We start from the raw sequence: 72,089 nt of genomic DNA on the forward strand, positions 1-72,089 counted from the left end.
TCTGTCCCTCACCACCCCTTGTTGTAAATATTTTTGTCCACCCTAAGCGTGGAAGGGTATTCTCAGATGTGAGACCCTTGCTCATTGCACCATCAGGATTCAAGCAAACCGGGCCGAAGACGGCTGTAATGCCAGAAACCGGTCCCCGGGAGCTTGTTTCCTTCCCAGTGTAAGAATTGGCTTTTGTAGTTTGGTTTGCCCTGTTCCCATCATGCACTGGGACAGGAACAGACTAATTTGCATACAGCCAGGTTCTGAAACTGGGATGGTGCAGTGAGCTAAAAAACGGTGTTGGATCTAGCCCTGATCTCTTGGCTGGGTGAGAGCTTTCTGCTTAATTCAGAGACTCTGTCCCTCACCACCCCTTGTTGTAAATATTTTTGTCCACCCTAAGCGTGGAAGGGTATTCTCAGATGTGAGACCCTTGCTCATTGCACCATCAGGATTCAAGCAAACCGGGCCGAAGACGGCTGTAATGCCAGAAACCGGTCCCCGGGAGCTTGTTTCCTTCCCAGTGTAAGAATTGGCTTTTGTAGTTTGGTTTGCCCTGTTTCCATCATGCACTGGGACAGGAACAGACTAATTTGCATACAGCCAGGTTCTGAAACTGGGATGGTGCAGTGAGCTAAAAAACGGTGTTGGATCTAGCCCTGATCTCTTGGCTGGGTGAGAGCTTTCTGCTTAATTCAGAGACTCTGTCCCTCACCACCCCTTGTTGTAAATATATGAAATGGGCTGGGGCTGCCAGTCATTAATCTTGTCCGATTTAGGGAAGTGCACGAGCAGCAGTGCCACACAATCTTCTACCTTACCAAATATGTTTTTTTCACCTTTTAGTTCAGCACAAAGGCTGCTTTCCTTTGTGTGCCCCTCTGTTGAAGCAGGAAACGAAGATGTAAAGTTGATCAATTATGTTTATTCGAGTAGTAATATCATAAGGGCCCAAACGCAGGTGGAAATAGTAACGTGGGAAGAACAGCTCTCAAACGATCAAATCCGCAGAACATTCTATAACGTTATTTATATAAGATAAATGAACTTCCCAACAGATGCCATAATCAACACTAGTCTACCAATGAAATAAAGATGTGTTTTTTTCAACATAAACGCATTCCTTATGCGTTTTGATATGTGCTGTAACTGGTATAGAGATCATTATGTATCATCATATCTTGCCCTTAGCCCCGCCCCTAGCCTTGCCCCTTTTCCATAACCTCTATCTAATTTTAATGAGTACCTGCACTTATTTTTTCCCATTTAAAGCACTGGGTGGGTGATGCAGTCTGGGAGCTACTACAGCACTTCTTTGCCCATAAAGTACTTGAGAGGGCTGGGCACGGCTCGAGTGGACGGCGGGTAGCAGTATGGAGCTCAGCCGGGGAAAGAGAGACAACACACACCACACTCTGCTGCCTCTAAGCACTGAACGACCCCCCCCCCCGATTCCTCCTAGCAGCTGTACTCCGGCCCAAGCCATCTCAACGGTTTGCCTGCACCCAGATGGGGCCAAAGCTCTAGCAACTCCATGCACATGCAGACACTGAGAGGGCTGGGTGCGGTCCGAGGCCCCCCTGGAACCCACAAAGCCCTCAGGCCTACCTGATGGCCTGGAGTGAGAACAGGCCTCCTCTACAGCAGGCCTGGTGGGCCCATCTGAGAGGCTTGGGGACCAACCCAGTTGAAGGCTACCATGCGCGTAGCGAGGGACACAGCAGATTGGTGCGGCTGGAGAAGCCAGGGCTGTGGAAGGTGGCTTAAAAGATCCAGGAGCTTAGAGTTTTGCCACCGGTCTCCCCCAGCCCCCGCACCAGAGAGCTGAGCAGCGGCTGGAGATGAGAACAGCAGAGCAGGGTGACAAGAAAGCGTGAGCTATAGACCCTACAAGCAGGAGAGGTATGGTGACGGGTAGTGATTGCTTTGGCCCTTGCATGAACCCCCTTGCTCTCATTCCAGAGAACCCCCGGTCCTAACAGCCACATGCAGAGGACACAGAGGGACATCCCCCAAGACCACAGGCGGATGGAGAGCCACCGGGCTTGCCACGGCTGGTGAACAGGTCCTGCGGGCCCTCTGCTCCACAGCTTCTGCGAAGGGCGGGTCTGTCCTAGAGGATGAGATCTGACAGACCTGACCCCAACGCCTGCCTAGCTCACCTGGCCCACGTCTCAGCCTCTGCTCTTTTTGCCCATCGGAGGCACTGAATCCCTACACCCTGTGTCTCTGCTGCTCTATGGGGATGAGGACTGATGGTGGAAGGTGCCTCCCCAATGCGGGATTGCCTCACTGATCATACACATGATGGGTCTGCTGAGCCTGGCCATGCTCCTGGTCTTTCTGGAGATTGCAGTCCACCTCCCCAAGTCTATGGCTGCCCACCTGGGCTCCTGAGCCCATCCAGGTTTTGAGCTCTGCCGGGGGAGGAAAGGCACTTCCCGTTCCCCATCATGGCCTCAGGAAAGAGCAAGAAGGACAGGACATTTAAATAAATGCTCCTCAAACAATCAAAGGCCCAGACTGGAGATCTAACCTCAACTAATATCATGGAGGAGCCATCAGATGACACGCAGACTAAGGCGCCAGTCACCTGCCCCTACTTAGAAGCACTGTGTTCCTCGCTGTGAGAGGACCCCCAGTCGTTCAGAAAAGAACTGACTGGGGAGCTGAAGGTTCCTAGGGACGTAGAGGACTTGGGAGACAAAGTCTCTACTTTGGAGGATCATGAACAAGGGCGCAAATAAGAAATAGAACAACTCCAGCAAGAGATCCTGCACCTCAGAGATCAACATCTGACCTGCAGGCACACGCCAAGGACCTAGAGAACAGCTCCCAGTGTAATAACATTCACGTTCAAGGCATTGCATCTGGGGCAGAGGGATGGGACATTTTTACCTTCATGACAGAGCTGTTTAAATCTATCCTTGAGGCTACTCTTGAGGTAGAGATCAAGCTCAACCACACACGCAGAGTTGGACCCAGGAAATCCCCAACTGGACCCCTAGATATACTAATCTGTGTTCATGATTTCACCCTGAAGGACTGAAGGAGAAAATCCTACAGAGTGCCAGAGATAAGTACCATATTAATTTTCAGGGTCACACTCCACTCCTAACTCAAGATCTAGCAGCGTCCACCATCCGGAAGCGCAAGGCCTTTTGATCAATTACCTCGCACCTGTTCCTGGGACCATCCCTTTTGCATAATTTTCTGCCTGGAAGAGAAGCTGCATCAGCTCCGCCCACTGGGCGAGACGTGTGACCTACACAACTTTAAAGTACCTTCCACTGCGTGCCCCCGAGTGATAGGGGAATCCTGTGACTGGAAGAGTTTGAGATCCTCCCCAGCTGAGGTGCACCCATACCCTGATACCATTGCCAGAGCAGAGAGAGACAGGTGGTCTTAGTAACACTGGCCGGGGATTCAGCTGGACCGTCGACTGCTTAAGAGACAATGCACACCCATCTCATCTATGTTCACTTTCTCTTCTCTCTGGGGACTTCGGGGAGGGGGGCCATGGAGATTCCTCTTTCCGAGTGGAACTCCATGGACAATGATTCTTTTTTTGGAGAATTTATGAATATTGTTTCTTTGGCTTTGGGCCAGTTGGGCCTCTCGTTATGGGGTTTCATTGGACCTGGTGACAAAACACATACTCATCCATCACTTCCGCACTCAAGCAAAAGGCCCCATTGCCTCCTTTCTTGGGCAGGTCAGTAGTAAGATAGGGCAACATGGGGCTACATCGAACGCCTATTCCCCCTGGAAATCCATATGACAACCAATTAGTGGTTCTCACCCTCAATGTCAAAGGCATTAATCACTCGCAAAAATGCAGCTCTATTCTTTCCTACCTGGAAATCTCTGGGGCACACATATGCCTACTACAGGAGACGCATCTCCTTCCCAAAGTCCAACATAGACTTCGCTCAAAAGGCATTCCCTCATCAATTATTCTCGTCCCTACCATCCAAGTCAGCTGGGGCGGCTAGTCTGATCTCCCAGACTTTCAATAGAAAGGTGGGGTCCAAACAGGCCGAAATGAAGGGTCAGTTCCTAGCATACTCATTGACCGCTGTGTCCAGTAGCATTACCGCAGGTTCAATATACTCCCCCAAAGAGTGGCAGGAACCTTTCCTCCGCAAAGCGGTGTCTGAGATCATGGGCTCACAGGACAGTTTGGTGCTGATGGGGGAGACCTAAATCTAGTACTTAATACCAAACTAGACAGATCAGCACAGGCAGACCGGGGCTCTTTGCTTAGCGGGACTAACCTGGTTGAGGGATACGGGCCTGGTAGACATATGGAGAGCATCACACCCACACTCCTGAGTGTTCATTTTCTATTCTCACGCCCTCAAAACCTATGCCAGACTTGACTATTTACTGGGCAATTCAGGGGTCGCTTCTGAGGTCCAGTCAACGAAGATTGAACCACGCTCTTTTTCAGACAACACCGTAGTGACTGTGGCTCTCCCAATTCCATCACCTCGTCCATCTCCCAGGTCCTGACGACTTAGGCACACACTACTCCAGTGCCCAGAAGTTATTGCCCAGATTACCAAGACAATCTTGGATTACTTGTCGACTAGCAATACCCCAGAGGTCTTGATCTCCAGACTGTGGGAAGCCTTGAAAGCAATATTCAAGAGGTGATTCATTGCCATAGCAGCTGCAGATATCAGATTTTGCCGGGATAAACGAGAAAACCTATCCCACCATGTCATAGAATTTGAGCGAATACACAAGAAGACCGGGGCTCCCAAGGGTCTGGAGACAGTAGAGGCAGCCCAAGCTAGTAGGCATAGACACTGATAGAGACGAATATGCAGCACTCCAGCTCCGCCACAGGTTTTACGTACTGGGCAATCACTCTGGCCGCCTTTTAGTGAACTGGCTGCAGGCCCAATGCCAGGAGACAGGAGTTCGGAAGGTCGTGGACACGGAGGGTCAAGATTGGTCAGATGACACTCACATAGTCTAGGCCTTCCATGACTATCACCAGATCCTCTATGCGGCACAGGACCTTCACTCAGGTGCGATCCAGGCATACCTCAGAGAAGTTGCTACTATATCTCGGACAGCCGCACAGGCATCTGATCTAGACCGATCTATCCAAATCGAGGAGGTTATCTCTCGCATCTCCCACCAAAACTATCTAAGTCTTCCTTCCAGGTCGTCTTCTATAAAGTATTTTGCCAGAGCCTAGCCCCTCTCCTTACTAGGCCCTTCAATGCAATTGGTGATTCAGTCCAGCTTCCCCTTCTATGTTCCGGGAAGCCATAGTGGTAATCCCCAAGACAGGGAAGGACAAAATTCAGTGTCAAAAGTGGATCATTAGTAGCTACACTCAACCGACAGCAGTGGTCCTCATCAATGGCTGCTCCTCCTCCCCATTCTGCATTAACAGGGGGAACAGACAGGGGTGCCCGCTGTCGCACCCCTGTTGTTTATCCTCTATGTGGAACCCATGGCTCATAAAATCCGCACCAACCCACTGATAAAAGAAATCCAATTCAGAGGGTCACAACACCATAAGGTTATATGCTGATGATGTCACAGTATCTTTGGAGGAGTCTTCCATCTCCCTACCTGCCCATGTGGCCAAGCTTGAGGTATTCGGCCTAGCATCGAGCTTCAAGATAAACTTTCAAAAATATCAGGCCCTCAATCTCACCCATTTGCCACAGACCTTAGATGGCCTACAACAAGCCTTGCCCATCCAGTGGACCTCGACATCCATCCCGTACCTCGGTCTCCAAATCACTTCCACTATCACTGACACTGTTGCCCTCAATTATCAGATGCTGACATACCAGATTAAATCTGATCTACACCGATGATGTTCCTACTCCCTATCTTGGGTAGGACAAATCTCGGCAATCTAAATTACGATCTTTCCCAGGATCCTATTCCTCTTCCAGGTACTACCGGGTACACCTCCCCTCAGACACTGAGCTCCCCCCAACAGGAGATTAGCAAATTTGTGCGGGCGGGCAATTGACCGCACCTACGTAGCGACCATAGCTACTGACCTCAATGGCAGGTGGCCTATGACTCCCTGACCTCCTCTGCTACTACCAGGCCACGCAACTTAGGGTCTTTGTAGAATGCTCATGTGCAGTATCGGAAAAGCGCTGGCATTGAGAAAGCCAGAAAAATCACCGCCTATTCGTAATATACACCCAACCGACGGTATAAACATTACCTGTACAAATCCACAGACTGCTGGCGTCATTGCGGATCCCCAGGCACGCTCCTACTCATCCTATGGGACTTCCCGAATCTCAAGGCCCACTGGTGACAGGTACTTACAGACATTAACACCTACTTCGACAAGGAGCTTTCTAGATTACTAGCTTACATAGTTTGGGTTTCCCAAACACCCATACCTCCCCTCTTAGGTTCCGGCAGGGCAAACAGATCAGTCTAGCCCTGGAAGCGGTCTTACAAATATCCTATCCCACTGGGGTACAGGACAGATTCCCACGCAGGCTAGCTACACCACCTGTGGCACTTACTAGGGATGGAACACATTACCTTCTCCATGTCTAATCAAGGTGCAACATTTCCCAAATTGTGGGAGCCCTTCTTGTACCTACTAACATCAGAATTTCTGGAACTCATCTGCCCCCAATATCTGCAGCTACTGCAACTAACTGAGGCCCACTCCGCTCTCACTTAAGCGTCCTAAAGTAGGACAGCCCCCTTATGAGGCAGCATGGAAACTGCTTTCTGATCACCAGGTCCTGGGATGGGAAGGGGGAGTTGGGGGTTGTTACATTATACTGCATAGAGCCCTGGAGACAACGGGCCCTGTAAGGCAGATGTAATACTACTTTCTTTGTGTGTTTGTTGATAAAGCCAGTAAAGAAACTTAAAGCTAAACATTCCAGAAGAGTGCACGTGTTTTCCAGCTGTCTCCTGGGTGTGCTTTTATGCCTCCCTCCGTGCTCTGTATTGCTCTTGCACTCTCACTCTCATTTGCATATGTGCTTCTTTGTCACCCACTCTTGTTGCTCTCTTGCCTTGCTACTTTTCCTTCTTCCTTCATGTTGGTCTGTCTCCCTGTTAGTTTGCTGCTCTGCCCAGCCCCCAACTGTGTTGCTTCCCCTGCCCACAATGCTTTGACTCACCCCTTTTGTAGCCAGAGCTGGTTTTAGCGCTGGTGGCGCCTAGTGCGACAATCATTTTTGGCGTTCCCGCATACCATGAACGATTTCTCGGATTCTCTCACTACCACCGGGCAAAAGTGCCCCTCATCTCCCCAATCATAAATTATTAGTAAATATAGCACCCCCACCCCTTGAGGTCAGCACCACCTTCCACAGGTCAGTTCCCAGTGTGGCCACACTGCCCTAAAGCCGGCCCTGTGTGTAGATACCTCGTCCCACCTGTTGCTCCCTCTGAACATCCTCTGTGATTTCACCCCACCTTGCTTATTGCTTCTGTCCCCCTATGTCCCAGGGAGAAGCAGGTCCAAATATCTTCAGCTTCTCTGGAAGTCAAAGGGAGAAATATAGGTGTGATACCCTCATTCAAATGATTTTACATTGCAATGTCCACCCCAACTCTGACCCTGAGCTGTTCCTAACAATGTTCTTGAAGTTGAACACAGTTTGACTCATTCCGGATTCGGTTACTGCATATAGAGTTATAGCTTGCTGACTACACTCCATTATTGACCTCAATCACATACCACCTGAAATATCCGTCAAGTGTTTGGCCTCACCTATGGTCATTGAATAACTTTATCCACACTGTTGAACCTCCTGAATCAATACTACCTGACAAATATTGTTGCATCCCACTGACTTACCACCAAACTTTCCTTTTTCTTTTTCTTCTCTCCCTTGCCCCCCTGCTGGGTATAGATTACCCCCAGTGGCATGAATTTTCAATAAGAGACTCACCCCCTCAAAAACCTTAACACTTACACAGACTCTGTCTATCACCTGAGTGAACCCACCACCTAACTATAAATCACATTCCTCCCAACCCATCCCCACCCATAGGAACAATGCCAACTACCAAAAGGCCTTCTAAACCACTTGTGGTGACTTCTCTTAAAGTCAATGCTATTACCCACTTTCCCAAGCATAAAATGACACGTCCTCCACACAAAGGGTTCTGACATTGCCTTTATTCAGTTGACGCATTTATCAATAACTAAAATTAAAATGGTTGGAAACTGTGATTAGTAGTAGTCAGTCATGAAATGTCTGGCCGGATACTGCCACCCTAATCACTGACACTAGAAAATGTGGTGTGGTGATCCTAATCAAGAAGTGTAGTTTTTATATAGTAGTCTGCCAATGACCAGATGGTGACAGTATCTCTGTCTTTGTTAAACTGAAGACTGTTAACATGACCATGATTATAAGCTTGATCTATGTACCAAACGACTCCAGGAATAGATTTTTTTCACTGAGTATGGTAGTACAATAGGTAGCTCTAGGAATGTCTGACAAAATATAGACAGACAGAAAATCGACCTACAAAAATATCGACACAGAAATATCGAAGTCAAAAATATCGAAGTCCAATCTACATAAAGGTATGTATAAATATATCAACAAAAAATATATATAGTTGTCAAAAATATCTATGTTAAAAATATTGTTTTCTTAAATGTATTAATAATAATGTAAAATTAGGTAAATAATACATATAATTAAAAGAAATATTAATACATATTTAAAAATAATAACAAATACATATAATGGTGAAATTAATTAAACACATACATGTAAATACATATATATATATATATATATACTTACTCCACATATTGCAACGTTATGGAAAGCGTTAGATAGCGTCAGGTTAAAAATTACCATTCCCACTCCAGAGAGTGCAACAGTAGGGAAAGCGCAGGATAGCGTAGGGGTAAAAATTACTATTCCCACTCCAGTGAGTGCAACAGTAGGGAAAGCATTGGATAGTGTAGGGGTAAAAATTACTATCCCAACTCCAGTGAGTGCACCAGTAGGGAAAGCGTTAGATAGCGTAGGGGTAAAAATTACTATTCCAACTCCAGTGAGTGCAACAGTAGAGAAAGTATTGGATAGTGGAGGGGTTAAATTAACATACTTATAGATTGAATATTTTTTAAAAAATAGATCACATATTAATAATTACTTAACAAAAAAATGATTAATGAATACCTATTAAATTAAATTAATATTTACTTCAATAACATTACAATAATACCCGCCCTATTCCCCTATCAACACACAACACGCTACACATAAAAAACAACACAATTAATTTAATTATTATTATTTTTTATTATTAATCAATTAATACAAATTAATTACCAATTAATAATTAATTAACAATTGAATAATTAACAGTAACAATAAATAAACATTTATAATAAATTAATTATAACTAATAGAATTGTAAATTAACCAATAAATACAAATTAATTTCCAATAAATTAATTAACAATAACAATTAGTAAAAATTAATAATAAAGGAATTATAATTAATATAGTTTTGAATTAACCATTTTATACAAAATAATTACCAATTAATAATGAATTAACAAGAAGTTGATAATCACTAACAATAAATAAGAATATATTAACTAATTAATTTTATTTAAATTACTTCCCACCCTATTCCCGTATAAACCCACAACTCGCTACACATTAAAAATAACATAATTAATTTAATTATCAATGAATCAATTAATACAAATTAATTACCAATAATAATTAATTTACAATAAAATAATTAACAATAACAATAAATAAAAATTAACTATAATTATAAATTGACCAATTAATATAAATTAATTTCCAGTGAAAGATTCATTAACAATAAATTAACAATAAATAAAAACATATTGATTAAATAATTATAATTAAATTACTTCCTACCCTATTCCTCTATAAACCCACAACCTGCTCTGATACTAAAACACAATATTTACTTAAAAAAATAAAAACTTTAAAAACATTTAGGGGTCGATTCCGACTCCGTTTGGAAATCGGCCCGACCGACTCGAACAAGGAATGGAGTCCGACCAACACTTACAGGCACCGTCCGACCTGTGCAGTACGATGTAAAGCCCGTGACCCACAACCGAGCCGTACGGAAAACAAGCCGTACGACCGAGCCGTTCAAAAATCAGCTATCTGGCCGGAAAATGGACACTAGCCGCACTGACCAACACAAACCCGTAATGAACCCGACCGAAACGTACCCGCGACGTCCAACACGCACAGTACGATGCAAAATGCATGAAACGCGACCGATTCGCACGGTGCCCAAGCCGCACGACAGACACACCCCAAAAACGTACCTAAAGCGAGAGAGCCCACCGCGGTCGACTCGCATGCAACACAGAACACAATCAGCATGAAAGGCACGGAGCTGCCCACTCAAGTCAACATGAGCGTCCGACTTGGTCAGAAGAACGTCTCCTACATGCCCACAAAAAACAATGGCAAAAACACAAAAAAAGGACCAGTCAAGCAATGACAAAGTCAATAAATAAAAAATACATAGAAAAAAAACAAAGACACACCCACAACTCCACCTATAAAAAGGCAAAAAAAACATTACCATGACCCTGTGCAAATACAACCGAGCAGTGAGCACAGAATAACTTAAGCCACCAACCACAGACACACACACAACTCACCCATCACACAACCCATACACCATCAGCAACCCCTCCAAAAGCTCTTACACATACACCTACCAAAACAGACATCCACCGACCCACCCTCACTTTCACCCACACACCCACCCACCCACATCACTCCTCACCACCACCCATCACCATGCCCCCTAAGAAAAATCCACAGTTCTCAGACACTGAGTTAGACATATTGGTCGATGAGATCATCAGAGTGGAGCCACATTTATTTGGCACATTGGTACAAAGGACCTCCATGTAACAGAAAACTAAGATATGGGAGAGGATTGTGGACAAGGTGAATGCACAAGCACCAATGTATCGCACAAAGACCGACATCCAGAACAGGTGGTATGTTGTGCGCAGGGGGGTCAAGAAGCTCTTCCAGAAAGAACACGCCTTGGTCAGTGCACTGGCGGTGGCCCTCCTGCCAAACCAGTCTACTTCAGGTCCTGGGAGGAGAAGGTGCAGGACATCCTACCACCAGAGAGCGTCCATGGCCTAGCAGACGTACCAGAGCCTGGTGAGTACACAACCATATACTCAATATTGTGTTGCAATACACACACATCACCGTTAAAGGGACAGTGAAACCATGCACTGATAGCAAAGGCATAGTAAACAAAAGTTAATCAGCGCATGAAGTGTATGCCAGTCAGACAAACACAATAATGGCCACATCATAGTGATTTGTAACTGCGTCATGACATGTACAAACCTACCAACAAATAGGGCAAGGCAGAGGCACTAACCTGAGTAAACACTGTCAGACATCACTGCCACCACAACCACTATCTCACAGTGAAACTGACTGACAGGAAGGAAATGTGGGTGTGCTGGTGAAGTGAGTGTATACAAAAGCATAATGGGGTTGTTGTCACAGATAATGCCCCCATCACAATTGCACCATCAACACCTCTCTGAAGAATGCTCACCTCAGAGGGGCCTGAAATAGGCTGGCAAGTACTCTGGGACTGTGCTCTGTTGTGGGGAGCACAAAGCCCTGCTGGGAATTCGCTATCACCAAACACCAGGACTCTACTGTCAGCCATCTTGTCAGCACAGGCACACACCCTCACAGGTAAGCAGAGTCAGAAGGAGGGAAGTGAGGGCAAGCTGGAAAGGGGGTGTAGCCCAGAGCATGCTGGGAGTTGCAGTCACTTACAATACCCCCCCGCCCACATGGCCCAGCAAGTTCACACTGAACCATGCTCACCTCACGGGGGGAGGACTGACAAGATCTCTGTGACTGGGCACTGTTGTGGGGAGCACAAGGCCCTGTTGGGAATTGGCCACCACCAAACACCAAGACTCCACTGTCAGCCATCTTGTCAGCACAGGCACATCCCCTCACAGGGAAGCAGAGTCAGAAGGAGGGAAGTGAGGGCATGCTGGGAAGGGGGGTGTAGCCCAGAGCATGCTGGGAGTTACAGTCACTCACAAACCTCAGCCACCTACATGGCCCAGCAAGTTCACACTGAGCCATGTTCACCTCACAGTGGAGGGGGCTGACAAGATCTCTGTGACTGGGCACTGTTGTGGGGAGCACAAAGCTCCACTGGGAATTGGCCACCACCAAACACCTGGACTCCACCATCAGCCATCTTGTCAGCACAGGCACACCCCTCGCAGGGAAGCAGAGTCAGAAGGGGGGACGTGAGGGCATGCTGGTAAGGAGGGTGTAGGCCAGAGCATGCTGGGACTTGTAGTCACTCATAAACCTCAGCCACCTACATGGCCCAGCAAGCCCACACTGAACCATGCTCACCTCACAGGGGGTGTGAATGGGCTGGCAGGTACCCTGGGACTGGGTTTTGTTGTGGGGAACACAAGGCCCTGCTGGGAATTGGCCACCACCAAATTCCAGAACTCCACTGTCTGCCATCTTGACAGCACAGGCACACGCCCTCACAGGGGAGCAGAGTCAGAAGGAGGGAAGTGAGGGCATGCTGGGAACGAAGGTGTAGCCCAGAGCATGGTGGGACTTGCAGTCACTCACAAACCTCAGCCACCCACATGGCCCAGCAAGTTTACACTGAACCATGGTCACCTCACAGGGGGGAAGGACTGACAAGATCTCTTTGACTGGGCACTGTTGTGGGGAGCACAAAACTCTAATGGGAATTGGCCACCACCAAACACCAGGACTCCACCGTCAGCCATCTTGTCAGCACAGGTACACCCCCTCCCAGGGAAGCAGAGTCAAAATCTCAACAGGGATCACACTCCTGGGTCAGCCACCTGATGGCCCTTGAGTACCAATGTCCATGTACATCGACATCCATACATGAGCTGGGTATGCACACATATCAACATGCACACTGAAAGGCCTCATATGTTGGCAGGACAATTTGCTATCACAAAATCATTCTCTGTCTGTGACGACTGAAGGCAATGCAGTGTTCAGGCATGCATCCTGAAGTCCCATTGCAAATGTCATGTATATCAAACAATGTTACTAAGATCAAGGAGGGGTGAATGGTCCACTCTTCCTGTGCATCCTGGTTCTCCACTTATTATGTTGCCCCATTGAAAACCTTACATATGTACACATGCGGAGTGCGTGATATCATGCTTTTCCGCATCAGTGTACTGTAGCAGCAGCATACTTGGCTCCCCATTGTTGCAAATATGCTGTGCCTCCCCCTGGAGGTAACCTGGCTGGTTACCCAGAAGTGCCCAGAGATGAAAACTGAGAGTGTGTGTCTGTGCTCAAGTGCTATGAGTCAAAATCACAAACAACACACAAAGGCAAAGGAAAAATGTTGAACATTGTGATGTATGAAGTTGCAAACAAAGGTGTTGCTTGTGTGGATCCAGCTACTCATCCACTGCACCAGGGTCGGTCACTGTTGGTGAACATGTTGCAGCCCCATGTGATCCTAGAGCTAATGTCTCCTCTGGACCCTACTGGGAAAGCAGGCAGTCTACCTCCAAGCGGAGGCACATAATATTTGCAGTAATGGTGATCCAAATGAAATGCTGCTACAGTGCACGAGGCGGCAATCCAAGAAGCACCGCCCCATTCCTGTATACGTAAAGGAGGGAATTTACTAAGGAATGAAATCATGTACATACCATGGCTGCACAGGATGACTGATACCTTGCCCCTTCATTGTTAGTACTACCCATTGCAAGATGAATGTATCAGTATCTCTCCCTCCCTCCCTGTTGTAATATACATAGGTTAACCATTGATGTCTGTAGTAACATAACTGACAATGTCTCGCTCATCCAAACACAGGGGCTACTGGGGAAACAGCATGAAGTGAAGAGGAGTCCCTGTCCCAGACTCTGTGGATCTGGCTCTGTCCTCTTCGGATGACGAAGATCAACCTGGCTCCTCCGGTGTGAGTCATCATGCAGCACCACAATCAGAAACACCTGCACCCCTTGCAGCCACGCTGACAACATCTGGCCATAGACCTAACGCCCCCGCCTACACCGACAGACCTAGGACACCAAGTTCTAACAGCACAGGGCTACCGGCCACCCAGGAAGCTACGAACAATGACACCAGTAGCAACACCCAAGGGGGCCCCAGGTCAACTGTGCCTACCACCACAGGTCCAGCCTGTGTGTCTAGGAGTGGTGGGAGTGGTGTTAGGCAGAGGTCACGGTCTGCAGAGGGGCCTGGACTGCCTGATGACCCACAGCTGGTACGCATCATAGATGGGTACCAGAATAACACCAGAGGATTCAGCCAGGTAGTGGGGGTCCTCAAGGACATGAAACATGAGCAGGCAGGCCATCATGCATGCATGGAGGCCAAGTGGGACAAAGTTACTAGTGTGCTAAGCAACATATTGACTTGTCTTTGCCAGAACAGCAGCAATATGTCCACACCTCCCTGTGTGCCGACAACATCTGCAAAGGCCACAGGGAGGGAGGATGAATCTGGTGGAGAGTCCGATGCAACGTTGACGCCTGCACCTGAGGATCCCCCAGAAGAAGATGAGGGGTCGTCCGAATAAGGACAAGTGAGCCACAGTTGTCGCAGCACATCCCCCTGGAACCCTGAACCTGTTTTGGATCTTGGTCTTTGTGTACTAGCGTTCACCTTGTTGCACATGACACAACTCCCCAACCTGACATGGAGGGTCCATGTTGTACTAATGTAGAAGATGAATGGGGATTTCACTCTGGACATTTCATCTACCAATACCTCAAACTCATCTGTGAACTTTGGATTCTAAACCTCATGTTCAGCACTATCTCCACACATGTATGTAAGTAAACTCACTATTACACTATACGTGCCTATGTTGTGATTAAAACTTGGTATGTGTCATGGAGATGATGAAATGCCAAAGTACACAGTGCATGCTGACTACTACAGCAATGTCATTACTGTAATGTGACTCATGTTGATGTGACACCTATGAGGGAGACACACCAATATGGCACCACAACACATACTCACCATGGGCATGCGACACATTGCCTACAAAGATGTTTGCAAGATATAAGGTTGAATGCGCATACACCACACCTTTCCACAGTCACTGCTAACAAGCCCACAGGTGAGGTAGCCAAATGTCAGTCAGATGTGTGGAGACAGACGACAGACATTACTAAGTGAAGCACAGGTTCATTACAAAGCAGAAAAACGTTTATTACACAACAGTATCAAGGTGAATCCACATGACAGTGGGCACGCGGTCTCCAAGAGTCGTCAAATGGCGCTTCAGGGGTGTCTGGCACATCACATGATGGCATACTAGAAGTCCCACCCTGGCATTGGAATCTGGTTGTCAGTGTCAGACTTGACCAAGTAACTGCCAAAGTACCTTGGAAGGGACAGAAATGAGACACAGTCAGGAGCACACCAGAACTGGATGGAAATGCAATAAGCATGTCACAAGAAACCTACACAGTAACAAATCAGCATGTCAACACCATTGTGGACTACAGATCATCTGACAGGACACATCACTGCACGCATCTAGTCAAGTACCATACAGACAAACTCAAACAGCAATTGAGCTGCACAAACACATCACAGGCTAATTCAGGACATTAACATGACAACCCTGTGAACTCACATTCAGCTGATGAAGTTGTTGATGAGCTGTGTGCGGACGTCACCCTCATCGTCATCATCACTGGCCTCGTGGCCCAGGCCAGAATCCTCCACAGTTGGTGGATGTTGGTCGTCATCGTCCAGGATGAGATGCATCTTCTTTCGTACAGCCTTGTTGTGGAGCATGCAGCAGACGATGATCTTGCACACCTTAGCAGGCTCATATGGGAGTGCACCTTCATTCTTCTCCAGGCAGCGGAAGCGGCTTTTCAGGAGACCAAAGGTACTCTCAATGACTCGCCTGGTTCTGCCATGTCACTCCTTGTAGCGCATCTCGGATGCTGTCACAAGGTTCCTCAGGGGTGTCAGCAACCACAACATGTTGGGGTATCCAGAGTCACCTACATACAAAGAACCACACATTAGTTGAGTATTGTAAGGGGGTGGAGACAAAATTGCAAAACACATACAATGGTGAAAAGTACACACCAACAAGCCAGGCACACTGGTTTGGCATCTGTGACATCATCAACGGTATGCGACTCCTCCTCAAGATGTACGCATTGTGTGTCTAACCAGGGAAATGCACACACACATGTGTAATCAACATGTTCGCCAGATATACCACCAGAGCATTGATAGAGTAGAAATGTTTCCGGTTGCGGTATGTCTGTTCCTGTGCCTGTTGTGGTATCAGGGCCACATGTGTGCCATCGATTGAGCCTATCACGTTTGGCATCCTCCCCAGTCCATAAAAGGCATCCTTAATCTCTCCGAGTTCACCCGGTCTAGGAAACTTGATGTAGGAGTCTAGGTGAATCAACATCCCCTCCAAGACATCTCAAAGCACATGGCTGAACATAGTTTGTGACATACCACCAACAATAGCCACAGTGTGTTGAAAGGCATCGGTGGCAAAGAAGTGCAGGGCTGGCATGACCTTCACTTTCACCTTTGGTGTCAGTGCTGTCGGGTATGTGCAGCCAAGTAGCAGATGTTGCGCCAACTGCTCCATTAACTCATCGATCAGATTCCTGGTGAAGCGGTAACGTCGGATGCTGTCACGTTCCAACATGGTCTCGAGGTCAGGAAACAGTCTATGGAATGCTGGATCCCTGCAGTACAGAGATGGGTTAAGTAACATTATAATTTCAGCTAACCATGTGGCACTCACCTAGCAAAACATCACATGATACATCATAGAAATACACAAGTAACTAAGGTGTGTGCTGTTGGTTATGGACACATATGTCACCTTCATGTCCACTATCTCACATATCAATGACACATGTGTACATGAGTTCCTTGGGGTGCAATGGCAAATCATTGGGCTGTGGCACAGTACATATGGACTGCTGTCACGTTCAAAACTCACAACACAGTGACAAGTGAGGACTGATGTTTCACAGGCATCACAACTCCATGTCAGGGAGATAGCCATGGTCCCTGTATTGCCACATGTGCGCTGGAATGACATGTTGTAGCATGGACATCCCACAACCAATCATGAGTCCCACAATTAATGGCCCTTGTGGTTCCTGCAGGCCATACATGGAGGTCCCTGAGACACACATACAGCTTAAATGTGGATGCACAAGGCACATGGTGGACCCTGTCTCACATTGGCACATGGAACCACAAATATCTGTGACACAACCTGCACACAGACTGTGTGGGTACATCATGATTGTGGCCATGGGTCTGGCTGTGACGTACATGACATGTAACCCTGTACCCAAGGTGTATGTGACAGGTCATACACATCTCCAAACTGGGACTGTGTCCATGACTCATGCTCATAAACCAACACATGGACATTATATTTATGAGGTGCACCACACCAAAATTAATCTGCCCCCATGAACCACTGTCCAGCCTGGGAGTGGCTTGACCTAAGTGCCACTCAAGAAGGTGTGGCCAAGGGAATGAAATCTGTGTGAAAACCGTCTGCAAATCACACCAATGTGATCCAACGCGGGTGACGTGTATGCAGACGCACTGTACATGCATGGACCGAGTAGTGCTCACACCTTGTCCATCGACTGCATGATGTGTATGCATTATAGTCACCCGCATCGGATCACATTGATGCCAATAGGCAATGCATGCACACGGTTCGGTCCATGCATGCTGGACGCGTATGCAATGTGACCCAACGCGGGTGCCTTCCACAGTGACGTGTCGTGCAGTACTGGACAGAGCCGTGCGCACGCATAGCCCATAGAATCGTATCCAGACGGATGCATTTGGTTTAAAAAATACGCATTGTATAGTCAGTTTACCGAGCCGTGCGCACTCATTGGCAATGGGCTGTCATGGAGACGGACGCAAAGTCAAAATTCTTTCGAGTGGTGCGCAGGAAATTTAGTTGGATGCCTACAACAATGTTGCATTCCTAGAGTGTCCTGAAGGTGAGCGTTGTGAACGATGCGGAAGACGTGTAGGAGTCTTACATTTCCAAGGATTGGACAGATTCATAGAATGCAACCGTGTCTGGCCTATCAGTAAGGGGCAATGTCACATAATCTGCCTCTACAGCACTGATTTAAGGCTGGCAGGCCCCCAGGGAGCTCACTTGCCTGCACTACATGCTAAGACCACATTTCAGACTCACCTGCTGCTGTCTCTGCTTCCTCCGGATCCTGTAATGGCACGTACTCTGGAGAGGGCCTCAGCATTCACAGAGAAGGAGAAGCAGGCCCTGTTGGATGGTGTCTTCCCACAGTACAGCAAGCTGTATGGAAAACCAGGGGAGCAGGTGAGTGTGCAGTCCACTGCCTATCATTTTCTGAAAATTGTCTGTGTAAAATTAATAGAAGTGTGCACAGAAGTATGAGGCATGTGCACTGAGTACTGTCAGCTACCTATTTATGTGGGTACATGTGATGAACAGGTGTCATAGTGCAGTAGTGCAGTAGTGCTAGCCTTAAATACCTAGCCAATGTTACCATGTCAGACCTGCAGCACAAATGCACATTTATGTGAGTGCACTACCTGTGTGCCTCTTTTAGCTTTGTGATGAGTACATGTATTTTCAACTGTATGCAGCACAATTATGTGGCATGTGTGGTAATGTCCTCTTTACTTTGTCATACTCACAGGTTGATGCCCACCAGAAGCAAGAAATCTGGCTGACCATCGCCCCGGCAGTGAGATCAGTGGGAGTCTACAAGTGTCGGATATGCAAATGCCAGAAGAGGTGGCAGGACGTACGTGCTGGACCCGGAGGATCGCCAGGGTCCAGCTGAAGCTGTCGCCTCCTAGGGGCGGACACCGGACCCAGACCCCCCACATGCTCAGGATTCTGGCGGTGGTCTTTCCGGACCTGGATGGGCAACTGAAGGCCAGACAGCAGCAAGGAGAGGGTAAGTCCATGCTGAATCTGTGAACTATGTCTGACATGCTATTAGCAGTCTTTTGGCCTGGTCATACTCCCACATTACGTTGGTCTTGGAGTCCAGAACTCATGTCCCTCAATTGTGTAGTTCACACTCCTCATCTGATCCACAGTAGTGGCCCCTACAGTCTGTGACTTTTTTCACTTGGGCACTGTGTCCCTTCAATCAGTGATGCTGAGGGTCATGCACAGCATATTTTACTGGGACTCTGATGTGTGCATCGTGGGTGGATCTGTTCTTTGCACAATGCCTGGTCTCTCACATGTGTTCTGTGTGTGCCTTTCATATGTGTTCTACTTGTTGGTTTGGGTCACAACATGTGTGTGGGTTTCTTAAAACATACCCATGCAGCAGGTGAGTCCATGTAGTGTCCTCAGGACTATGTATAGGAAGTATGTCACACTAGCCCAGATACCTGCCTACTGTCCAGGCCAATACACTGTTTTAGGTTTACCTGGTCAGTCATGCCCACTCAATGGCAACGGGAGACTCTGTACTCACACTCACATGTATGGACCTTCTGATTGTGCTTCCTGAAATGTGCCCTCAGGTGTCTGACACAATATCAATTGTAGTGTGTACTCCTGTTTTGTGACAACTGGTGTGTTGAGGATTTTAGTGTCAGCAGGACATCTGAGTTGTGACAATGGGGATGATACCTGTGCAACATATAGGGGTGTGGTCAGTTAAATGTGCACAATGGTGTATACAACAGTGACTTTCACGCAGCTGTGTGTCATTAGCAGCAGACCGTGAGGTGCTCATGTTCAGGTAGTTGTGTTTGCAGTCACTCATGTGTAACATTTGAATGTTGTAGGTTCAACATAGTCCAAGAACAGTGTATGGCAGGGGGCAGACTGGTGTACTTGTCAGCTGCAGAGTTTGGAATGGGCATGACCTGTGAATGTGACGCAGTGCAGACTGATGTCATCCGGATGCATTGCCCCATGACATGTGACAGTGAAGACTGACTTACCATGCATGTCTGTGCCAGGGCATTGACTTGAGAAGAGGGATCCTGCATTGGAGTCAGAAGTGCTACATGCACCCGATTGTGTCATTAACTCTCAGGACGTAAGGACATCATTGTGTGTTGTGCTGCTCGGCATCACAAGATTGTGAAATGTGAGTCTGGGCATACAATCATCCAGACACCTGTAATGAGTGATCGGCATGTTATGTGATGTATGTCAATAGTAATGTACTTCTACATGGTCATTTTCATGTACAACAAGTGTTGTCAAGTGTACATTTCGCGCCAGGATACTCTGGAGTAACAGAGCGCGTTATAAAACAGCTAAAATAAAAATAAAATAAAATAAAATATGTGGGGCATGTGTGCACTTTGGGATATTATCAGCCAGCATACAACAGACATATGGGTACAGGTCCAGGAGGGACATGGGTGCAATTGTTGATGTTAAGACTGGCTATTGCCCTATGTACACCTGTGTGTGCATTTAGAGCAAATATCAGCTAAGGATGCTAGTGCATGACCTGGAATGTGGTGTAATGACAGTGTTGTGTGCAGTCAGTGCAGGCAACTAATGTGGTCCTTCTTTTCATACTTATATGCAGATACATCCACGGGCACAGGAGACAGCGCCACGGAACAGGAGGAGACGCAGAGCCAGCCTGGGCCAGCAACTGAGGAATCGGAAGGACCTAGTGGCATGAAGGGTGAGGGGAACGACACCGAGGAGTCCTCAGCACCCTCCACCTCAGCTGAGGACCACAGCAGCTTGGAGGATGACTCCCTTGTGGGGGTGGGTGTCGGCAGCTAGCAAAGCATGGAAAGTGAGGCTGTTCCCACCACCACCACCACCCTCCTCTCTGCTCCCATTCCAGAGGTCCGTGGCAGCTCCTGTGTTCAGGAGCATGTCTCCTACCTGCCAGGCACCGCACCCCCTGCCCCTGTGTCCCCAGCTGCCCTGAGTGTGGAGTCTGTGGACCTGCTTAAACCGATCCATGTAGGGCAGACATCAATACTGAGTGTCCTCCATACACACACCAGTCTGTTGACACAACTGGTGCCATTCATGGAGGGCATCTCATCAGGCATGTCTGCCCTACCGAGGACCAATCAGTCTATAGCCTCCTTCCTGACAGCAGCAGTATCCCTGCTCCAGCAGTCCCTGACCCCTTCAGCCTTTGCCCAAACAACAACTCCTATCACCCTACCTGTCCCCAGCACACACATACCAGCATGGTCACCCAAACATACAGACACAGACAGCACAAAATCACCCAAACAAAAGTCAAAACGTGCACGCAAGCAAAGTCAGGGGACTGATACCACACACACGGGGGATGAGTCGCAAACACACACAAAGGCATCCACAAGCACTCCACAGTCCTCAGATCTCTCTCCCTCCAAGAGCCCTTCCCTTGCCTCACCTGCAACCCCCATCTCATAAGAAGCTCTTCATGTGTGAACTAGGCCTCTTCCACTCAGATCCAGCAGATCCAGACTACAGGGGGAAGAAGAAGTCCCCACACACAGAGAAGAGTGCCCCTCACACCCGGAAACCCTCCCCAGGCGCAGGCAGACTACGGCCCCCACCCGCAAGTCACCCCGTACCCGGAAGAGCAAGAGCCCACCCCCCAGCTCCACTGCACAGTCTCCTTCCTCCACCCCCCCAGGTTAGCACACCACAGGCTCCCCCACCACTCCCTGTCCCAGGTTCCCACACCCACAGATACATCATCCCCAAAATGCTCAGGGCCTCCCTAACTCCTACTTGCTCTTCCACTGACACCACCACCAGTCTGTCTGTAACTGTAACTACTGTGGGGACCGTGGGCCCCAGCTGTCCTACCAACCTCACCTGAACCCCTTTCCACTCCCATGAGGTTAGGCACTGCAGTGGAGTCCACGAACACCCAGTCTGACATGGGCACTGCAGTGGGGACCATGTCTACTACACCTGACCTGCCCACTGCAGTGGTTCCAGCACCCACCCATAAGTGTTGTGCCCCACAGTTGTGGCGGCAAAAACCATGCCAGACAACTCTACTGCAGTTGCCACTGACTCTCCTGCACCCACCACCCCTTCACAGCCTCCTTCTGATGAGCCCTGATCCTGTCCCTGTGGTGCCTGGCCTGCCCCATGTATACCCCTTAGAGTGAATTTCCGCAGTCCTTATCAGTGCAGGCAATCAACGGGTGACAGGTGTCACTCACACCTTTATTGGACTTTGTATTTTTGGAAGGACATTGGACTTAATTTCATTTTGGACTTTCCATTTCAGATGTGAAATTGCTGATTAAAGCATTTTTTGTTATCCATGTGCATTTGATTTAGCTGTACATATTGTTGATGCTGTTTACCCTGACCTTGCTGTGTTGATGCAGGATTTACAAATGTCTGTTACTGAGGTGTTGATGTGGTGTACTCCATGTGGACCATGAGAAATGTTTCCTGTTCAGGTTGGTATCCATGTCATCCTTTGCAGTTGACTAGGTGTGTCATGATTAACTAATTTAGCACAGGGATGGTAACATTTCATTGGCATGGCCACATCTGTGGCTTGCACCCATGCACATATGATGTGCTTCACAATGTACAATTTGACACTTTCCCTGACTGTTGTCCCATCTCCACTGTACATGCAGGTGTGGTCATCATTGTTGTAAAGTCAACTGTGTCCTCTGTGCAACTTGGTAGACATATGTATTGTCTATGTGCAGGTGACTTGAGGGGCAGTACCGTACGCAGGCGTATGTCACCAGTGCCTACATTGTGTGGTAAATGATGGTTGACTGAACAAGTGTTGTGCTGACATGTCCAGGAATCAGACATACTGTTTGGTATATGCTGCTAGTTCCATGATGACACTTACCTTGAGGTCACTGTGATGATGGGGTATTTTCACACATTGCCACAATGGTCAACTTTAGCTGCAGTTTGTGTCCACACATTTTACATTGGATGTACACACTGATGGGGGGTTTTAAATCATTGGCCCAGTGCTATTTCAAAGCTTGACTTGTGTAGCCCACACTCTGGTGTTGATCACACATGCGATGGTAGTTACATTGTGTGTCATAAATCAATTTCACTGTTGGGGCTATTTGTCAGGCACTACACTGTTGGCATGATGTTGTGGTGAAATGTATTTGGCAGACATACCTGTGGTTGATGTTTGATGGTTGTGTGGCACATCATCCTCCCAATGGGTGGAGGTGTTAATATTGCCTGCCACACTGACCCCTATGGGTGGGTGAGGCAGTATTGATGGGCAACAGGCCCCTATGGGTTGGGTGGTGTCAGTGATAGGGCACATGACACATTTGGGTGGGGTGGCATCAGTGATAGAGCACATGACACATATGGGCGGGGTGGCATCAGTGATAATACACATGACACATATGGGTGGGTTGGCATCAGTGATAGTGCACATGACACATATGGGTGGGGTGGCATCAGTGATAGTGCACATGACACATATGGGTGGGGTGGCATCAGTGATAGGTAACATGCCCCTATGGGTGGGGTGGCATCAGGGATAGTGCACATGATACATATGGGTGAGGTGGCATCAGTGATAGGTAACATGCCCCTATAGCTGGGGTGGCATCAGTGATAGTGCACATGACACATATGGGTGGGGTGGCATCAGTGATAGGTAACATGCCCCTATGGATAGATTGGCATCAGTGATAGTGCACATGACACATATGGGTAGGGTATCATCAGTGATAGGTAACATGCCCCTATGGGTGGGGGGGCATCAGTGATAGTGCACATGACACATATGGTGCTTATTTTTGCAATATGATTAAGATCCAGGATCGATATCTCTGGTCATACAGCACTGAGCTAATGACGATTCCAGTATATAATCTTTAAAATATTCTATCTCCTACACACATTGTAAACATAATAGACCTCCGTTAGGTTTCTTTTTAATCAGCCACACTTATAGGCGGTGGCACATGGCAGCTACGTGATGGCCGCTCCTTCGTATGTCCTATTTCCAAGTCTGTAGGCTGGAGTCTGATTACACGCCAGCGATTCGACAATTACGGTGGTATTCTATCAAGAAATAGGACATACGAAGGAACCGCCATCACGTAGCTGCCATGTGCCACCGCCTATAAGTGTGGCTGATTAAAAAGAAACCTAACAGAGGTCCATAATGTTTACCGCGTGTCTAGGAGATAGAATATTTTAAAGATTATATACTGGAATTGTCATTAGCTCAGTGCTGTATGACCAGAGATATCGATCCTGGATCTGAATCATATTGCAAAAATAAGCACTGTGCAAGATTGCCGGTTTTGAGGCGTTCCTTCTCGCAGGACGAGAGGCACTTGAAGGACATAGGAGGTATCTACCCCGAAGTATCAATTTTGAGTACTAGTATGTGAGAATTAACTGGGAAGACATTATATGTATGCCTGATGAAGGTGGCTTTATTAGAAGGTCCGCCGAAACGCGTCGATGCAAAAGAGAAAGGAGGATTGTGTTCTATACTAATTGAAGACAATTCTGACGCTTTCATGAATTGATTTTCTGTTTGGTACCTCCTTTTTTACCAATAGGAATTTGAGTGTTTCCTTATTTTAATTGTCTGTCCCCCCTTTTAAATTATTTTCTAATATATTGTAATATGAATAAACTGTTCAGTATATTCTCATAATTTTGTCTGTTTTTAGATTCTGCTTCGCTAGTACAGTATCACGTTAGTATTGTTGTTCTTGTTCATGTGTCCTGAGAATATATGTTCCAACAGTAAGGTGTCCCAAAGGGAATATTTGTTTGACGAAAGTCCATTGTGGTACTCTATCCCTTTGGTTGTGGGGTCCCTCTCTCTTTTACTAGACACCTCAAATCCCAACACCCTAATGTGGCACTAATCCAGGAAACCCAATTTATGGATGCCAAACATGAAAAACTAAGAAGGGAATGGGTGAGCACAGTAGTACAACCTAGCACATTGCAGGGCAACCCCTCAACCTCCACATACCACTTAGAACGAAGGAAGGGGGTGGATGTATGACGTTACAACGCATACTTTTACTCCGCATACCATTACAACGCGGTATTCACAACGCATACCACTACAACGCATAGCGCTTTGGGGTGCTGGATAGTGGTAAGTATAATTTACTATTCTAACTCCAGTCCCCGTGGACCCTAGGGAAGGTGTTGGATAGTAAATTAAACTTACCTCTTATCCTAGAGCGCCCCCCAGCGCTATGCGTTGTAATGGTATGCGTTGTAATGCCTGCGTTGTAGTGGTAGTGCGTTGTAAAAAATGCGTTGTAACAGGTGAATACCGAAGGGGGTAGTTACTGTCATACTTCATAACACTCTTGCCTTCCACTCACTTCGAACATGCAGGAATTTGCAGGGACAGATTGTCATTACTAAATTTAGGATACACCATGAAACGTTGATGATTGGCTCCATCTATGCCCAGTGGGGGACAAATTAAACCTTTTTACTACCTTATCCAGAATTCTCCACTCATTCAACTAGACCAAGCTTGTCATGGGGGGTTTGGAATCTGCCCCTTGACTCACACCTTGACAGATCTGGTAATCCTGATGTCAGACAGCCCAGAGATCGATTTATATTGACAAACATTCTCAGTTATCATGCCCTAGTGGAACTATGGCGCCTAGCACACCCACGGGATAGCGATTACACTTTCACATCATGCATCCATGGTACCAGTTCCAGTATAGACTACTTCCTCATGGCAGCAACATTATCCTGCAGTTTAGTGGAGGCCTCTATAACCCAGAATAGCACATCTGGCCATGACTTGATTACCCTAGATTTAGACCTTGATACCCTGAAACATCCTGCACCTCAATGCTGCATGAATATATACTACAACACCCATGGATAAAGTGCATCTCAACACCTATTTCCACCAGTATTTGGAGGAAAAAACTTTGGCTCTCCATCCAGGTTCCTCTGGGTGGTCGGGAAAGCACATCTCAGAGATCGCCTGATGCAAGATACTACGGCCTTTAAAATATGCCATGAGGAGTATCAACGCCGACTGACTGAACTCATACACCATTTTACCACAGATCATAATGCAACTCTACAACCACACTCCTTCCGGAGCTCCTCCAGGCTAAGTAAAATCTGAATTCCCTTTATTCCTCACAGGCTAAATCATCACTTTTTTGGCACAGAGGCAATACGAGAGAGGAGAAAAGGCAGGGAGAATACTCGCTGCCCAATTGAAGCAGGCCCATTCACACTGTATTATACTAGCTATTTGGAATTCTCTTATTGAGCTTCCTACAGACCCCCATGACATCTTGCAGGAATTTACAGGCTTCGACAAGCACTGGTACACCTCATGGCAGTGTGCTCCCCCCAAGATGTAGCACGATTTTTAGAGCTGTTAATTTGCCCTCCCTTACACATGAACAAGCTAATACCCTGGAGATTGACATTAGAAATAACAAAGTTGCCCAAGTTATCAATGCTATTGAGACCGCAAAGGCACCGGGAGATGATGGCCTCTCAATGGAATTTAATATTAATACCAAGCCATTAGTGGTGCCATTGATGGGCAAGCTATTTCGAGAAATAGATGCTACCACAGTTCCTTACCTGAATTCAATAGGGCAAGAATCTCCCTGATACTCAATCCTGTCAGGGATCCATTACATTGTGCTAACTACCGGCCCATATCCCTCATGATTGTGGATATGAAGATTGTTGCCACGCGGCTAGTCACCTGAATCCAGTCCTTAATTCACCCTTCCCGAGTAGGGTTTCTGCCAAGCAGATCAACAAACCATCTACGGATGCTCTCTCATATCCTCTGGCTAGTTAGACTGGACGGGGGTAAGAAAATTCTTAATTCTCTTGTTGCCGAAAAGGCTTTTTATCGCATTGACTGGTTGAACTTGTTCACGGTTTTGACAAACAAGGTTTCTAGGACCTTATTCATTAACAAAGTGAGATGGTTTTACACGCCTCCTACCACTTCAGTGTCTTGTGGAGACTTCTTGTCCCAATTCTTTGAGATTTGTCATGGCACGAGGCAAGTATAGCCCCTGTCTACCCAAGTATTTTGATTGCTCTTGAACCCCTAGCAGCAACTATCTGGAGAGAGGATGTAGCCTTATGGCTAGGGCGGTCAACCTCGAAGCTGGGGAACTGCGTTCGAGTCTCTGCAATGACGTTCAACATCCTGTGATTCTGGGCAAATCACTTAATCTCCCCATGCCTAACAAAAACAAATGCGTCCTTCTGTATTGAAACTGGTGCTCATGTAAAGCGCTCTGATACCTGATGTCTCGGGTCTAGTTTGCGCTATATAAAACATTGTTAAAAAAAAAAGATATGTAATACACACTCTATCCAAGGGGTGCATTCAGCTACAGGTGAACAGAAGGCATTTGATTATGCAGATGACACAGTGGTTACAATTTCCAACCCTCAAGAGTCTATACCGGCACTCATATAAGTCAGTGATTCTTTTTCAGTGTTCTCGGGCTACAAAATAAACTGGTCCAAATGTGAAGGTATGCCCTTGACACTAACTACCACCAAAGCTTCTCTGGGACCTCGGAATGTAATTGACAGTCCAACCGCCTTAGGTACTTAGACACCTATCTCAATCATATTGGTCAAACACAACATCACCCCTATTATGGGTAAAGTCAGTACTGAGTTAACCGTGTGGTCTTAACTGCAGCTTGTGGTGTAAAGTGCCGATTGTAGAAATGAATATGACACCATGGTTCAATTACATTTTCAGTATGCTACCATTGGGGTACTACCATTTATTCTGTGTGGTATTGACCACCTTATCAGAAATTTCATATGAAATGGTCATAAACCATATCATAAGTCATCCGAGCTATATGCTAAAACCGCGGCAGGGGAACTTATTTCTTCCACATGCGTAATCATATGGGTTGGCATTTTCACCTGGCTCACACAGTATATATGTTGAAAGCATACAGAGATCCACTCACATGGGTGCGTCTGGAGTAACATATACTGCACACGACAGGTGATCTTAAGGTATATCACTCATCACATGCTCATACAGGGTCCAAGGGTAATCCCATACTTCATACCTCGCTCTACACAAGGGAATGGGTGCACAAGGGGCTTCAAACTGCCTGCACTATGCACCTGCATCCATCCATCTGGAAGAATAGGGACATCACGATAGGTGTGGTGGTGTTGGAGTGGTCCCTGCGGTGGGACTATGGCATACTCTACCTAGAGCACCTGCTACATGAGGGAGACTTCCTCCCTTTTGCCTCCTTTGTGAAAGAACATGGGCTTCCATCTTTGCATCATTGGAAATACTTGTAACTCCTCCTTGCACACCATGATGGGTAGAGCGCCTTACACCTTGGAGGTCGTCCCAATATGCAATACATTATAACAGGGAAAAACTTCAAGTGAACGGTATCAGGGATTTGTGCTATCTTGACTGATGTTCTTTCTTTCATCCGACTGCACAGAACGTATAATGCTGGGACTCCAGATTGCACCTCTTCATACTTGAAGACAAGTGCCCTACGCTGCTGGAGGATAATGAAAGAATGTTACATGAAGCCAGGTTACAATGTACTTACTTCAAGATCCTCAATAGGTGGCACTGGTCACTGGCTAAGCTATATAGAGCTCACATGCTACTTAACTCCAAATGTTGGAGATGCCTGGCTTTTGATTGTGACATAGTACATGTCCTGTGGAAATGTCCAACCCTCTCTCAATATTTGTGCTCTGTCTGGGACCTCCATCAAAACGAATTAGGAGTGTGGACGCTGTTGCCGAACAAGTTAGCCTTGTTGCATGACACGTCCACCCTTCCATCTATGTCCACCATGCTACTAGATGGCTCTAAACGACTCTGGCAGTGGTGAAAGTGGAGATACTGCATCACTGGAAAACTGCTACTTCATCCGCAACCACACATGGTTGGCAGCCATGCACACTATGTCCTCATATGAAAAAAATATTTACAAACTCAATGATCAACTACAGATTTTTGAGGAACTGTGGGGATCATTACTTCACTTATAAGGATCCGTGGCTGATCCAGTGTGTTGGTGGTCATCACCTCTAAGACAAGAGGATACTACTCCAACGTCAGTCTGACTGACATCATGAAAATGCTTATTGGCTCGATGAGGCAATCATCGCTCACCACTTATTTGCTTAGAGTTAAATTTTTGTACTTGGGGCTGCATTGGGATGATGGGACAGACACTGTGATATACCACCACGAATAGGGGAATCACCGGGGGAGACTTTAATTGAGTAATTGCTTGATAGCCTACTGCTTTTGATATTTATCATATTCAGTTTACGTTACTTTCTCTCCTCTCTGTTGTTGCCCTTGTTGGTGGATGGAGGACCTGTGAGCTTTGGACTTGGTTTCGATAGGAGCGATTCTTTGTACTTATTTCTTTGTTATTCACTTGATTGAAGAACAATCTTTACATTTAGAACTTAGCTACCCAAGCAGAAGCAGCAAGGTACTTGTTTAAACTTTGTAAAAACCAATAAAAAAATTAAGACAAAAAAAAGACCCTTGAATCCCCTATTGTGGCATATACGGGGCAAATATAGACAAACAACTTTGGCACTCTACACTGTAACAAGCAATACAATAGTCATCAATCTGAGACCTTACCTGATGAGCCATCCCTTGCACTGAGCCACCACCTTGAGAAGGAGAACTATTCTGAATCTGCTGGTCCCTTCCCAAGCATAGCAAGCCTTAGTAAAGCTTAAATGGCCCACTACAAGAGGTACACTAGGTGGGAAGACTACTGTGCATCAGTTGCACCAAAGAGAATCATAATTATCATTTACCGTTACACAAAATTCTTTACTGATCAATCCAATAACAATCTCAGAAGCCTTTGTGTCTTATAGCAAGCAGGCATTCCAAAGAGACCAGAGCAAAACAATGTTACCCAAAGAAAACTTTTAAAGTTGTCTGCGGCAGTCCATTCTTTCCCCGTAAGAGAACAGCCTGTTAGAGGGAGAAATTACTAAAGAGGAAATTACACAAGCCATCACTGACCATCCAACCTACAAAAATCACAAAGAAGAAAAATTACTCAGTAAAATTTTACAAAGAACAACTAGCTCCCATGTTATATGAGGTCTCCAAGGGAGCTGATCTCGCTAGTTGGTTAGCTCATGTCATGAACAAAGCAACAAAGAAGGTGAATTGTCAACGGAAAATATTGCTTGAGGATAGGGATCTCTTGTTATGTAGACGTTTCTTCCTAACCTAATAAAAAGATATTTAGAAAAAAGAAGTTAAAGAAAATGACCCTTTTTTTAAAAAAGGCCCAAATGCGGACCTAAAGATGCAACTCGTAAATAAAATAACCTCTTTGAATACCAAAAGTCATAAAGTTAGACTTTTATCTCAGATTGCCTTCGTGAATCAAGCCCTAAGCCACTATATTCTCAACACTGTATGCCAATGCACTTTACACCAGTCCACCCCACTCTATGCCACTCCAGTGTATGCCACTCTACGCGACTCCACACTATGCCACTCCAGTTTACAAGACTCCACTCCACTCTTTGCAATTCCACTCTATGACACTCCATGCCACTCTCCTCTGTGCTACTAAATTTTAGCCATGCTGTACAGTAGCCACGTTGGTGTACAACATTGCTAAACACATTGGTAAAGCCAATAGCCCCAGCATAGGGAAACCTATTGGCTTTGCCAATGATTGTTTCAATCAGCACTTTAAATAGTCTGAAACTGAGCACTTAAGATGTTTACAAAAGTCCCTGAATAACATCAAAGGTGATAAGGCCTATTGAGACTGCCAGCGCATTTGAAATGCTTGTAGACTTAGAACAGCCTTACTTTTCAGATCTGTGTCACTAAAAAGGGTAAAGGGCTAGTGCGGGTTGGCTAACATTTAATGTTTCAATGGCATGTAAATAACTCTGCACTATTCGGAGGTAATAGGTAGGGCCACTGAAATTATGCGGCAAGGGAGGACAAATTATGCAGCAGGGTTTGTGGAAAGATAATGCAAATTGTGCAGTATAATGCAGCAGTTTTTGTGATATCAAGTCATTATGTTGCCATTTTTACACATGTTAACACTGCCCAGACAAAGGTTTCACTGTATTATTACTAGTTTAACTCAAGATACAGCAATATGCAAATGTAAGGGGTACAGTCAACCTTTGCGAAGAGCATTCTGCTGCACAGCAACACTTTTGTAACTTTTGATCCGTTTGAACTAGTAACCAATTTTTTTGTTACACTATTACTGTTAAATTATGCAGCAGATGATGGATTATGAGGCAAATGTGACAAATCCATAATTATGCTAAAAAGCTGCTGCCCCTGGTAATAGGCTTCCCATAAGTATAGTTGTAAAGGAAGTACCCATGTTTCTAGTAAGCCAATATGCCACAACTAACCATAGATGTTACATCTCCCTCAACTCTTTGTGATGTTACAAATCTGGGGTTCAGCAGCTTCTCGCAAGCACTCTCATGAGATTCTTAAGCAAAATGACGATCTTCAAGTGAAACGACACTTCTCATTTACATGTGTTTTAAGAGCTAAGGGGCAGATTTATGTTGGACTTGAGCCACGTTTGCGTCACGCAACGGCGGCGTAAACGTGGCGCATCCCTGCGACCCATTTACAACATGACGCATCTAGGCAGATGCGTCACGTTGTAAAGCCCTGCGCCACATGCGGGCGTTCCGGGGCAGGTGCACCTCGCAAAAGTGGCTGAGTGAAATCTACAAGATTTCACTCAGTCAATTTTAGGCCAATGCTGTGTCAAAACCCTGCGCCTGCTTGAAGCAGGCGTAAGGCTTGACGCAGCTTTGGACAGTTAGGGCACCCCCGAGCTTTGCTGGAGCTACGTCGCGCTTGCGACGCAACTCCAGCAATGGGCCACCTGTACGGCACAGAGGCGTCACGCATCTGTGCCGTTTTTGCCCCATGGTGCATCGCATTTACAATGCGGCGCACCATGGGTGACGGAGCTGCGGCGCACAATAACTGGCGTATCCCCATTGTAAATCTGCCCCTTAAATTATAAAAGAATATGTGTTGGGGTGGGGGTGTGGGGAAGTTTTTCTCAGAGTCCGTGGACCGCGCCATCAAAGGTTGGGGTGCCAAATACAAAGGTTGCATATTCTTGAATCCACCTCACGCCTCTTTAATCCACCACTACTCACTCTTTAACCCTCCACCTCAATCTTGCAGGTCTCTGCTTTTTCCCCTTTGTCACTTTTTTCCGTCTTTCTTTTCCTCTTTCTGTCTCCTTTGTGTATTTTTCTCTCTCTTACTCTGGGTGAGAGTAGGATGCGGAAAAATAAATGCCAGTCCCAAAAATGAATGCTGCCGCGCTCCACCTGCAACCACCGGGTCAAATTAATTATTCAATTTTTGAAGAGGATCCATGCATTTTACTTGCTAAGCAGTACAGTATATGTGTAAGTATATATAACCTCTATTTAAGGTTTGATACTTTTCAATGTAAAGCTCCGACTAAATGTTGTTTCTGTATTTGGTCGTTATATTATTCCGTGCATCCAATTACCTGTTTTTGTTCTTCTGAGACACGACAAGAAATAGTGAATATATGGCGTATATCGTCCAGGAATGTTAAACTTTGAACGGGACAGCTCTAGTTTTCATGCTACTTCGAGATTCTTTGAAGTCACTTGAAAGAAACCATTTTGGGTCATTTGAAGAAATGAGATGCGCAGCAAGAGTTTCGTGACCTTCCTAATAATGCAGGTTATATAGTTCCCGCCATCTCGCGGGCAGCGGTCTGGCGCCCACATCCCATCCCTTCCATCAGGTAGTTTTCTACTCAGGGACATTCCTCATAAGCTGCTATCTGTGACAGACAGACGGAGTATCTCAGAGCCGATCTGGCCAATCAGCTTGACATGGCCGGGGATGTCATTTCCTCTGAGGCATGCTCGTGGCACCACATTTCACTCAACTGATCAGATAGGAGTTCTATTACAAGGCAATACTGTTGTTTGCCTTAATGTACATCTAAATCGGATTTACAGCCTAGCCCCACGGCCTTCTTTTAAAATACCCTCCTCAGGTGTCAAAATAGGACAAGCATTTAGAAAGCCAATAGGTTTGACACTTGCCTTCGTGCAATTAAAAAATCATTGCGGTAGTGCAAAACAATTAAAAGGATTGCTTTCTATTCAATGAGTAAATGACATATCGAACTGAGGGGCATATTAGCAAGGGTGTCTTCGCCACTTTAGTGGCACTAAGTGGCACTTTTTTCCGCTAAAGCGGCGATATTTTAATCACCCTATCAGCAAGCTGTCGCTAACAGTTGTTAGCGACAGCTTTCTGGTGAAAGCGACCGTTTTGGGGGCCTCTTTGGATGTCAGCGATATTAATCGCTAATGACAAGCAAAGTTGGCGTTCCCGACCAAAACACCACGGAAAAGGCCGCTAACAGACCTAACGCCTATTAGCAATGAGGCCCCGGCCCAGGTTAGCGATGACAAAAGTCACGCTCACCAGGGTTATCGCAGGAATTTTTACACCTGCTAAAATCCTGACTTAGCCATTATCCTCAATGGGAGGTGGATTCTAAGGCTGAATCCTCCCCTGCCTAGTAGCAAGCTTTACATTAGCGATAACAGTTTTATCGCAATTTTGCTTGTGTTTTTGGTGGTTTTCGCAGCTATCACTGGATCTTTTATCGTATGGGAGATTAACGTTGGTAATAATACGCTATCTCCGCGATAGGATCCAGCGATAGACAGCAATAAAAAAATAAGCGAGATTTGTGATATTTATCGCACACGCTTGCTAATATGCCCCTGAATGTGTTATGACACTGTTCTTTTCAGGTGCAAAATAGTTCCTGTTTTTGGGAAAAGGAAAACACCCAAACAGCCAATAGAAAGAAGATGAGAGTAAAATATGCCTGAAGGCATAACTAGGATGTGAGGGACAATGCTACCAGCCACTGGCCGAAGGTTAATAAGCCTTAGAAGCCAGTGGCTAAAATAGTCTGAATAGGGTGTATATATAGAATACAAAGTTTACAATAATTGGCACAAGCCCAATCGATTATCAAATTTAACAATTATTGTCACAAGTGCCATTACACATCAAACTTAAAAAATGTGATTATTATTTGGGGTGGGTGTCTGCCCACCTGAGAGAACAATTACAACGTTCGTCAGGGTGAACTATGAAAGTGTAATAAACATAATCACACCAAAATGATGAACATTCAATAAGGAGTACCAGAAATATGAGTTTTTAAAGATTTAAGGGGAAACAGCACTAAAATGCACAAAGTGCCAATGTTAGTATATGGTCATGGTAGACCAATATCTAGCAGCCGTGGCCCGTGCAGGTAAGAGCAGTGGGGCCATGTAGGGGAGGATTTCGACAGATGACAACGAGTATGGAAAATTAAATAAATAATAATTTCCCCTCGTTGTCATCTGTTGAAATTCCCCCCACGCGGCCCCACTGCTCTTACCTGCACGGGCTGTGACTGGGACCTAGGCACAATTTCAGGCAGAATGCAATAGAGTGCAGATTGGACACACAACCACCGTTCATCCTTGTCAAAGATTTTATCTTCTGACTTAGACTTTTACGTCCAAATCCACCTTAGGTGTTCCACTTCTAAAGTCCCCAGTGCCTCAGGGGAGGCATTAGAGACTCATAGCATGTCAAACAGAAACCAACAACAGGGTCCAGTCCTGGTCCAGTTGCCACTGCTCAGCTGATTACTTGCAGGAAAAAGCCTCTTGGAGCTTTTTGTATCTCTGTAGCTTGAAAAGGAAGTCAGCGTTCTGATACTTAGCATCCACTTCTTTGTCCTGTTTACTTACAGTAGGGAAGAGGTTGAATCTTTCAGGGCTCCTCTGAGAGTATTAACAGATGATCCAGTCCTCTACTGCTTTCCACAGGTCCAGAAGTGCTCTAACATGGCTATTTAGAGATGCAGCAAAAGAGAAAGGTTTCCCTTTGGTGTTGTTTAGCATAAAGGTCAGTTACGCCACACCTATCCACTCACATGAGATACACTTCTCTAATCAATAACAAATAGTAAAGCACTTACAAAGAAAAATGACAGTTATATTCAAGTGTATCACAATGTTTATTTATAATTAAAACACAATTACCCCTAATACACAAATTCATTAAAATTGTACACATAAAAAGATTTTGTTAAAAAATACCACATATAGGAACATATTTTTTTGCCTAAATTGACATGAGAAATTCAGACAATTGACTTTGTCTTGCTGATGTTAATTCAGATTAATTCGGTACAACAGAGGGCATGAGTTTTAATTCCCTGCACCGCAACACTGTTGACCCTTTCAAATTTAACAGAAAATAGAGCGTTGATGAGTTTCAGTGGTGTTTAGTCAATAAGACCACCTTCATCAGGACAAATGCAATATATATCTCCTTATAACTGGTGTCACCTAATTCAAAATAAAACCAAACATTCTTTTCCCTTTCAAAAATAAAAAGACATAAATATCTAAAACAATTTTCACAGAGTTCATAAAGTATATAGAGCCACTGTAATACAGTCTAAGCAATTCTCAAATGTACATTCACTACATATACAGTAAATCTTATGTGCTCCAAGCTACAAACATAGTTAATACATAATCGAAAGCAGTTTCCTGCCACACCAAATCTTACTATTATTACTATACGATCATGTGACCATAGCCACTCCTAGTTTTCCATTATTTTTTGTAAGTGCTCCACTCTTAGTCAAATTGCGGACAACACAGTCATTCATCTTACCAAGCCAATTATTTTTAAATTTCATAGACGTTGTAACTCACCCGCACAAACGCACATGTGTGAGAGTCCTCCTGGGTTTTGTTAAAAAGGGGTATTACGATGTCACAGTTAAAAATCTGTGGAATATAGCAAACTTACTATTAATACTCCAAATATGGTAGTATTGGCCAATCTGTAGGGTTGCAGGTTCAATATCTACATATTTTATATAATAGGAAATACCTTTTATAAGCAAAATATATATTCTTTATATCCGTTCCCTTGATCAATCAATGGGACCACCTTGAAGCCAACCCTGTCAATCAAAGCATAAGTACACAAGATTGTAATACCAAGGCTCATTCATTTTTATATGAACTAAATGAAGTGCACTATAAAACTCAGTTTAAGTAGTTTTGTTATTACCTTATTGGTTGGTACGCGGTGATTGTATATTTACCACCGGATGGGCTGTTGCTGTCCCAAATGTTCTCAAATATTTTGCCTTTATTTTTAAAAAAATGCCGTCCTTTATTTTAAATTGTATTACTACTTTTATGGACAAATATATCAATAAACATTAAAATATAATCAAAAGGGCAAGCAAGGTCTCACCTTATTTGAATTTCAGGGACATAATTGCGATATAGTTCTAGTTCTTAGGCCGGGGGTATGTTATGGTGGTGGCTGCGTCCATCGAGACAAATATATAGAAAGAAATCAGAAAGGAATAATTAATCTCTTTATGGGCCTATTAACTGGCAATAATGCATGCTATGAAACCTCCCTGTTATCCTCTTACTTATGGGTCCATGTTAAGATCCACTGTGGTATTCGTAGCTCACCACGTAATCCCACTGAAAACTAAAATGTGCCCCCACCGACATTGGTTAAAACATTCTCGCATTGGACACTCTTTTACTAATGTTTTACGCTTGGATTCAATCTTCTAGAAAGCTGTCCAACTCTAGTAACTATAGCCCACTAAGCTTGCTCCCCACACCCAAATCAGGTTCGAATTATCCAATCGATCTCTAAGGAATTTCCCGCTCACCTTTTCACTCCAACAACCGACTTTCCCCGCTGCCGACTTGCCACGTACTACAGTTCAAACTTGATAAAAGAGAGGGCGCGCCCGCCCAGGATGTCTCCTTTTAACTACAAGATACAACATTAAGGAAAGGGTCCTAGGGCAATATTAACGACCCAACCAGACACACGCCCTGATAACACTATAATAACAAAGTAATGTCTGAGGGTCAAAAGGTGCTACAAATTTACCGTGTAATCTAAAGTGATGGCGCCAAGAGATGGACTAAAGTAAGACTAGTGCGCAAGTGTGTGACCAGCCTGCACTTGGTTCCTGAATTTGGAAGAAAGTGCCCATCAGTTCCCACCCGGTTCCGCCCTATACATCATTTGGGCTCTCCTTACCCAGGAGAAAGTGTGATCTGTCCATGAGTGTAGTATTGACAGATAAACAACTCAAAAGGGATTAGAGAGTTGTACAATGGGTAGAACCGGTGTAGTGCGTAGGGGTAACTGAATTGCAGTGCGTGAATATGTGATAAAGTGGTGAAGTTTATAAAATTGGGTAGTAATTGAGTAGATATGAAAGACATTTTTTAATGGATTCTCTCAACACTCCCAACATTAAAATATATAAGTGAAAAAACGAGCAGGTTTAACATAATATCTGCAAATCAGTAGGGTCAACATGTTTCAGCAATTGTGACTAAATATGTCACTGCTTTCTTCAGGACCTAGATTTTAATAGCTAAAGCAAAAGATTAGATAAGTATCACCTGTATACTTCTAGGTGTTGCTCAGTCCTCTCCGCCATGACTAAAAAGAAAACAGAGCACCAGAACAAAAAAGACACAGTAAAATTGGCATATAGGCATAAACATCTTGTAAAGCCGTACAATGTGATTGACACAATATATATCAAAGGTATGGTCATGAATCACCATTATCTCGATTAGAACACTTAAGCCTTCTTACCAAATCGGTAGAAGGAAATGCGTCACTCCACCTGGCTGTGGCTCAGGTATGAGGAGAACTGCTCTAGTGAAAACACAAAACAAAATAAAACACTCAAACTCACTCTTACATGACACACAGTTTTTTTAATCCAGAAGCAATCTCAATGTCCTTATTCTCTTATGTTTATTTACAGACAAACAAACAAAACAACAGCGACCCGTGCTCATCGTGTTTTGCTGTCTAATAATATACCACCAACTTGGTCTAGTAAGCTTTCCGCCACTCTGGTATCTAAGCGGTTTATGAATGCTCCGATCTATTTAAGGGCATCTTGGAGCTAGCACGACCTGAAAATATACCTTTTCAGCGCGCATGAGCTTTGTTTGGCTTTTGTCATCAGTAAGCATGGTTTTAATCAGCCAAACTGCTCGCTCTAGTAAGCCTTCCGCTATTATGGTATCTATGCGGATTGTAGATGCGCCGAACTTTGTTAAGGCTTCTTCGGACTAGCGCAACTTAATTTATTCCCTGTGTCATCGCACATCAACTATGGTCTTTGTTTGGCAATCCTCGTTAGTAAACATATTTATAATCTGTCAAACTGCTCGCGAGCATGTAAATAGGCCACTGACCTTATCTGTATCAGGCACACTACTCGCAAGGACACTGACCTTCCAGGCGGTACACCGGGCGTCCCTCTGAGCAATCTGGGGGGACACCGGTGTCTTGTTCAATCTCCATTTTTGTTTCTTAGTTCTCACGTGATTTTCATGTTCACGTGACCTTGAGACTACAAAACTCCCAGGGAATCTTGGGAGTTGTAGTGCCTCAACCTGAAAATGCCGAATTTTTTTAGCAAATATAGACAGGAACATCATTTTTAATGCTTTTAATGAGGGAGGAAAACAAAGATATTATTCTTAATTCACTCAGTTTTTAGCGTTCAAAATTCCAGTCATACGCTTGTGACTAGGTTTTCTTAAGAAAACCGGTATTTGACACTGATGGTACCCAAACCAATATTTATATAACAATAATTTTTAGGAAGGAGAAAAAAGCCTCGCTTATTAAGTCTTATTTCTCGATAAATGGTAAGTTTGTGACTGAGAACTACAAAACTTCCCAAGTGGTCTTGGGAATTGTAGTGCGCGAACATGTCTAAGGTAAAGATTTTGCTTTAGGATGATTGTAGGTAAGCAGAGGAAATCACCAGTTATAGGTTAAGGCCTGTGGGTTGCCGCATTAGGAAGATAAGCACTACACTTCACCCAGAGTATCATGGGAGTAGTGGTTCATGTGCTCTTTCGTTGTCACTGAGCCCATTTATGTAGAAAACAGTAAGATCAGATCTAATGTAGCCAAAGGCTCACTCAGATATTATGGCATCTACACTTTTTTTCTTTTTTATCGCAATAAAAGCACTGCAGTGTGACTATCAGGGATTCACACATTAGAAAACCCAGGTCAAAGGACTATGGCATCTGATGGTGATGTCAGTCTATATTGGTCAACCCCAATGTGTATCTACCAAAAAATCAATTTAGTGAGGTAGAGATTTTTAATCGATCAGTGGCTGGTGGCCATGCAACTGCAACTAAGTAGGTAACAAAAAATGGTCCATGGGTTATGGGGTTATAAAGACATCCACGGAATGTCCTCATTAAAACCCATCTTGTCGCTATTCAGTTTATTCACCCACTTTTGCTCCTTATTAAAAAGGTATTTTGATATGTCGGCGACTTGTTCTGGTATCATAGGTTGTTCAAACACAGTCCAGTGAAAATCATTTGGGCCATGGCCTGTTTCCAAGAAGTGTGCTGTTAATCTCGTTGCCTGTTTACGACAACGTATAGTGCTTTTGTGCTCTGATATCCTCACTTTTATGCGCCTTGTCGTCATGCCAACATAGCGCAATTGGCACGGGCAGGTAATCAAATATATAAGGTTCTGACTGTTGCAATTGGTGAACCTACGCTGTTGCCATGCCCTGTCCTTTTAACTACGTCATTATCTGACGTCCTCTACGTCAACACGCCTCCTTCAGCCCATTGAAGGCTTTCGAAAACCCTTTATTGATCCACCTCGGCTTACATTACCAACAGTCTAAACTAGTATTGCCCATTTACATTCTGATTGCATTACATATACGATCTTCAACCCTGATTCTGGTATTGTGTGCGGTGTCGTAATTATGTAAACACGATGCCACTCAAGATTTAAAAAGATACTGCTGCTGCCTAAATACTGATTTTAACAGGTCATTACTCTCTTTGTAAATACATCAATAGTAAAAATTATTTTAAAGCCCCTCTCCTTGTTTTAGGATATTTAGAGATGCTACATCAATGCTAGTGGGCAGGAGTAACTCCGGGGCACTTCCTAACCAGTGAGTGAAGGTTTCTGGGTTAACCCTTCCCACTTTGGGCATTTCTGATACCCTACACTGGTATGAGTAGAACTATAAAACAAAGGAAATGCATGTGAGAGAGGGCCTATGGAGAGATGAGGGTCATTCAAGGAGTGTGGTAGTGATGAGATTCATGGAAAATAAGTTTATTTTTGAAGGCCGGGCAGCATCAACAAAGATTGCCACACTTTGCACCTTCAGCACTAAAGCCAGCCCTGTCCCTGGTATCCAGTTTCCTTGTTTCTAAAACCCCATTTGTAGAGCATGGGTATAGGAAGGGATTAGGCACAGGTGTATTCACTCAAGAGTACCCGATTGTTTAGATGAGCACGGCAGGTCTCTTCCCTTTCACCCTTTCAAGTTCACCAGGTAAAGTCTTAAGTTCAAATTACATCAATCTTCTAATTCCACCGGACAGGCACATTCTGAAGATCCAATCCTCTGCCGGCAGCTCACTTGGGACTCGGCCACTGGGTGGGATCAGGGTGGCAGGCTCACATGGTGGCACTCATCTGTGGCAGTAGCCGTCTACCCAGGTTAGGAGCAGATGAATGCTTGGATGGGTAAGTGTGGCTTCCTGCTGGTCATCAGTAGGTAGCTGTATGTGGCAGTGGCAGCCTCTGGGTCACTCAGGGCTTCTGCATGTGTGACAATGATGAACCTCGAACTCCACTGTCAGCAGTGGCAGTGCCAGTCTCTTGGGCACACTGCCATATGCTAATAATAAAAGAATGCTTAACAATTCAAAGTTTTGGTACAATTCATACCAAGAACCAGCATGGTAAGGGACCCCTCCGCTCATGGGTCACTCCTGGGTTTTCTTTCTCTTAGTCGACATGTTTCCTCTGTTAAGCCTCACAGAACAACACTGGGCTTCTCCTAGGCAGTATCTTCTCTTGAAGGGCCAGTCAAGCTCCTCCATTTCCCTGCAGGCAAACATGTTTCTAGGCGCTAGGCAAACCTCCAGCTCCTTCAGCAAAATATGCACACTTCAAGTAATACCTCATCACCAAGGGGGGTGTTTTGGATTCCAATGTACACTTGTTTTGCAGACTTGGGTTGGTTTCAAACACCATTTTATGGCTGTTTCTTAGACACAGCTTTTGTGCATGCTGATGGCTCCCACGCCAGGTCCCAAAAATGCTGCTCCAGGTAGCAGTGCCCTAAATAAGGGCACGATAAAGAGGTAGATCTCTGCATCTTGTTGTTATCAGACTCCACCAAGCAGTAAACAATGATAAATAAAAGGGTAGGCCTTACCAAGAAAATGTATCACCTTGAGCAACCGAAGCTAAAGCCCACCCATTACCCTCATATATAAAATGTGTAGTGTTCAGGAAGAACTAATCAGCAGCTAACAAGATACTCATTGAAAGATGCTAAAGTGCTGCCTCACTTTAGCATCTGGATCGCTACCCATGAGCCCCGAGAATGTAGTCACTACAATTCCACTGTCTTGGGAAGCTATAGCTACCTTCCATTTTGGGCCGTGCTAAACCAAAGTCCATCCAAAATGGAGCCCACTGGTCCAAGTTCTCATCATGCATGTGTTATACACTGCACACTGTCTAAACAAACATGCACTCAACATGCACAAGGAATGTCAACACAGTGATTTGGGGCTCACAGAAGAGTGGAACTTTGCACCGGACAGGGGTCAATAAACCATACTCTCCTTGATAAAGAAAATAAGTCTGGTTCACATAAGCTAATTACGCTGCCATCACGGCTTAATGTGGCTTACTGACGGCTTAAAAAGGAGCCCAATGCCATTATGATAGCACTGTTTTTGAAGACCAGGATCTGGTTCTCGTGCTACCAGGGACAGGCCTAGGTTTCTGCGTACACATCATATTAAGTAGGGAGGTGCATATACATTTACCATGCACTGGACATTCTCATTCCAAAAGCCTTACCTCTCATAATAATCTACCCTGAAATGTACTTCACCACTGAAGTCCTCAGATTGACAAACCAATGGGAAAGTTCCATGGTTCATTTTGGTTTGTGCTCCATCATGAAATCTAGGCTTTTTAATAAGATAAACCAGGGGCACTTAGCCTGTGGGTCCTCGAAGCCTACTCATGAGCTTGTGACTGCTTAGAAAATTAAATCATATTCACAGATTCATAATGTGCATATAAATAAAGAATTGAAATGTAAAATAGAAAATGTTAAAACGTTCTGTAAATTGGAATGAATTTGAAATTGGAGGCTGCAAACTAAGGTGGTATCCTCAGAATGATTAATGGAACAGTGCATGTGTCTCAAACAGAAGATAGTATGGACAATCGGTTGCCTTAGTTGAATGTAGAAAAGCTACAACCTTCCCATTAAAATTGCTTAGGCCATGTCCCTAGGTTCTAGTAATGACTCAGTGGGGGTCCCTGGATTCCAGTAATGATTAAGTGGTGATTGACAGAAGTCAAAAGGTTAAGGAATACTGAGACAGACCATTTCAAAAACTTGGAATTCTAAACTTTCAATACTCTCAACCAAGTGAGGGGTTTGTTATCAGTCCGGCCCATTAACCTTGTACTAAACAAATATGGCTGGAACCTTCTAGGGGTCCAAACAATTGCAAAGCCTACTTTTTAAATGGCAGCCATGTTCTGTCCCCTAGGAAGCAGTCTGAGACAACAAATGTCACTGAATGCACTCAAACCACACAAGTGCAGAGCACTCAAGTTGTGCCTGGCTGTATACCTCCTCGGTATTTCCTGCAGCAGCTAACAAACTCTGCAGCTGTGAACCAAACTCCAACACATGATCTTCTTTTGGTGTGTCTTGCTTCGGAGCAGTGGTGATGGGCACCATGGCCTGTTCATTCTCAGATTCCACCCTAATTCACTTAGTACCTTTCTCAAGTCCTTCAAATTATGAATGATCCCAGTCTCTTTCTGAGTCTGGCATTGAGCCTGTGCTCTTGTAAACACAGCTAATGTACAAGAGACATGCAGCACCCTGCTTCTTTCACTAGCCCTTTGACAAGCAAACAACTTGCCATTGACTTCTACCTTATCTTGGACAATGGGGTTTCCATGTCCTCCTCACTGGCTATGAGTTCTGTGTCATAGGCACCAGGGAGAATCTTCTCAGATTTGAGGGACATCCTCAGAACTATAGCAACTGCATTACTCAGGGGAGGAACCTTTCTCCCATTGAAACCTGTTTTCAACACAAACCCTATTGTATTTGGATGGATGTGCTTTAGGGCTTCTCTGTCCCTTTCCCAAATGTCTTATCTATGAGGTTGAGTGCCACCGGCCCCTCTTGGGTCCCCTCACTCATAATCTATATACTCAATCTAATTGGTGCAGCTGGTACAGGGTCCTTCATTAGGCAGTCCCTTATGCAATGTTCCCCCATGTTACACCTATAATAAGTTAGTGTGTTGGGCTTGGAAAAAAATCCTTCACCCCCTTATCCTTGTGTTCCTGACATGGAGCCCAATTAACTTTTTGTCTGTGCCTAACCTTAGACCTTCGGGAATTGCCCTGGCCCTTACCCTGTGGTTTGGAACAAGTCTATTGAGAATTCCACTCTCCCTTTGGCTTGGAGTCAATCTGCTACAGCCCCTTTTAACCATATTAGCTAAACAATAGTCATCCAACACTGACTGTTGCTTTTGATCTTTTTCTATCAACTGCTACAGGTATTTCCTAAGTGCGGGAGGGAACTCCTCCATGACTTGATTTATCCACCAAGCAACAAGTTAAGGGCATAAAATTCCTTGGCCTCCATACCTCTCATTCACTGATTCCAATGAATGAATGAATGAATGAATGAATAAATGAATGAGGTAGCATTTGTAGAGTGCCTGGTAACCCGAAGGCATCCCAGCGCTAATAGTTACGCAGGTACCCGATCCAAGACATATCAGGGGAAAAGGAGAGTTTTTAGCTCCTTACGAAAGTTCATATAGTTTAATTGTGAACGAGTGTGGAGAGGGAGATGTTTCCAAGTCTAGACCAAGTTGTATTAAAAAAGGCGACCTCCACTTTTCATTCGTTTAATTTTTGGGACTGTCCTCAGATGTTTACTTTCTGATCTTAACGCTCTTTTGGGATGATAGGGATGAATCATAGCGCGAATCATTGGGGATCCTTCTCCAAAAAGTGCTTTATGTGCATGCAGAAAGTCTTAAACTGAATCCTCTCCTGGATTGGGAGCCAATTCAAAGAGGCAAGAGCAGGTTTGGCTGAGAGACGTTTAGGGATATTTAGGAGCAGACGGGCTGCACAGTTTTGAACTGTCTGTAGTATTTTGGTTGTAGAAAGTGGGGCTCCTAAATATAAAGCGTTGGCATAGTCAAGCTGTGACAAAATCAGTGCTTGAACTAGCAGCCTTCTAGCCCTGAAAGGTAGTAAAGGAAGGACCTTTCTGATCATTCTCAGAAGGCAATAGCAGGTGGCTGCTACTTTCCGAGCTTGTTCCTTGAAATCAAGGTTGGAGTCAAGCAGAACCCCCAAGCTCTTTATGTACTTTTTCGGGGCGTGGGGCCAGACAATTAGGCCAGAAGGAGTCTATATTGAGGGGGACAGAGTTGCCAAGGAGTATAAGCTCAGTCTTTGGCCCATTGAGCTTCAGATATGAGATATCCTTCCATCTAGAAACTTTTTCCAAACAAGAGGTTATGTCCGGACCAGAATTGCCATTTTTGTTCAGGGAAATGAACAACTGAGTGTCATCCATGTAAGTGACAATCTGAACCCCAAACGGAATGCTTATTTGTGCCAGGGAGCACATGTAAATATTAAATACAGTGGGACTCAGTGCTGATCCCTGAGGAACTCCACATGTAAGGGGCACTTGTTTAGAAGAGATTTCATCCTCAAAGACTGAGAAGAATCTGTTTTCCAAGAAAGACTGTAGCCATTTCAGTGCCATTCCTGTCACCCCCATATCTCTGAGTCTGCTAATCAACAGCGGGTGGCTAACCGTGTCGAAGGCTGCGCTTAGGTCTAGTAAAATGATTGTTGTGCAGCCCCTGCCGTCAAGGATTTTTCTGGTTTCCTCCACCACTGACAGGAATGCAGTCTCTGTACAATGCTGTGATCTGAAACCTGTCTGTGAGGGGTGTAACTGATTGTTTTTTTCCAGGAATGCAGAGAGGGCTGAGTTCACATGCTTCTCAGCAATATTACTTATACCCGGCAACAGAGATATGGGTCGATAACTTTCCCATTCTTCTTGGTCAAGACTAGGTTTTTTTAACAGCGCCTTGACCATCGCTTGTTTCCATAGCGGAGGCACAATTCCAGTGAAAAGGGTGGCCCTGATCAGATATAGTATGATTGGAGAAATAGTCTCAACGATCATATTTAAAATGGTAGGTGGAGCTGGGTCTATTGGAGAGCCAGATTTGAGATGATTCAAGATCTTCTGTAGGGAGATTTGGTCTAATGGGAACAATTCCTCGAGCAAGTCCTGTTCCTTTATTGAGTCGATTAAGGATACCATCTGTTGGTCTCTTTCCAGGGGAAAGGATGTATAGATGGTTTGTATCTTAGTAGAGGAATATTCTGCTATCTGGTTACATCGGCGTTGGGAATTATCCACAATCTGTGGGGGGTCAGGGGGGTCAGGAGCATTTTTGCGATATAAAACATTTTGTGCTGGGAATTTGCAGCAGATGAGATTCTGTCTTGATAGTAGCAGCTTTGGGCAGATTTTACTTTTGATTTGTAATGTTTTATGGCTTCTCTATAATTGACTTTATTATCTAGTGAGAAATCCTTTCTCCACTTTCTTTCCATTATTTTGCACATTTGTTTAAGTTTCCGAAGTTGAGGAGAGTACTAGGGATTTCTATTGGTACCTGTTTTAATATATATCTCTTTTTTGGGAAGGACAGCGTTAAGCAAGGACTCCAACCAACTGTTAAATGTATTGTTTGTGATGATAGGATGTGGGTGGGGTATTGGTTTTGTGTTCTCCAAGTTTGTCACCCATAAATCCAACGGAAGTTTTGGCCAGGTGCAGATAAGCTTTTTAATTTCCACCACTGATGAACTCATGTCTTGCATGACCCAGATAAATGGGAGCAGGAAATGGTCAGACCATGGCACTGGGATGGGTTGAGAGGCAACCAGAGTTGAATCTTTGAAAAATAGAACAGTAAGTGGTTTTTGTCATGGGATGGGCCTACAATTTTTTGATTGCGCTGAAAGGCCACTAACCCTTCAACGAGTTCTGATGTTTTGAAAAGTTGTGTGTTGTCAAAGTGCATATTGAAGTCTTCTAATACGGTGAAATTGGCCAGGCAGCTCACCAGGTTGGCTACGATATCTGGCATAGTCTGAAAAATTGGCCATTAGGGCCTGGGGGATGGAATATTAAAATACCTGACAGGGTGGAAACATGGGATACCCTGATCGAAAACTAGATACTTTCACAGTCGGGTATGGGATTGGTAGTAATGCGGCTTTTAAATTCATCCTTGTAAATATTATCAATACCCTTCCCCGACTAGCATCTCGGTCTAACCTCTGTATTACATAGTTGAGTGGGAGGGCCTGTACAATTGCATAGTCCTTCTCTTTGTTCAACCATGTTTCCGTAAGGAATAGAATATCTGTTTTTTTATCTTCTAACAGTGGATGGATTTCTAGTGCATGCTTGGGAAGGGACCGACAATTAAGTAGGAACATTTTAAGCTCTTTTTTATCAGGTGGGATTATCGGATTTTCGAGAGGAAGGGCAGAATTTGAAACCACAGCTAAGACATTGTAAGACATTATTATCAGGAAGCATAGAGTGCCTACACTTACTTTTAGTCTCCTCTCTGTGGAATTTGAGCTGCTCAGAAGTGTAACAGAGCCTTCTGTTGTTGAAACCAGCAGGGTTCCTGGCCCCCGTCCCGTTCGGGCATGGACAGGCTTGCCTTAGGTGCGTCATCGGCTCCTAATAAGGCCGACTGTGCGTGTCGGTGTCACGGAGCTCAAGTGCAAACTGGGGCTAGAGCGCTAACCTGAGTACAGAGTTGCCTCCCCCTGGAGCATTGAACACAGCTCCTTGTATTATACACAGTGCGAAATGAGGTAAATACGATCTAAAAGCAGTGAAAAACACACAACAATCAATGAAATCTAGTTTCGAATAAATCCAATCAGCTCTCTTGCTATCTCTTAATATCTGAAGGCACTATGCTGGCTTCAGCCCAAACCATTCGATCAGAGCTTTCTTCAGTCATGCTTAGTTCATTTGATGAGCAACAGGCATTCTCTCAATGAATGCCGTCCCTTCTATAGGCAAGCGACTCATTAAAGTGGCTGCCTTAGACACATCATTCAAAGGCCCTACCAGTGATCTCAAAACTCATAAACGTTACCCATACATGTGCACAACCTCTTTTGGAACCTTGGCAGGCACTCCTACAGAGTTGGAGGAGTAATTACCTTTCCTTAATGTGTCTGTCCCTTTTACCTTCCTCAGTTTTTGCCTCTTTAAGAGCATCCTCTCTCTCTCTAACTCTATCTCTTTTTCTTTTTCTGCCTTTCTATTTATTTTTCTTATCGTATTATTTTACTTTTGTCTATTTTGTTTTCTTTCCCACTCCTTTCTTAATCTTCACCTTTTTTCTTAGGTTCATTTCTCCAGTCTGTTGCGCCTCCTTTCCACTATTTCCTTGCAAGCTAATCTCAAATTCTTCCTCTCAAATTCCCGGGCTATATCCTCTTCCTCAGCCTTGTCTTTCTGGAGAAACAATGGCAAGTTAATAATCTCAGTTAGACCTAAACCACTCTTGAGTTGGTGACAGTGGTTCAGTTAAAACCGGGAAGAGGAGTGGAAAAGTGTTGGGAAAACTAGGGAAAGCAAAATAGGGGATTACTTGGGGATGTATCTAGGATAAACAAGTTCTAAGGGTTATTATAGCCTAACACCATAGCACTTGCTCCCTCCTTTCCTAGCATGGTACTCTCCCCAAGGTCTGTCAGTGTTTTCTCTCCATAGCCCAGGTTCTCTAACTGGTCCTTAACAAAACCTTTAAAGATCTCTTCCTATTTCTGAGAGGCGTCTACCCTCTCTTGAAACACAGATCAAGGTCAAATCTCACCAATCTTGTGTCTGCCATTGTACTGTGCAGGTAATGCTGGTTTTAAGCTGTACCTATTTTCAAGAAAGTTGAACCAAGAACTTGCTGATATGACACAGCTTATTGCTTGTTGTAAGACACTATTCAGAGAGAAGGGGCACATGGGTATCAGGGTCTACTGGGCTCTCACAGTGGTGTTACAGGTTGTAAGCACTCTTCTCCTGTGATCCTTTCTAGTGTGGTCCTACAAACTGAACCAAGAACACTCTTTAAGCTCACAACTCTCAAGGTAGTGAGGACAAGAATTTAAAAGTTTCTTAGGGAGGTAGCCTGGGGTTGGGGGGGATAGTTCAGAACTCAACAGTCATGCAACAAACATATTGTCCATTAGTTATCTCTTGTTGTTCCTCACTCAGGGTGCATACTTAGCTTCTCCTTCAGGACACTCCCTCCTTCTTCAGGGCCAGAAATACTCATTCCCTCTATCAGCAGGCAGACAATCTGTCCTTGGCTTACTCTTAGACACTCAGCTGCTTTACCAGGCTTCTAGGTTCTATGCAAACACTCAGCCTTTGATGTGATACATTTTATCAACAATTAGTGAAAGGTCAAGCAAGTGGCATTTAACATATTATTCGTTTTTCCATACAGCTCAAATGCTATGTCAAGACGGGTGGTTCCTGTTAAGCCTAATTTCCATACTTTAATTCACATAGCCACCAGATATCAAACAAATAATTGATCAGAAGCAACTACAACTTCCAGCAGTCTCTTGAACCAGGACCACAACTGATTGTTGAGGTCGTAACTGAGGTATCTCATTAGAACAACATATCATGGCAAAGAAGGTGTTGCTTACATGATAACCTCCAGCGTGACTGCTATGATTTAACATTTTAGGAAACACACCAGATTTCAATATCTGATATGATTTAACGTCTGACATGATCATCATTGCATGTTATCATTGTACTTAACAATATGATAGATTGATTTAAACCATTTATATTATGAGACTAACAAAAAAGACATATCACAGTCAATCGTAGTCTCACCCAGTAGCAGAGAGATCGCCATCACACAAAAAACAACTCTTTAGTCTTGCTTGATGTTGAGAAGTCCTTCTATTGCCAGATTAGTTAGTAAGTTAGTTACATTTATTTGGCTGGAATAAAATAGCCATAAAAGTACACAATAGGAACAAAACATAGATGAAAATCAGATTTAAAATTCCAATTTTAAACAGTTAGAAACATGATTGGTTTTGTTTTATACTGGTTCTGCCACCCTTAATCCCTTCGCTGCTAGGCCTCCCCACCCATGCTAAGCCTTTTTTTTGGCTATTTGGGATAGTCCACGCTTAGACCCTTGTAACCTTTTGACCGCATAAGGTATCCACGACAAATATGCATCCATCCTTTTCTTCCAACATCAAGGGGATTCTAAAGGTACCTAGGCTTTGTGAATTCTCCTGGAGGGGACCCAGAAATTTGCCAAAATATAGCTTTTTTTAAATGGGAAAAAAGCGCTGCAAATGAAAGTGTCTGTTTTTTGCCCTGCAAATGGTATCAACAAAGGGTTTATGGAGCTGAAATCACACTTTTCGCAGCTTTCAGGGAGTGTTAGACATTTGTCAGAAAACTAACATTTTTTACACAGTTTTGGCATTTTACTTGGAGATAGCCTATTTTTGCTATATTTTGTGCTTTCAACCATCTACCAGTTAATGGTAGAAATGGGTATGAAAGCAATAATGGAACCTGGAAAGCTATACATTGTAAAAAGTAGACACAATTCTGAATTCAGCAAGGGATCATTTGTGTAGATCCTTCAAGGTTTCTTCTATTTATGACAGATGTTTGAAAGCAATATACAGTTACATACCCTGGACATTTCTGGGGGCGGGATATATAGGACTTGTAGGTTCACGAAGAACCCGACGAACCCAGAGCCAATAACTGAGCAGCATCTTGCAGTTGTTTTTTATTATGTACCGGGTATATAGCAATTAAGTTGGGAAAATATATATAGTGAAAAATCAGGATGAAAGAAACATATGTATTTCTGAAATTGAAGTATGATATAGAGTTTAGAAACAGTAGCTATTTGCACATTTCCAAAATTCTGAGTACCTATACTAGCATGAGAATGACTGGACATTTTTAATATTGACATATTTGTTTACACATTGTCTTTCATTTGAAAGGCAGAAATGCATCAAAAGTCAATAGGTAATAACAGTTGCTCTACAATTCTGTTTTGCCCTAAGTCTCCCGATAAAAATGGTATCTCACTTCTGTGGGTAGGCCTAGTGCCCGTGATAGGAAACAGTTGAAAACGCAACGTGGACACACTTCATTCTTACAGTGAATACTGACCCTTTTTTTACAAAGTGCCTAACTGTAGATTTCGAACCCTAGCTCTGCCAGCACCTAGGGGAACATAGCAAACCTATACATTTTTAAAAACTAGACACCCAGAGAAAACCAGGATAGGGTTACTGTCTGGATTTCACCAGGTTCTGATACCCAGAATCCCTTGCAAACCTCAAGATTTGCCATAAAAACATTTTCCTCACATTTCTGTGGTGGAAAGTTCTGGGATCTGTGTGGATCCACAAAATCCCACCCACCTCGCATTCCCCAAAATCTTCCAAGAAAAATGGTACCTCACTTGTGTGATTAGGCCTAGTGGCCACAACAGGAAATGGCTGAAAACGCAACATGGACACACCAGATTTACACAGTGAAAACTGACCCTTTTTTTTAAAGTGCCTACCTGCAGATTTTTAACCCTAGCTCTGCCTGCACCTGGGGAAACCTAGCAAAACTATACATTTTTGAAAACTAGACACCCGGAGGAATACAGGTTGGGGTGACTTGTCTGGCTCTCACCAGGTTCTTTTACCCAGAATCCCTTGCAAACCTCAAACTTTGTAAAAAAATATATATTTTCCTCATATTTCTGTGGTGGAAAGTTCTGCGATCTGTGTGGACCCACAAAAGTTCACCCACCCCGCATTTCCCAAAGTCTCCCAAGAAAAATGGTACCTCACTTCTGTGGGTAGCGCTAGTGCCCACGACAGGAAACAGCCCAAAACGCAACAAGACATACAACATTTTCACAGTGAAAACTGACCCTTTTTTTGCAAAGTGCCTAGCTGTAGATTTCAAACCCTAGCTCTCCCGGCACCAAAGGAAACCTAGCAAACCAATACATTTTTGAAAACTAGACACCCAGGGGAATCAAGGATGGGGTGACTTGCCTGACTCTCAACAGGTTCTCTTACCCAGAATCATTTGCAAATCTCAAACTTTGTCTGAAACAAAACACATTTACCTCACATTTCTGCGGTGGAAAGTTCTGGGAGCTCCGTGGATCCACAAAATTTCACCCACCCCACATTCCCCAAAGTCTTCTGAGAAAAATGGTACCTCACTCGTGTGGGTGGCTCAAATACCTGCGACAGGCAAGGGCCCAAAACGTATTGAGGAGACATCAAAATTACGTATCACAAAACAATCTGTTTTACATGGGGGTGACCTGATTTTTTGGCCCGGGGCTCGGCGGCCATCTTGGGAAACCTACCAAAACCACATATTTCTGAAAACTAGACAGCCAGGGGAGTCCAGGGAGGTATGACTTGCATAGACCCCCAACATTTTCCTACTCAGAATCCCCTGCAAACCTCAAATTTAGCTGAACAATTCAAATATTTCTTACATTTCTGTGTGGGAAACTTCTGGAATCTCCATGGATCCACAAATTTCCTATCACCCAGCATTCCCCCAGGTCTACCGATAAAAATAGTACCTCACTCGCATTGGTGGGTCAAGTACCCGTGACAGGCAAGGGCAAAAAAAGTATTGAGGAGACATCAAAATTACATATCACAAAACAATATGGTTTTACAAGGGGGTCTAATGGTAATCAAGTGGGAGGAAATGGACACTTGTAACAATTCTAAGCCATTGGATAGAAATACTATGGTATCCTCAAAAACTCAATGTGTTGGTTATGCGGTATATCTCTTTCATCCGCCCCTACATTGTAGTTTCGGCAGTTATCATAGGAAACCATAGAATGTGCTGGGTGCCTGCCTCATCCAGAGGCTCCTCTGGTCTAGATTGCAGTGTCCAGAGATCAGTATACCCCCTTTTTGAAAACAGGGTAAGTGCAAAAGAAAAAAGGATAAAATAAGATCGACACCAGAAAACTTTAATAAATTGGTGAAGATCTAAAGTTAAAAATAAATTGGTACTTATACTAGATCGAGTTACTGGATCTGTGGTTTTTCAAAAAAGTGTCGACATGTTTCAGCCCCTTTTGGCTCGAAGAAGTCTATGGGGCTTTCGTCAGGACTCACAAAACAGACAAAAACATAAATGGGTTACTCACACAATTCGTGTAGTAGTGTATGGGTTGATTAAGAAATGGTATTCATTGACCACTCAATTTCTTTAAACCCAAGTTCGTCATCATCCGGGGGCAGAGTCAGCACAAGCGGTGATTTCGCCCACACACGCGGCTCTGGGGTCCCCTGACGAAGTCCTAAATTTGACGAACTTGGGTTTAAAGAAATTGAGTGGTCAATGAATACCATTTCTTAATCAACCCATACACTACTACACGAATTGTGTGAGTAACCCATTTATGTTTTTGTCTGTTTTGTGAGTCCTGACGAAAGCCCCATAGACTCCTTCGAGCCAAAAGGGGCTGAAACATGTCAACACTTTTTTGAAAAACCACACTTCTAGATCCAGTAACTCGATCTAGTATAAGTACCGATTTATTTTTAACTTTAGATCTTCACCAATTTATTAAAGTTTTCTGGTGTCGATCTTATTTTATCCTTTTTTCTTTTGCACTTACCCTGTTTTCAAAAAGGGGGTATACTGATCTCTGGACACTGCAATCTAGACCAGAGGAGCCTCTGGATGAGGCAGGCACCCAGCACATTCTATGGTTTCCTATGATAACTGCCGAAACTACAATGTAGGGGCGGATGAAAGAGATATACCGCATTACCAACACATTGAGTTTTTGAAGATACCATAGTATTTCTATCCAATGGCTTAGAATTGTTACAAGTGTCCATTTCCTCCCACTTGATTACCATTATACCTACCTGGGGAAATAAATGGACATTTATTCCTCCTCCCTACCCTTTTGATTTTTGATTTACAAGGGGGTCACCTGAGTTTTTGACCTGGGGCTCGGCAGCCATCTTTGGAAACTACCAAACCCACACATTTCTGAAAACTAGGCAACCGGGGGAGTCCAGCGAGGTATGGCTTGCATGGATCCCCCAAAATGTTCCTACCCAGAATCCCCTGTAAACTCAAATTTAGCTGAAAAAAACAAATGTTCTACATATTTTTGTGTGGCATCGCCGTGCAGGCATAAGTGTCCTACTTCATAGCGTTCTCCTCAGGTCTCCCAAGTAAAATGATACCTCACTTGTGTGGGTGTCCAATGCAGAATTGGCAAAAAACGTACTTTTAAAAAGATGTAGCGGTTAGAATTCTCAGTGCTGTACGCTTAATCCCTATGTTTTTGGCTCTTCTCAGTCACAGGCCATTGCCCCACCCACACAAGTAAAATATCACTTTACTCCGTAGAGGGGAATGGTGTGGGGTAGGACATTTGTGCCAGGTGACCCCCTTTGCAAAACCAGGTTGTTTTGTGATAGGTAATTTTGATGTCTACTCAATAGGTTATGGGCCCTTGCTTGTCGCGGGTACTTGACCCACCCATGCAAGTGAGGTACCATTTGTATTGGGAGACCTGGGGGAACGCTGGTTGGATAGGAAATTTGTGGATCCATGCAGATTCCAGTACTTTCCCACACAGAAATTTGAGAAATTCTTTTTTTTCATCAACATTTGAGGTTTGCAGGGGATTCTGGTTAGGGAAACATTGGGGAGATCCATGGAAGCCATACCTCCGCGGACTCCCCTGGATCCCTAGTTTTCAGAAATATATGGGTTTGGTAGGTTTCCCTAGATGGCTGGTAAGCCCTGGATCAAAACTCATGTGACCCCCTTTGCAAAAGCAAATCGTTTTGTGAAAGGTGATTTTGATTTCTCCACAATACGTTTTGGGCCCTTGCCTGTCGCAGGTACTTGACCCAATCACAAGAATGAGGTACCATTTTTATAGGGTGACCTTGGGGTACACTTGGTTGCAGGAAATTTGTGTCAGCCCGGTGATCCTACATCTTTGCCACACATAAATTTGGAAAAATGTTGATTTTTTCATCAAAATTTGAGGTTTGCAGGGGATTCTTGGTAGGGAAACGTTGTGAAGGACTGGGCTATTCTAAGGCCCAGCGGTGCCAGGGGACAACACCTGAAACCTTCGTGGGTTACCTGTTCCGGAGTACTAATCACAGAGACACGGGACACTTCCTTCGGCGTCAAAGATCAGCGTTTATTTACTGCAGGGATACAGAAGTGACAAGAAGTACACTACGTGTAGGTTCTGGGAGACTGCTTCAAATTGCAACAGTGGATCGCTCCTTTTATACATATTTTAGTCATAGCACAACATGGCGAACAAAAGGTTACAGCTCAGTTCCCACAGTAAACTTCAAAAGGGTAGCTTTCATGTATTCAGGAGCCCGGAACATAATTACAGTAGCATCGCCGGTTCCCAACTGTAAAAGTACGTTATCCCATCATTAAGTACATTCCATTCTGGCTGTAAACGAGTTTAAGAAAAAAAGACAGAAACAGGTGCAAGGAAGACAAGGATAGACAACAGATTGAAAAAGAGTGTAAGGGGCAATATCGGAAGCACGATTGCAGGATCAAAGGATTCGTGCCTAATGCATGCCCGGCTGAAACAATAGGCCGGCACGGCAAGATGAGCCTCGAGCGGGGCCATCTGCCTTTGCAGTATCATCCCCCTCGTCATAAAGACACCCTCAAAGGAACACATGTCTTCCACAAGAACTTGGGAATCCCAGGGTCACGAAGCGGACAGTGTTCGTTCGCTGGCTACTTGAGGGCAAGAGACAAAATGTATCTAAAATGGAACCCGTGGGTTCAGATAGAGAAACCCACGAATAAGACGAACGGTTCAGGCCAGTGTAGCGAAAACGCGTACACCCACTAAACTCGTCATTTGCGGTTCATAGATACCAAACTCGTCCATATTCGAAGGAGTCGGAAAACACCATTATGATTGTCATGGAACCTCAGACGCTCCTTTTACCCTCATGTAGGCAAGCACTAGTCGATATCAGAATCGATCTCGATATTCATCTAATCATTCAGATGTTGCTGCAGCATGATTCTATCCATCAATGCCTCTTTGGTAACAGATGGCCGTCTTATACACGTCGTAGCACAAAGGCCACATAAGGCAGGACCACACTGCACACAAAGACAACACGTGAACAGAAACGCTACAACAACCCCGATGATCATCAGAATCTTCCAACCCCACGTCGACATCAGGCCCCAAAACCATCCCAGTAGCGTCCAGTCACCTACGTCCATGTGCATGGACTCGGAGATCTTATGCAACTTCGAGATGGCTTGATATACAGTTGGAGCGTTATCAGGGATGAAAATACAGCAACTCGAATGGATCACCTTGCACACACCACCTCTATCTGCAAGAACAACGTCTAAAACCATACGGTTCTGCAATGTCATAAGCCTATCCGCCTGAAGCTCTGCTGTCAGATTACCAAGAGCACTTGCAGTTATATTAGCAGTCGATTCGACCACACGAGTCAACTGTCTCAGGTTCCTACTATTAACCATCGGTCCCCAAAACGGCAGGAAACCCTTAAAGAAGTCTCCTGCTTCTTGACCGGCAGTGTCCTCTTTGCTAATAACGCCTCTTGCAATTCTAGTCTTGTGGTAGTCCGAGGCAACTGTGAAAGTCGGTGGCAACAGATTCGCAATATAACAGGTGCCCGAGAAGTCACGGGGCAATCATGTATATGCGCGATCGTAACATACAAAGTATGTACCCTTGGCAGTCAGGAATACAGGGGAAGAGAGCATCGGTAAAACATACGTTTCAGTGCAAGCACTCTTCCCCAGTTGAGCTCGCGGATTTCGGCCAAGGCCTTGCAAGCAGAAATTACCGAGATGGGGTACGATCCAGATCGGAGACGAGCTTTTAAGCTGTCTATCACCCACTGACATGCTATACTCAGCCTCACTCAGATCCTTGTATGCTCACACCTCTTCCTCTAGAATAAGCGATGCATCAAAAATATCTCTATCTAAATCAACAATCGCTCTTGCCAAAGGCTTGTGGTACGGGCCAGGACCAAGGTCTGCAGAGCGTGGCTCTCGATGGGGGTAAGAATCTAGTGCGCTACGGAACATAGTTTGAAATGCTCGAGCTGACCCCTGGGAGCTGTAAGGAAGAACCAAATACGGAATACCCCTATCCATGGTATGTGGCATTAACCCACACACCCAACAGTTAGTAGTATTCATCACTAACTGATGCTGATGTAGGAGATGGACAAAGGAGTTGTTCATGAATTCCGCACGTCTAACCTGTTCATGTTGGGGCAGAGGATGAAAGGAATGTGGAGAAACAGTGGGAATAGATTTCGGTTCAGAAGAAGAAGTAGGTGAAGCAGAAGGCAATAACAACTGTATTCCAAAATACACTCCACCCACCAATAGCATAGAAACAGCCAGAAACAGCGGGAATACCTGAAACAGAAAGCATTTAGTTCGTACAACCCTATGCAATTCCGATCTTTGAGCCAACATCCTCTCTACTTCCGACAACTTTGAGAATTCCATCCTCTAAAAAACCGTCCGAAACGTTCTTGACGCACTTCGTTCTGAGTAGCGATTATCAATTCCCAGGAGTTCCCAGGAATCGACAAAAGTAACCGACCTAGTGTCAGGAACCTGCTAAACAGAAGGAAGTACCCGCACGGCCCTACGGTCAACCCGGATGTAAGGTTTTCTTTAATCAAACATTTAATTTTAATGCAAATCTCCTAGCTGTGGAAAAAACGAACACACGTAAAAAGGAACTCAAAAAATTTATAGAGGATGCAATTGTTCATAATGTTCGTGGCAACAGTAAGGGGTAATGTGAATTCAAAAGGAAAAACAAAAAGGGACTTTTATTAGTCTTTGTCACGAGAACGAAGAAAATATCTGCTTCTTCCAGGGCGAGTCTGTTCTTCAAATAATTGGTCAGATTGCGAAACAGTGTTCAATTGATCAGGTGACAGTTCAGGCCTCGAATTCTCCAACGCTGACGATTCAACAAATGTATCTGGCTGCAATGAAGTGTCTCCTACAGGTTGAGCATCACTAAACGGCACAAAATATAAAGGGGTCTCTGTTTCCGTTGCGGCAATCCCAGTTCGAACCCAAGAATCTGCTGGCAAAGGGATCGGGACTTTTTTGGTGTGGGTAGCATGCACCCAATTCTTTCTGCCTTCCAACCGAACTGCAGTCTTTGTAGCCAGCAGGACTTGGAAGGGACCCACAAATCTCGGCTCCAAGTTACGCTTCCTTCCAAAGTTGCGGGTGACAACCCAGTCACCCGGTTGGAGCCGATGTCCAGGACCCTCTGTCTGTGCCGGTAGAGCTTCAAAAACCTGTTGATGAATTAACCTCAGTTTAGCAGTCAGATCATGAAGATAATCAATCAACATTGGGTATTCGAGACTATCAAATGCCTTAGGCCTTGGGACCCCCCAAATGTTTGCAGGACGGCCGAACACAATCTCATGTGGGCTAAGCCCTACTCGAGAGTGCACAGTCGCCCTGGTCGACAAGAGAGCTAGAGGCAGGGCATCGGGCCATGACAGACCAGTCGTCGCTTGAATCTTAGCAAGTTTCAGTTTCAGAGTACCATTGTACCCTTCAACTAAACCCGCTGACTGGGGATGATTGGCGCTATGGAATTTTTGTCGAATTCCAAGGCCCTTACACACACTCTTCATCACACTCCCCACAAACTCACTTCCGTTATCTGACCATACAATCCATGGCATTCCATTTAGAGGAAAGTATTCCTTCAGTAAGACTTTCGCTGTGGACAGAGCAGTATTATCTTTAAGAGGATAAGCCTCAATCCATCTGGAGAACGCACAAACCACAACTAAAACGTACTTCAGGTTATTGCATCTCTCCATATGGATGAAGTCCAATTGGATAACCTCAAAGGGACATGTAGGAGAAGCAAAATGTCCAGGTGGAGTGGGGGTGCCCTTGCCAGGATTATACATCATACATACCATACAATTCATAACCACTCTCTCAGCACATTTAGCGATACCATCATTCTTCCATACAGGAGACAGCAACTTACATATACCTTTCGCGCTAATATGTGACAAGCCGTGAGCCATAGTCACAACGGCTAGCACATATGCATCCGGTAACATCCACCTCTTACATTCCGACAAATCAATCCAACATCCATGCGCATCTAACTTTCCCGTGCTTTCTTTCCACTTAGTCTTTTCAGTTTCGGTGGCCTCATTCTGAATCGCTTTCACACTCTCAACAGTGTTCTCACACATACCAGTCTCCGCCGGCCACCTCACTGAACTCGTAACGTACATTCGGGTTGCAAGATTCTTAGCTGTCTCCTTAGCAATCTCATCCGCAAATGCGTTACCACGACCAACATCATCCGTAACCTTTCGGTGCGCGCTGCATTTAATGATTGCCACCTGTTTAGGCAATGTAAGTGCGTCCAAAAGATCGTTCACAAGCTGTCTGTGTTGGATCTTCGTGCCATGCGATGTCATAAATCCTCTTTCTCTCCACAATCGTCCAAAGCTATGTGCAATGCCAAACGCATACTGACTATCTGTAAACACATTCACTCTCTTTCCCTTAGACAAAACACACGCTCTCATCAACGCAATCAACTCTGCCGCTTGCGCGGAATTCTGGCTCAATCTCGCAGTTTCCACTACCGTACTCAACGTCACCACAGCATACGCAGTCGTCACATCACCATTCGACAACTTGAAACACGAACCATCAACATACAAAGTACCATCGGGATCTGCCAATGGAGTGTTTTTTAGGTCAACACGACCCTTAGTTTCTTCCTCAGTTCGTAGATAGCAATCATGTGGTGGTACATCATCTGAGTCCATATTAGTCGGCAACAATGTCGCCGGGTTCAGTACATTACAACGCTTTATTTGTATATGACTTGCCAAAAGCGTCAACTCATAACCGGACAACCTTGCGCTCGTCAAGTGTTGAGTTTTTGTACGATTCAAGAGAGTGTCAACTGCATGCGGAACCATCACCGTAAGCATATTATCCATGACCAGTCCTGCAGATTGCCGGATGGACACCGCAGCTGCCGCTGTCGCTCTTAGACAACTTAGACAACTTGGCAATGCTCTAGCTACTGGGTCCAAGGTCGAGGAAAAATATGCACATGGACGCTGCTTACCGCCAAATTGTTGCATCAAAACACTCAACGCACAACCCTCTCTCTCGTGAACGTATAGTGTAAACGGCTTGCTGTAGTCAGGAGTACCTAACACAGGGGCCGAACACAACGCATCATGCAATTCAGAAAAACTTTTCTGACACTCTTCAGTCCATGGCAAAGGAGTCGGAACATCCTTGCACGTGAGGGCTACCAATGGCTTCGCTAGCAATGAAAAATTTGGAATCCATTGCCTGCAGTATGACGTGATACCTAGAAAGGCACGCACATCTCTCTGAGTTGTTGGCACAGTCATTCGAGCGATCGCTGCAATTCTCTCTGGGGTCAACCTTCTTCCCTCCTTTGACAATAAGTGACCTAGATAGGTTACTTCTTGACAACAATATTGCAGCTTAGAAGGTGACACCTTGTGATGTAAGTCACAGAGAAGCTGTAACAGCGATACTGTAGCAGTTTTGCAAATCTCTTTAGTGTCAGCAGCCACTAACAAGTCATCAACGTACTGGATCAAGGCCGCACCAGCCGGTAACACAAACGCATAAAGTTGACTTTTAAGAGCTTGGCTGTAGATCGATGGACTCTCACAGTAGCCCTGAGGAGCGCGTTTAAACCTGAAGCTGCGACCACCTAATGAGAAGCCAAATAGATCTCTGCTTTCCTCAGCAATCGGAATGCTAAAGAAAGCATTCTTCAGATCGATTACCGAGAACCAAGAGGCAGAGGCTGGAATCAGAGTCAGTAAAGCCGTAATGTCAGGCACCACAGGAAATTGTGAAATCACAATTTTATTCACCTCCCGTAAATCAATGACAAAACGATACACAGGAGGTTTGGATGGATCAGTTCGTTTCAAAATAGGTAACACAGGACTATTACACACATTTGCCCGAGTTTCCTAGATAACATCCTTCTTGATCAAGTCATAGATGATCCCTAACAGCGCTCGTTCACCGTCAAGAGAGATACGATACTGGGGAATACGTGGTAATCGCACATTCGATTTCAATTGGACAACATAAGGTGATATGTCCAGCAGGCCCACGTCATTGGGACCTGTTGCCCACAAAGACTCAGGAAGAGAACTCAATTCTGGTGGAAGCTTATCAGTTGACAGATACATAGTAGAGATCACTCTCTGACCCAATGTAAGCTCCACTCCCGCAGGAGAACAATACAGAGTCGCATATAACCGCTTCAACAAATCCAGGCCCAAAAGATTCTCACCACAACCAGTAGTCAAAATCAAAGGGGCTTCTAGCTCACGGGTCCCAATTGTAAGGGCCAAAGGGCTAGAGACCGGATTGCTAACGGGGGCGCCAGAGAATCCAACGGAAACATTCGTTAAGCCAGACAAAGGTGCGCCAGGGAGTTTCGAATGCATGATGGAACTTTTCGCTGCACCAGTGTCCAACAGAAAAGGCTCAACTACGCCCGATGTGGCAACTGCGACGTAAGGCCCTCTCTGATCAACCGGAACTGATACTACTCCCTCTCTTTGTCTGTGGCTGTCCTAGTAATTACCGTCAGCATCGATATCATGCTCGACGTAATAGTCATCCACATGATACTGTGCAGATCTACCTGATGATGAATTGCGCTGATCAAAGCAATTGTTCGAGTCTGATGAAGTGGTAGAACGCTCATTCTGATTTTGAGTGACACCGTGACCTCTACCACGTGAAGCCTGTTGAGGACCACTACGACCTCCTCGAGCCGAAACACCATTGTTTCGGTCACGCAAAACTGGACAATTAGACTTCAAATGGCCCCCACCTCTACAGTATGCGCATTGATTATACCCAAGCATAGATCTCGGTGTAGAGGAGTCAGTATGCGACTGAGTCCTAAAAGACTGTGATTGTGATCTATTTTGCTGCTGTGAGTCATTTTGATTCGAGCGCGGAGGATACGCTTGCTGCAACAGAACCTTAGTTTTAAGATCCTTCGTTTTCTTATCGGCACAATGATTTTCATCCTTTTCTCTGTTTTCATAATATTGAGCCGTAGCTAATATTTGAGCAGAGGTAGAAACAGCCCACGAACTTTCGGAATTTTTCAATTTGTTGCTGAGTTCAGGCAACAAATTCGATACGAATTTATCTACAAACAATTGCTGACCTCCCTCAGTGCTCATATCCTGACCACTGTGATCGATGAATGCTTCCTCAAATCTGGTAAAGAAATTGGAGACACTCTCGTCCTTCTTTTGCGTACACGCAGACAGTTTATCCCAATTAACTCTCATTGCCGGCATAAGTGTCTTCATAAGTGTAATAATCCTCTGGGGCAGATCAGTAATGAGCTGTTCAGGCTTAGCCCCGCCAATTTGTCGTCCGTCGGCCGCCGCAAGAGCAGCCCAATCACCGCCTAACTCGGCTACGTGATTTTCCTGACGTATTTTTGCCCAAATTGGTTGAGGTACTACATTACCGAACAACATGTCGATATCGGCAAGGTTCATGATAGTAGCGTCCACTAATTGGGATAACTCCTAATAATAACCTATCGGATTTTTGCGGGGGTCAGGCAAAGTTTGCTTCACCTGCAAAACTTGTTTCGCCTGTTTAAGACCAGGTTTTCCCTGGTCTTAATGTTGGTGCTGCCTCCTATTTACTCCACCCTTGTAAATTGGGGGCAGCGACAAAATCAATGTGTGTTGCAGTGGAAAGCCCACTGCAACACCCATTGCCCTACCCTTTCACGGTACGTACAGTGCGAAAGGGTGCCTTATTTACAAGGCAGCATTAAGCCACATTAAGTGGCTTAACGCTGCCTTCTAAATAGGGCAAAGCCGCTATTGCCACCACAATGTCACTAAAAGGGACGTTCTGGTGACCATAGGTGCTTGTAAATATGCCCCAAAGAACCTTGGGTGGGAAAGGCCATTTGTCAGATTAATTCCGTGGTGAAAGGCATCAATGTGAACTGTCATTGTGAAAAACAGTGCCCATCCGGAGATGTGGAAACACCAGCTAAAACCTTTGAGATCCCTGGACTTGTTACCATTAAGTTACTGCATCATATTCCATGAGGCCTTCCCAAGAATCAGATCAAAACACATCAAAAGATCAAGATGGATTCAGAATTCCTGTGGAAAAAAGGATCCAATATCTCAGTTCACTCCACGCAGACAAAAAGTTTGGCATTCAAGATCTGTACATCAAGCAGAAGATCTTTTGGAAAGAGACTCTCTCTACCTTTGGTAGTGCCATGGGAAGTCTATGAGAATTAGACAAGAAATAACCACCTTTTGAAGCACAAATTGGTTACAAGATCAACTCCTATCTAGGAAGAAAGACCCCCCCACACAATACCTCACACACCAGGATCCTCTCCCAACTCTTGGTGTCATTCTTTGTTTGGAAGAGCCAGATCTGTGCTATACCACAGGAAGCTGGATTCCAGCTCACCAAAGGTTTAATGAAACCTTACGGCTGTGTCACTTCACTGGGCTGCGTCAGCAATCTTGAACTTACAGCATACTGAAGTAAGCATGGAAGAACACCTACAGGCTAGTTATTTAATAGTGTCCCCAGGGTTGTTCCTCTGGTTGCTTCTGGTGTTGACATTATGTGGTGTATATCTTCCTGATTGTTTTTAGTGCCTCTAGGGTTTGGGGCTCTGTCACTTCTGGGGTATTCCATATAACATAATGCCTCGTAGACTGCACATATCTGCATGCTATGTATTCTATGATGGTTTCAACTTTAGGATAATCACCACTCCTAAAATGATATATTGCTGCTTTTGTCCTCACACTCTCCATGCTACATCCGTCTCAACCAAGCACTCTGAAAGCATGACAGAATATTTTTTTACATCAACAGGACTATGAGGCACTATAAAAATGCTGCAAAAGACTGCAAATCAATGAAAGTTAAAGGCATTTTTTTTCAGCATCCACATCCATTCCTAGGTTTCACTCCTCCTTCTGCAATCTACAAAATCTCCATGATTATATTACACTAAGGGGCCGATTATGTAGTCGGTCGGAAAGCCTCCGTACGCTAGTCGGAAGCTTTCTGGCCGCGGTCTGAGGCTTTCCCACCAACACTTTTTTTGGTCTGACCGCTGAATTACGATGTCGGCGGGCAGAGCGTAAACTGGCTGGTCATTATGACCCAGTTCTGACCTGCTCTTGGAGTCTTCTGGCCGGTCGGACCTGCACCATAATCCCCTATGGACAGCGTTTCCGCCGCCCGGGTTACGATATCGGTTTCCGACAGTCTTTCGATGCCGGCCTTTCCGACACGGAAAGGCTGTCGGAAAGTGACTTTGAGGGCCCTAGCAGGGCCCCTTTGACTCCTCTGCCTATGATTGGTGGTAGAGGGGGTACCAAGGGTGCCCCCCTGTAAATCTCTGCACTGTTGCCTGCCACAGGGTGCAGGGTTTTACACACAGACCCATTTCTTTATGGGAGCCTGCATTACAGCCGATTTACGGCCTTAGCACAAGCTCCCATAGAGAAATGGGAGTATGCAACTGAACAGTGTTTCAGTGTTTGGTCATATTGTAATCGGCCGGTCAAAACCACCGAACAGAGTTCGGTCCGTCCCGAGACCACAACAGTGTCGTCGAAGGCAATCCAACCAACATCGTAATAAGCCCCTAAATATTCGAAGTAATTTGATTGCATATTTCGTTGACCTTAGCATACTTATGAATCATGGTGCACAAGAGGGGCTTAAGGGGCAGTGTAAAGGGAGAGTAATGCGGCTTGGTAGATGTGCTAAGTGAGAGAAAACATATTATTTTGAGAAATACCCAACATTTTTGAAGTCTTCCAAACAGAAGGAAGGAGTGTGGGTCCATTTTTTTTTCTGTGGGTGTAATACTTCCTGGTGAAATCCGACAAAAACCTCACCATACCCGACTGAAAGCACCAGTACCCTGCTATTTATCACGGAATACATTTATTAGGGTGGGGGGGTGGTAACACCTGAAACTACGCCTATGGCATCTCCGCATGTGAGACCCCATAAATAAATAAATATATATATATATTCAGAGCCAGGGTTACTCAGAACAGACACTTATGAAAGCTAAAGACAAAGTGAAAACGAGAAACAGGGCATCACTCCTAACTAAGAAGGTTAGCAAACCTCTGGAGACTTCTGGTTCTAGCAATGTCAGGATGATAACATCATTTAATGTTGAGGCAGCTAACATACGAGGTATCCTAAGGAAACATTGGCACATAGTGAAAAGTGATCCCATAATTGGGAAATTGACTAACAGTTCACCGCAGGTTAGCTATAGAAAGGCGCGTTCCCTGCAAAATATGCTGGTCAGAAGTAACTTTGAGAGCCCAGTGAAGAGCAAACAGTGGCTTAAAGAGCAAAAAGGCTTTTATAAATGTGGGAAATGCAAAGCCTGTGTAACCAGTCGCAATGTGAAATCATATGTACTACCCACGGGAAGAACTGAGAGTATCAGCAAATTCATGAACTGTAACACTGATCACTGTGTGTATGTAATTGTGTGTCCATGCTCCAAACTCTATGTAGGCAGTACCATCTTCCCTATAAAGAAGAGGATCCTTGAGCACATGCGTGCTATCAGAAATGTTGATCTGTCCTATGCAACTGCTAGACACTGGCTTCGAGTTCATAACAGCGATGCTAACCAGTTTTCCTTTTTTGGCATTGACAGGATCCCAGCAAACCCCAGAGGGGGAAACCGTCTCAAACAACTACGTATCCTGGAATCCCGCTATATCATTCACCTGGATTCTATGAACCCCTTTGGTCTGAACGAAGATGAAGAACTGTATGTGCACATTGGCTAAGACCATATGTTGAGCCGGTATATCTATTCCTACTATGCACTAGTTCTTACAGGATCCTGCCCCCCCGCTACCCTGTTTTCCCTTTGCTGATACATGTGCTTGTCTTCCCCTCCCTCACTAAACCTGTTCAGAGAGGGCTCTCTCTGACACAGGTTGGTAAACAATATCTGTACCCCCATAATTTATGGGCGCACAGCCTCTTTACCAATCCCTATCTGTCTGAAATGTCTGGTTCTGTATTGTGTTACGAACCTATATATATATTGATCTGTCCCCTGTCCGAATGTGGATACTGGTGCAAATACCATTGATTTTAATTATTCTCACACTCACACCATTGTGCTTGTTCATGTCATACCTGGCTAGGTAGGTCTTAGACAACACAGGGTTCACTTTCACTACATTCACAGGGCTGAAAGAAGTATTTCAGTTCCTCACCCTTTATTTTTGTTTTATTGTTAAGTTGAGTTGGTATGTTTCTTATATAATGTCGGGTACTCCCGTCATTTCATTGAGACATTTCCTGTTCTTACCTTAGTTGGAAAGTAGGTCGGGCTGCCTGACCTGTTATGAACTACCCAGACAACCAATTTGGGGGAATATTGGCATTTTGATTTGGCCACTTGGCCGTGACGCCTAATTCTTTTATGTTGTTGAAAATAAGGCCACTTGGCCGTGAGGTTGCGATTTACAATGCCTAGTAAACGCAATATTATCATATTAGCCACGAACGGTGCATACTTAAACTTGTTAGCAACCAGTTTGACATGCTTGGTTTTCTGCAACAACGATGAGACTGTGTTTGCTAAATTTGCAAATAGTAACTTTACTATACACGGCATTGTGCATAATTACAATCTACAATACAGTGACTGAATTTAATTTAATTTAATTTAAATTTCATTATTTTGCACTGTTATCCAGCAAATGTGTCAAAGTTTAATTTAACTTATGCATTGTAAAAACGTTTGTGGCAGAGTCTGTCGTCTACCTCCATGGTAGTTCTTACTAATTTGTAGTTCTTGATAATGGAGCAGTCCTACCTTTATTTCTTGAAAAGTATGTGAAACACTTTGTGCATAAAATGGTGTACACACTTTATTTTGGTTGGCTTTGGAAGAAGACCGTTTGGTCGAAACGCGTCGCCATTAAAACATCTTTAAACACAGACCCTGGAGTGCGAGTCTCTTTGTGTGGTTGCGGCGTGGATGCAAGCTGTCAGCCCTTTCGAAAATATTTCCGGGTATTTTCGGCACCCGGGACTTGCACCTATCTCGTCAGGACGTGAGCGAGTGGAGCCGGAAAGCCTTTCGGACACCCCGACCCTCGGGTCACATCGCTCGCTCCGACCGCCCGTCTTGGACAAAGGTAACGGACTGCGACCACGTGTGTCTGCGGCTGGGGGCGTAATCGTGGAGACGGGCTGCGGCAGCGGCTAGTCACCGCGATCTAACGCTTCCTAGTGGACCGGGTGAGCAGGACACCGAGGATCTTGAAAACGGGCAGAGGTACCGCGCTGAAATCGCTTCTAGCGGCGCGGCAGGGTTTGAAACTGTGTTAATACACCAACAAGCACTGGTATCCCCAGAGTGAGACGGGACATTTCTCCATTCACGGACAAGATGACCAGGGGCTCGCAGAAAGCAGCGTCCGTACCGTGCCAAATAATGAATAGGTCGTCGATGTAACGGACCCATAACATTATTCGTTCTAGATCTTCTTGGTTGTCTTCATTCCAGGCGATTGTCTTTTCCCACCACCCCATTGTAATGTTGGCATAGTTCGGTGACAGAGAAATGCCCATGGCAGTTCCACAGATTTGTTTGTAAAGCTGTTTGTTAAATAAAAAGACATTGTTTTTTAAGCAGAGATCAATCATTTGCAACAACATGTTTGAATGGTCTAGATATGTAATGTTGCGTTGTTTCAAGTAATATTCGCAGGCCTGCATTCCGATTTCATGGCGGATCGACGTGTAGAGTGAAACTACATCAATTGTTACTAAAAGGAAGTCGGGGTTCCAGGTCACATCCATTAGGGTTCTCAAGAAATCTCCAGTGTCTTTAATGTAAGATGGCAGAGTTTGGGCAATGGGGGCTAGAAATTTGTCTGCGTAGTTTGAGATGTTTTCATACAATGCCCCACACGATGAGACTATTGGCCTTCCTGGTGGTTGGTTTAGAGTTTTATGGATCTTCGGGAGAAAATATATGCACGGTGTTATTGGGTGATCAATCGTGAGATATTTTCTCTCTTATAGTGTTTCGACTACACGGAGACTCGCATAGATTTCTATAAATACATTAGAAAGTTGAAACTTGCAAAGGTACACGCTAATAACCAGACGGTACCAGAAACCAATGCTAATGAGCATACAGATATAATTCACTTTGAAACCATTGCAGATATTCCTGATATGAGAAATAGCTTTGAGACATTGTTTGACCTGGAGGGAGCCTCTATCACAGAAACTGAATTTCTGGAGGAATTAAACATTCCAACAGATGCCAGACCAGCTACGGGCTTAAAAAGAAAATCGAGATATTATCCTATCCTATCACCAGGCAACAAAATCGATATGTTCTCAGAAGCAACAATAAAAGAACTTGACAATCTGGTTAAAGTCAGAAACAAGACACGCGAAAACTTAACAAAAGAAGAACGTGTAGCCATCAAAACGCTAATGGATAATGATAAAATCATCATAAAACCAGCGGACAAGGGGGGCAACATTGTCCTACTCAACACTATTGACTACACAGGAGAAGCTATGAGACAACTAAATCAATTGAATAACTATGAAAAGTTAACAATGAATCCTTTGAGTAACATGAAAAAGGAACTACACGAACATTTGGAGACTTGGCATAAGAAGGGTCTAATAGATGATGAAGAGAGAAAATATCTCACGATTGATCACCCAATAACACCGTGCATATATTTTCTCCCGAAGATCCATAAAACTCTAAACCAACCACCAGGAAGGCCAATAGTCTCATCGTGTGGGGCATTGTATGAAAACATCTCAAACTACGCAGACAAATTTCTAGCCCCCATTGCCCAAACTCTGCCATCTTACATTAAAGACACTGGAGATTTCTTGAGAACCCTAATGGATGTGACCTGGAACCCCGACTTCCTTTTAGTAACAATTGATGTAGTTTCACTCTACACGTCGATCCGCCATGAAATCGGATTGCAGGCCTGCGAATATTACTTGAAACAACGCAACATTACATATCTAGACCATTCAAACATGTTGTTGCAAATGATTGGTCTAGATATGTAATGTTGCGTTGTTTCAAGTAATATTCGCAGGCCTGCATTCCGATTTCATGGCGGATCGACGTGTAGAGTGAAACTACATCAATTGTTACTAAAAGGAAGTCGGGGTTCCAGGTCACATCCATTAGGGTTCTCAAGAAATCTCCAGTGTCTTTAATGTAAGATGGCAGAGTTTGGGCAATGGGGGCTAGAAATTTGTCTGCGTAGTTTGAGATGTTTTCATACAATGCCCCACACGATGAGACTATTGGCCTTCCTGGTGGTTGGTTTAGAGTTTTATGGATCTTCAGGAGAAAATATATGCACGGTGTTATTGGGTGATCAATCGTGAGATATTTTCTCTCTTATAGTGTTTCGACTACACGGAGACTCGCATAGATTTCTATAAATACATTAGAAAGTTGAAACTTGCAAAGGTACACGCTAATAACCAGACGGTACCAGAAACCAATGCTAATGAGCATACAGATATAATTCACTTTGAAACCATTGCAGATATTCCTGATATGAGAAATAGCTTTGAGACATTGTTTGACCTGGAGGGAGCCTCTATCACAGAAACTGAATTTCTGGAGGAATTAAACATTCCAACAGATGCCAGACCAGCTACGGGCTTAAAAAGAAAATCGAGATATTATCCTATCCTATCACCAGGCAACAAAATCGATATGTTCTCAGAAGCAACAATAAAAGAACTTGACAATCTGGTTAAAGTCAGAAACAAGACACGCGAAAACTTAACAAAAGAAGAACGTGTAGCCATCAAAACGCTAATGGATAATGATAAAATCATCATAAAACCAGCGGACAAGGGGGGCAACATTGTCCTACTCAACACTATTGACTACACAGGAGAAGCTATGAGACAACTAAATCAATTGAATAACTATGAAAAGTTAACAATGAATCCTTTGAGTAACATGAAAAAGGAACTACACGAACATTTGGAGACTTGGCATAAGAAGGGTCTAATAGATGATGAAGAGAGAAAATATCTCACGATTGATCACCCAATAACACCGTGCATATATTTTCTCCCGAAGATCCATAAAACTCTAAACCAACCACCAGGAAGGCCAATAGTCTCATCGTGTGGGGCATTGTATGAAAACATCTCAAACTACGCAGACAAATTTCTAGCCCCCATTGCCCAAACTCTGCCATCTTACATTAAAGACACTGGAGATTTCTTGAGAACCCTAATGGATGTGACCTGGAACCCCGACTTCCTTTTAGTAACAATTGATGTAGTTTCACTCTACACGTCGATCCGCCATGAAATCGGATTGCAGGCCTGCGAATATTACTTGAAACAACGCAACATTACATATCTAGACCATTCAAACATGTTGTTGCAAATGATTGGTCTAGATATGTAATGTTGCGTTGTTTCAAGTAATATTCGCAGGCCTGCATTCCGATTTCATGGCGGATCGACGTGTAGAGTGAAACTACATCAATTGTTACTAAAAGGAAGTCGGGGTTCCAGGTCACATCCATTAGGGTTCTCAAGAAATCTCCAGTGTCTTTAATGTAAGATGGCAGAGTTTGGGCAATGGGGGCTAGAAATTTGTCTGCGTAGTTTGAGATGTTTTCATACAATGCCCCACACGATGAGACTATTGGCCTTCCTGGTGGTTGGTTTAGAGTTTTATGGATCTTCAGGAGAAAATATATGCACGGTGTTATTGGGTGATCAATCGTGAGATATTTTCTCTCTTATAGTGTTTCGACTACACGGAGACTCGCATAGATTTCTATAAATACATTAGAAAGTTGAAACTTGCAAAGGTACACGCTAATAACCAGACGGTACCAGAAACCAATGCTAATGAGCATACAGATATAATTCACTTTGAAACCATTGCAGATATTCCTGATATGAGAAATAGCTTTGAGACATTGTTTGACCTGGAGGGAGCCTCTATCACAGAAACTGAATTTCTGGAGGAATTAAACATTCCAACAGATGCCAGACCAGCTACGGGCTTAAAAAGAAAATCGAGATATTATCCTATCCTATCACCAGGCAACAAAATCGATATGTTCTCAGAAGCAACAATAAAAGAACTTGACAATCTGGTTAAAGTCAGAAACAAGACACGCGAAAACTTAACAAAAGAAGAACGTGTAGCCATCAAAACGCTAATGGATAATGATAAAATCATCATAAAACCAGCGGACAAGGGGGGCAACATTGTCCTACTCAACACTATTGACTACACAGGAGAAGCTATGAGACAACTAAATCAATTGAATAACTATGAAAAGTTAACAATGAATCCTTTGAGTAACATGAAAAAGGAACTACACGAACATTTGGAGACTTGGCATAAGAAGGGTCTAATAGATGATGAAGAGAGAAAATATCTCACGATTGATCACCCAATAACACCGTGCATATATTTTCTCCCGAAGATCCATAAAACTCTAAACCAACCACCAGGAAGGCCAATAGTCTCATCGTGTGGGGCATTGTATGAAAACATCTCAAACTACGCAGACAAATTTCTAGCCCCCATTGCCCAAACTCTGCCATCTTACATTAAAGACACTGGAGATTTCTTGAGAACCCTAATGGATGTGACCTGGAACCCCGACTTCCTTTTAGTAACAATTGATGTAGTTTCACTCTACACGTCGATCCGCCATGAAATCGGAATGCAGGCCTGCGAATATTACTTGAAACAACGCAACATTACATATCTAGACCATTCAAACATGTTGTTGCAAATGATTGATCTCTGCTTAAAAAACAATGTCTTTTTATTTAACAAACAGCTTTACAAACAAATCTGTGGAACTGCCATGGGCATTTCTCTGTCACCGAACTATGCCAACATTACAATGGGGTGGTGGGAAAAGACAATCGCCTGGAATGAAGACAACCAAGAAGATCTAGAACGAATAATGTTATGGGTCCGTTACATCGACGACCTATTCATTATTTGGCACGGTACGGATGAACAATTTAAAATGTACTTCGACAAACTAAACAAGAACAATGTCGGTCTGCAATTTACATGTAACACCAGTGTGAAGGAAATTGATTTCTTGGACACCAAGATATATGTACACAATGGTAAATTGGAATCCACCCTCTTCCGGAAAAAGACGGCCACAAATAGTGTACTGCATGGTACAAGCTTTCATCCTGCACCCCTCCTACGGAGCATACCGTATGGTGAATTTACTAGACTGAAGAGAAATTGCTCCTTACCTGAAGAAGCTGAGAAGGTCATCGAAGAAAGTAAATGTCGATTCAGAGCGAGAGGCTATGATGAAAGAGTGTTAAAGAGATGCAAACGCAAAATTGATCAAAAGACAC

General features: G+C 44.4%; 1 long non-coding RNA gene across 1 annotated transcript; it reads right to left on the reverse strand.

Annotated features, from left to right (window-relative positions):
* Window positions 1-15,241: 15,241 nt before the first annotated feature.
* On the reverse strand, window positions 15,242-36,931 carry LOC147683339 (uncharacterized). Its single transcript, XR_015301034.1, has 9 exons — window positions 36,449-36,931; window positions 36,260-36,338; window positions 36,077-36,149; window positions 35,896-35,970; window positions 34,918-35,017; window positions 18,283-18,402; window positions 16,158-16,783; window positions 15,691-16,069; window positions 15,242-15,435 (listed from the first exon to the last, which is right to left on the reverse strand). It is a non-coding gene; the product is annotated as an uncharacterized LOC147683339 (long non-coding RNA).
* Window positions 36,932-72,089: the final 35,158 nt, after the last annotated feature.

This window comes from Lissotriton vulgaris, chromosome 11, assembly GCF_964263255.1.
Source record: "Lissotriton vulgaris chromosome 11, aLisVul1.2, whole genome shotgun sequence".
Lineage (NCBI taxonomy): Eukaryota > Metazoa > Chordata > Amphibia > Caudata > Salamandridae > Lissotriton > Lissotriton vulgaris.